This window comes from Ylistrum balloti, unplaced genomic scaffold, assembly GCF_031769215.1.
Source record: "Ylistrum balloti isolate Yb309-2 unplaced genomic scaffold, AGI_CSIRO_Ybal_v1 Utg370016, whole genome shotgun sequence".
Taxonomy (NCBI): domain Eukaryota; kingdom Metazoa; phylum Mollusca; class Bivalvia; order Pectinida; family Pectinidae; genus Ylistrum; species Ylistrum balloti.
Window position 1 is genome coordinate 71,726 of NW_026782086.1, and position 72,089 is coordinate 143,814.

At 34.3% G+C, this 72,089-nt stretch overlaps 3 protein-coding genes across 3 annotated transcripts in view; 2 read left to right on the top strand and 1 right to left on the bottom strand.

Annotated features, from left to right (window-relative positions):
* The first annotated feature begins 3,483 nt into the window (after positions 1-3,483).
* Positions 3,484-28,953, top strand: LOC132548496 (cryptochrome-1-like). The gene is made up of 12 exons (XM_060212359.1): positions 3,484-3,550; positions 7,520-7,677; positions 8,015-8,154; positions 9,275-9,417; positions 11,560-11,735; positions 12,554-12,660; positions 13,039-13,179; positions 15,059-15,229; positions 17,279-17,419; positions 18,819-18,976; positions 20,924-21,117; positions 22,975-28,953. Exons 2-12 carry the CDS (start codon positions 7,530-7,532, stop codon positions 23,112-23,114), a joined length of 1,659 nt encoding a protein of 552 aa, XP_060068342.1. The 5' UTR covers positions 3,484-3,550; positions 7,520-7,529; the 3' UTR covers positions 23,115-28,953.
* Positions 28,954-35,631: 6,678 nt separating this feature from the next.
* Positions 35,632-48,914, bottom strand: LOC132548517 (dentin sialophosphoprotein-like). Its single transcript, XM_060212385.1, has 5 exons — positions 48,867-48,914; positions 45,615-45,767; positions 40,641-40,715; positions 36,990-40,155; positions 35,632-36,878 (listed from the first exon to the last, which is right to left on the bottom strand). Exons 1-5 carry the CDS (start codon positions 48,912-48,914, stop codon positions 35,632-35,634), a joined length of 4,689 nt encoding a protein of 1,562 aa, XP_060068368.1.
* A 16,946-nt stretch (positions 48,915-65,860) lies between these two features.
* Positions 65,861-72,089, top strand: part of LOC132548516 (prostaglandin reductase 1-like) — a 6,605-nt gene continuing 376 nt past the window's right edge. Inside the window, exons 1-9 of the mRNA XM_060212384.1 lie at positions 65,861-65,969; positions 66,826-66,871; positions 68,139-68,195; positions 68,608-68,772; positions 68,943-69,060; positions 69,359-69,511; positions 70,046-70,151; positions 70,972-71,090; positions 72,041-72,089. The exon at positions 72,041-72,089 is cut by the window's right edge and continues 376 nt beyond it. Coding sequence (XP_060068367.1) covers positions 65,861-65,969; positions 66,826-66,871; positions 68,139-68,195; positions 68,608-68,772; positions 68,943-69,060; positions 69,359-69,511; positions 70,046-70,151; positions 70,972-71,090; positions 72,041-72,089 — 922 coding nt within the window. The remainder of the gene's footprint in view (positions 65,970-66,825; positions 66,872-68,138; positions 68,196-68,607; positions 68,773-68,942; positions 69,061-69,358; positions 69,512-70,045; positions 70,152-70,971; positions 71,091-72,040) is intronic.

The window sequence follows — 72,089 nt, forward strand, 5'->3', positions numbered from 1 at the left end:
CTTCTTAACAAACATTGGAAAAATGTCTCATTTTAAGTTTATTTCAAGTTTTAACCTGCAGTCGACAGTTGTGATTAGTGACAATAATCCAAATGCGCCACTATTAGCTAACAAAGACTAGGCAATGGTTTTATACACAGAGGTAACAGGTGATTTAATCAATAGAGATTGTCGCTCGTTTATCAGCAGAAGAGAAATTAATTCATCTTAATGTTCGATGAAAAACAGCTAAAACAAGATCGGACAGTTGTGTTTGATGGTAGACAACCTGGGTTTGATTGGCTGAAAGTGAAAGAAATCTATTTTCCCATTGGTCCCAACTCTCTGTCCATGGGGAGTCGGTCAAACCATTCATGCTTCAGGCCAAATTGAGACAAAGTTTTGCCATTCCTACAGGAGACGAGGGATTCCCACCCTTTGTACAAAGCTGATTCCCATTCGTCAAAGAATGTTTCAAACCAAATTTGGGCAAAATCAGAACGTTCCTTTTAAAGAACTTGCAAAATTTTCCCATTTGGGCCTCGCCTCTCAAACTCGTTAGCCGTTAACCACCATTGATACAAAGTTTGTTATGCTTCCCTAACGATGTTTATGACCAAATTTGGAGTTGCTAAAAAAACAAAAACGGACTGGCACGTGTGGACGACGGATGTCCTTCGGACCAGGTGAGCTTAAAAAGGTAGCTAAAACAAGATCGATTACTTGTATTTGATGTCAGATAAATATCAGCTAAAATGATCGAAACGTTGTGTTTGATGTGAAAAAAATCAGCTACACTAAGATCGATTAGTTGTGTTTGTGTGAATGCCTTCAAGTATGCTGCGTACAGTTGTGTTAATATATTGTACATGGAGAAAAAGACGTATCTATTTTCTGTTGAAAACACGTGCTTTAGTTGCGACAATGTCGTGTCCAAAGGTCTATAGAAATCTGTATACTGTGTATCTGTGTCCATTGTGCATTACTCTCGCGATGGTGTAGGGAGTTCTGCCACGAAGCAATTACCAACGACTTCTATGACAGACATGAAAATCTCTTGGACACTAGTTCCAAGGGCACTTATACTCGTGTTATAATTCAGTCCAAAATGATGGATTGACATATCAGATATTTCTTTTCTCTGGGCGAATGATCAATCTGTCAAGAACGTAAATAGTCACCACGTGTTTAACGTGCACGTGTGCTCTAGCTTTATAGTGTTGCAACGTAACGTGATGGTTCGTTTTTTTTGGGGGGTCTACGGAAATGTTTACTGTGGATCAATTTACTTACCTCTTTTCGTCATTTCGTTTTTAAAAACATGTACTGCTTCCGTTAGTTTGCATTTCAATTTAAACAAATAGTTAATTGGTTTGATTACCTCCCCATTTTTAAATGGTGGAGAGGCATTCATTGATTATTGGTTTTATTTTCTTAAAACAATGCCGAGTCAATGCCGAATCTTACTCGATACTTCAGGGGTTACGATCACTTTCCTTCTCTGCACCATTGGAACATCTCGTGGCAAGATTAAAGGTCCAAACGAATGAATTAGATTGGTTCCAAGAAAAAAACCTGAAAAAAATCGATTGTTGAACTTTATATAGTCTTTATTTTTCGTAAATAGTTCAGTGATTTTGCGTGGTTTGGAGAGTAGCTAAGATAATTGCCTTAGTTTTATGTACGAGTAATCCCTAAGATGTTAAAACTGCATCTGATATCGTCCAGTGTATGTGCGACAAGGACGTTCACATTATGGGGTAGTTATGGAGAACATTTTTTTTTATTACTTGTGAGTTCCATGCATGATATTTCGAAGATTTTTAACAACGTTCATTCCGTTGTTGAAAAACACGTGCGCACTGCAGTCTACAAATGGATTATGAATAAAAGATCAATTTTGGTCGCCTACTAGGTACGAAGCCTTTTGACAGAATGAACTACCCCAGATGGAGTTCGTAATTAGCACGAGCTAAAAGCAGACGAGAACGCGAAAACAGGAGATGTGTTCGGCATTCTAGCAAACCATGTACTCGGTATGTTTCATTTTCTTCAAGCTGGTAATGTCAATAGAATAGAAGTTCTCATAACACATCCAGTAGAAGATTTAAGTGTGACGTTTCGATGACTTCACTGTCACCTTCATTGGACAAATGACCACTATGAAGCATACTAACACGGACATATGTAGTGGACAAGATCGTAAGGAATCGAACATTTTTTTTCAACTTCTGATGTCATATTGGAAATAATAAAAAAAAGATCACATGAGGATTGACTGCGCATTCAACACCGTAGACACAACGAATAGCACAAAATTCAATTGTGAGGAAGACATCAATAGCACTTTGCCATTCCTCGACAACCTTCCGGTAAAAAAAAATGACGGTACTAAACTGTCTTTAGGAAAAAACGCCACGGACCAATACCTGTACATCCGATCGCACAGATCACCCCCATCAGAAGTTGGGCGTCGTCCGAACTTTGCTCTACAGATGGGAGCCTGTTGTAACAGAAGAACATGACAAGAGACAATAAATCGCATCCGGATCACCATGAAAGCATGTCATCTGGATGACCTGATTGGACGACCCGGATAGTAAACGAATACGAGAAAAGCAAAGAAAATACCAAGAGACGACAACACCAAAAGAAAAGAAATGAAGGGACAGGTAGTCATCCCTTTCATCAAAGGCCAGTCTGTAAATATTCAGAGGATTTACCGTGGTCTTGGTATTGCAACAGCCATGATGCCACACAAGACATTCCGAATTATCGACCCGGTCAATCCAAAGGATAAACACCCAAAGAGAACGCCTCAGAATCTATAAGAAATCGTCCGACTTAATAAACATCAGATTTTCAACAAAAAAAAAAGAAAAAGAAAACAGAAGCCCAAGAAGGCAAAATCTCACTCCCAGATCAACAAATAATTCAAAAAGAATAATTCATACAGCAAACAGAGAGAACATTCTTTTCAGTCAGCTGGTCAAAGAGCCCAGTACTTAACAGGGACGAGGGTGAGTGTGGGGGTAAGACACAAACTACTGCTCATCTAGAATGCCATAACCAAGCTGAAGTATTAAACAAAGCAAAGCTAAATCACCTGCAAACTGCAGTATACTGCACACCTAGTGTTATTACGCTTCACACTGGTTATATCTGATAAAAATGACATTGTGGTTATCGAAGCGTTACGATTTTGTCATAAGGACTTCTATGCTCTCAGCAGTCCTTTTTCAGATTAGAATTCGCGCAGAGGGCGTATAAGCATACCGGTTCAGATTTGGTGTCTTGCATAGTGCAGACAATTTATATCCGCCATTTCATTGTTATCTTGGTTGCAGTCGATCAATAAAATCGCATTGTGCGAACAATGACTTGTATATCAGTCAATAACATGTATTAAATCAGTTCGTAACCGGAGCTACCAGTCGTTATGAACAGGATCCGTCACAGGCAGCGTAAATCTTTCCTGTTAATGTTGTGATTATGTAGGTGGTGAATGTTTTTCTGACGGCTGTCAGCTAGCTGTTTCCATTGCAGGCGCTTAATACACAAGATACAGCAGGTGAGTTGTTCACTGCATGAAGTTGAATCACATACACTGCATTAAAATACACCTTAATATAAATTTACTTTCGAATTAACGAGGGGATTTATACTACCTGTTTTTGGCTATAGGTTTATCTTGCAACAGGCACTGCCATTGCCAGAATATACCTCCCACATATATTTTTGTTGTATTCGGCAGTGACGGAAAACTGCTGTATTTCAAAATTGCCGTAATTCGACAGAAATATTTTCTGAATATTTTTGTCTTTCTTCACCTTCGCCACAATACAGCTTATAATTAAAGACTCTGACCATGTATTCTCTGTATAACTGTTACGCATATTGCGCATATGTAATATCCTTGGCGCATTAGTTTCGGACCCCCTAAGAATCATTTCACACTAGCTACGCTACATTGACAAAATTGCCACTGCTCACCTGAAACGATCTAACTGTGTATCAACTTCAGTTTCTGATGACATCACTAAATCATCGAGAGGCTTATGTTAGCTTACAGTGACATAGGAGTACGAATGCATTACATAAAGCCGTCATTTGAATGAGAATGACGTTTTGATAAGAATAACAATCAAAATAATTTCATGATACGAAAGTTGTGGATTTCCATGTTGATGTGTTTACTTTTACTAAGTGGTTAGATTTAAGGTTTTATTGCTTGGTCCCTTATTTTCAAATTAGCCGCTTTTCTTGGTAAAGTTCTTTTTTACAACAAAAGCTATGAAATACAGTTAATTTTTCCTCTCTCAGCCTACAACTCACTGGTAAATAAAAATTAGAAACGAGTCATCCGAGTGATATTTCAGAAATCAACATTTTTTCAAATATAGGATGAGCATGTTAGGACTTCCAAGGCTAAAAAATTGCAGGAAGGCTAGCCTGTTATTCATGGTCAAATTTTAGTCATGTGGCGGACAGCAACATAACATTGACATCTGAGGATATACTGTGGGTTATTTTATCATATCTGTGAGGCTGTTTAACATGTAAAAATGTGTATTAAGGAAAATAACACAATTTAGCCAAAAAAATAGATATACTCAAAAATCATATGGTGAATGGTTTTAATCACAAATTTTCTTTCTTCTGGAAGTGTGACATGTTACAGCAACCAAAATGATACAGATGCGAGGTTAAGCAGGTCAATAGTTCAAGTAATGGCCGTTCCGAAATACATAATGGTCTGGAACCTATGTCTGGATCATAAAATTGAGCGATATGTATACTTTGATGAAGATGAGTAGTGAGATGGTTGAATATGGTCGTTGCAAATTTTATCCAAATGTTCCAGTGGAGAGTCATGGAATTTCCTTAATTAGTATTAAACAACTTATATTACACTTGCTTCCACCACACAATTCACAATCAGTGCGGGTTATATATATATATAAAAAAAACCTTTGACACGGAAAGGTCATACCTTTGGCTTGAATCAATATCAAAGGTATGTTTATCTGCAAATGCTACAGTGAGTGAATAACACTATAGGTAGCCATTCGGATCTCCCATATTTACTGCCATTTGTTTCACTCTGTCAGTACCTTTGATGTATCCTGCCACATTTTCTGGATAGAGGCTCAGTCATGTAGTCTCTATCAGCCAATCGGTGCTTTACGTTACAAAGTGTCATGAAAAATTCTCACTAGGTTGAAATTGGGAGCAGATAGGTTTCAACCAATCAGAGCTCATCTTACATACACCGTTTGGTTCCAGATAAGGGTTATGAACTTTCATTATCATGTGTCTCTGCATTAATATTCTCCAATAAGATACGACAAAATATTTATTTTATAATCAATATTTTATACATAACAATATACAGAGTTGGATTGGAACAATTGTAACTCTTCAATATAATTCAAACATCGACTGCTAAATAATGTTCAGATATTCGTAATTATCAATAATATCACAGACTTCGAGTAAATCTGTTCATTATTATATCATTTAAAGGATGCTTTAGAATTGTCCACTTGCCTAAAAAGAAGTGTGCTAGTCATGGATGTTGAAACATGTTTTTTAACACGAACATATACTTAGACCAAGGATATAACATGTAGACACATATTCTATAGATACATAGATGAACATACATCGAAGTAAGTTATGGAAATGATATAAAAACCTAGTGAGGTGGTGATACTTTTCCCGGAAACCTACGATATTGGTTTTCATTGAGTATTGATATTGGAAAATATGGGATTAATTGTTGGAAATCATTTATATATCGATAGATGGTTAATACTATGACCCGTGATCATGTAAATAACTAGTTGATTTTATAGTGAAGTGGTTTGTTAAGAAACAGTCTCTTTCTTAACTTGTTTAAGAGTGTTTTAGACATTTTTATGCACTTGCACAGACTTTGATATAGATATTAATCTGTATTTAAGTCTGCTATGCTGACAAAACGGGTGAGCCTCTGTTAAAGCTCACAATGCAAGTTAAAAAAATTACTTGTTTCTGATAAAAAAAAAGGTTGTTTTTAGATTGCTTCTGAGACCTCCCCTCGATGCTTATGATATCTTCCGGCCATTGTATCTGAGGTAGTGGCATTCAAGGGTATAAAAGGCCTGCAGCCTGTCAAACCGGTTATCATTATTTCAATGTTGTTGCAATGCAAACATGAGAACATTTTACTTGCTTCCATTTTTTACTCCTGAGTGACTGAATAACCTGGAAATGGATGTTTAACACATAGTTATGACAAACAGATACAATATTAGCCATATAACAGAAATGAACATTTATTTACATTACAATTTACACATCTTAAGCCATGCATTCTGGAAGAAAAAACACACCACATATCAACAAATGAATAACTATGGCAAACCCTATCTTGTTTATCCAGAGTGCTGGCATAAGCTCCTGCATAATAAACTGTACTATGTCCTGCTATTTACCTTAGAAAAAAAGTCCATGAGTCAAATTTTAAACAATCTATGTGAGGTCACCACTTTGCACAGGTTTTACTTTTACATGACCAAGACTGAGAAAACATAAACAAATAATATCATATATTATACAGAGCTTCATTGACATAGTAAAATTGATCTTGTCAAGAGTTTGGTGCACATGCACGTGTTTCGGGAAATATGTGTTGGACTATTGTGAGTGAGTTATTGTGATCGCCTCTTATCCGGCGTTGTATGTTGTACGTCGTTAATAAATAATATTTTCGACAAAAAGACCGACGTGCTGATATTGGGTCTGTAGCATGCTGGGATGAAGGGCTTCCAAGTTTGTTAAAATGAATGACCTTGACCCACTTTCAAAGTCACAGGGTCAAATATGTCCAAATATTTAAACAGATTCTTCGCAATAACCAATAGATCCAGAGTGCTGATGTTGAGCTAGGAGAATGCTTGTATGAAGGGCAAGGTCTTGAGCAATAACTCCTCTGTGTAAGAAATAAACTTTCATGATCACTTGAAGACATTGTGGCAAATGATGATAGCAGCATGTAATCATTAATATTCAATAATTTTGTGTCTCCATTCCTAACCTTACCTATACAGTACCTGTGTATTGTTTAGTGCACTAGCTGTATAGTTACACAGGTAAAAATGGGCAACATTTGGGATGTTTATTAAACACTTGATCCTGAGCATCCTTATAATTTTCCATTCCTGAACTATTTTTACTCAGAAATTCTCAGAAATAAGATAAAGAACAGAGGAAAGAAGAGAAAAGAAATGAAAATATCCAACTGTTAAAGAACAAATACAGATAAAATAATGGTGGGTACCAAGAGCCCTCTTGGATCTCTTGTTTATTTTAAGAAGGCTCTGATCTGTGTACCATAGGTTTAAGGGATCCATTTTAACCTAGATTTTGAGAATTTTCTCTCATTGGAGATTGTTTTGAAATGGTTAAAATCGTTAACATCTATGAAGAAAATATAACAAGTTGTCAACAACCAATAACTTATATACAAATCTGAAATGAAGGGTTTATTTTCCAGATTAAATAGAATGGATAAACCCTCACAAAAACCAAGCACTGTTACTATCCATTGGTTCCGAAATGGACTACGAATACATGACAACCCAGCTTTGTGTGATGCATTAGAAAACTGTGATGAGTTTTATCCAATATTTATTTTTGATGGAGAAGTTGCAGGTATGTATGATTCACTACTAAATACTATTCAAAACCCTGTTCTTGTACATATATGTACTACATGCATATGTTATCTGAGGAGTTCTAAGCACTGAAATTCAGAAAAAAAGATACAATTTCTGTATGAATGCTAATTTTTTTGCATTAAGTCCTTGACAGTATGATTTAGGTAGTTGTTGCCTCTCAAACATAGAAACATTTAAGTGCATATCTTTGGTAAAAATATAATGTTCTTCTCCTTTTCTACTTGGTAGTTTGCTTTCAATTGCTACTTTTAACCTACATCTGTTCATGTGTAGCTTTGTTGCTTCTCACTCTTTAACTTTCTCCTTTTCAGGAACAAAATTTGCTGGATTCAATCGAATGCGATTTTTGCATGAAAGCCTTGAAGATCTGGACAATACTTTTAAAAAGAATGGTGGCCGTTTGTATACATTTCAAGGGAAAGCAAGAGATGTGTTGGAAGGCTTGTTTTCTGTAAGAAAAAAATTAATTTGTTTTATGTATTATTCTAACCATATTTTGAATTTTTAATGGAAGAAACTAGACTTTCAAAATTTTAAGGCCCAAAAAAGTGCATTTATGGTAAAAATTTAAAGAATTTCATTTGAGATGGGAAGGATGGACAGGTATAATTGGCAGTTTATTTTCACATTTCAGTTAAAGATGTTTAAGGGCTTAATACTTTTTTTTTGTATTTACACTGAGTAGAAAATATGATAAAATTTCTGTTGCAATTTGTTGAAGAAATACTACCTTGAGTCAAATTTGAATACAAAAATGTTAGGATACGTTCCTGTACAACAAAGCTATGGATGGGAGATAGGATGTCACTTTGACTCTGTCTCATGGCTCCTTGTTATGAAATCTGAGAAATTGCATTTTTTGTTCATTAAAAAGGATAAGATTAATGTTATTGTATGGGGATAACTGAGCTTTTGTTCAACAGCAATTTATCTGAAAATATTAATTGATATGAATTCTGGGTCATTTATGGCAAATTAACATTACTTAGTGTCCAGTGGGCAAATCTAAGGGTCATCCACCATGAATACAGAGGTCTGGGGTTAAATAGGTAAAATGTTGGTAAATAATTGAAATGTTTCCCTTTGCATACCTTTCTAAATGTCTTGGTCAAATGTAGGGTGTGGAGCGTTGCCATTTTCATTCCGCTTAAGGTGCATGGTCAGGCATGTAAAAATTCTTAATCAAAGTTAAAAGAGCTGGCTTATTGTGGAACAAAGAAATGGCATTGTTTGTAATTCTTTTAGATATTTATAGATATGGGTGGGCTTATTACCGTACCTGGCATGAGGAATGAAAGTAAAGCATTGTTGTGCAATATCTTATACATTTTAACACATTCTGACCCCCTTTCCCCTTTTCCATACTTGGTATTGAGGAACCTAGGGAGAGATGTTGGTTCAATTTTGGTTGTTCAGTGTTTTTCAACCATATTCACTGAAATTTACTGGAAATTAAGTGGGAAAATAGATTCATTTTTAATATCTATATTTTGCATTGAAAACTTGAGTGTTCAGATGAAATAATTTCAAAGCTATAATGCACTAATATCAGTTTGTCTTGCCTGTGGCAGGAGTGGAATGTGACACGTTTGACATATGAGGCAGAGGTAGAGCCAATCTGGGAGGCACGTGATGAGGAAGTGGAGAAACTGTGTCAGGAAAAGGGTATAGAACTGATCTCTAGGGTATCTCATACCTTATGGAACCCCTCTGAGTAAGCATCAATTTGTAGCTGATCTGCCCTTTTGCCATTGTGCAGCATCCTTCTTATAGCATCAACTTTTCTCTTCAAAGGACTTTTTTCTCAATAACCAAAAGGTCCACTTTACTGATGTTGGGCCTGTAGCATGCTGGGGTGAATTACATCCAAGTCTGTTCTAATGATTTGCCTTGACCCACTTTCAAGGTCACAGCTGTTCATGAGTTTAAAATCAGGCAGAAGCATGCTGGAAGAATAGGCATTCAAGTTGTCAGAAATTGACTGTAAGCCGTTGAAAGTAAAGCACTCTATCTGTTCATTCCTTGAGGAATTTTTATCTAATTTCACATTCATTTAAAGGACTTAAGTTTCAGTGTTCTAGTATTAAGGTCAAGGTCATATGACACTACACATAATGTATTTGGAAAATCTTTGTCAACACATGGTGGCTTCATTTTATACATACTTGTCCATTTTCTTTCTTGCACATTGTTTAAGACAAAGAAAAACTGCAAGGGGGTTGGTATTGCTTGCATTGCCTTGCATTGGTGAAATATTGGGTGACAGGTTGAAACATTATGCACATATCGACACTGGCTGACCACAAGGTGCTTATAGATAGGTTTAAACGGGGCAAATTGACAAAAAAACTTTCAAAAACATTTTATGATTCAGGTAGGGTAGCGTCAAATACTCACCATGAATGGAAGGGTCTTAAGAATGTTTTAAATTTTTTAAATTGTGAATTTCATGACCCCTGTGTCTTATATTACACCCTGGGGATGGGATAAAGTTTATCATTGATTATAGGAAAATTTAAGTTTCGAGCATAACTTGTTTAATTTCTGTTTGAAGGAATCAAACTTAGTTAGAATTATTAGTATTGGATGGCAGTTAGATGGTACTTTTTAAAGTTGCATTACTTGTACTTCGTACACGAAGCTCAAAAAATTATTTTTGTTTCCTATGCAATATGTAACAACAGTGAAAAATGACATTTTCTATGAATCTCAGGTAACCATATGTCTAAGGCCTTAGGCCTCTTTCCTTGCAGTTCATAATAATTTACCCACCAGGGACCTCAGCTGGATATGGTTTCTTCACTGAGTAATGCTATTTTTTTGGTGGGCTATTTGTTCTATGTCCATGGTCCATGGTCAGTGGTTCGTGGTTGATCCATCCTTCTCTCCGTCTGTCCTTAAACAATATTTGTTATCGCTATTTCTTGAGAAGCACTGGATGGATCTTTCTCAAATTGCATATCTAGATTCCCCCTGGTCTCTAGTTGTGCCCATTTGATTTCTGGATTAGTAAAAATGACAAAATGGCCGACAGCCATCTTGATTTTTTTTTAACAAAGATTTTTATCGCTATTTCTTGAAAACTAGGGAATGGATCTCTCTAAAGTTTCATATGTAGGTTCCATTGGTCTCTAGTTGTGCCCATGTAATTTTGGAACTGATAAAAGAAAATAATATGGCAGAAAGACAGCCATCTTTGACCTTTGAAAGATTGTTAAAGCTATTTCTTGAGAAGTACTGGATGGATCTTTCTAAAAGGTTCCTCTTGGTCCTTAGTTGTTCTCATTTGATTTTAGTTGCATTAAAAAAATGGCTGACAGATTGGTCATCTTGGATTTTGTCTTTGAAAGGTTTGTTTTCACTATTTCTTAAGAACCACTCTATAGGTCTTTCTCAAATTTCATCTTTAGGTTTCTTTAGGTCCTTAGTTGTGTTGGTTTTAGTTTGGGACAAATTTCTTATGTATGTTCCCTTTGATCTCTTCTTCTGCTCATTTGATTTTGAAACTGATTAGCAGAAACAAAGTGGCTTCCAGGCGACCATTTTGGATTTGGCAGGTTAAGTTTATCATCGCTATTTCTGCAAAGTAATGTTCTAACGTCTTTTCAATAAGAGCAAGATCCCTTTTGGATGTCTTGTTGTAAGTTATGTGCCATGTTTATCCTGCTACAAGTTCAGGCCAACAAATAACTTGGGTCTCCTAGGTAGTTTTTTGTATAAGTACAGAGATGAATGAATGGCTCTGTGAAATTTTGCATGAAAAGGTTCTATACAGTTTGTAAGAGGTAGGGAAACACTTACCTATAGTGTGAAAAAATTGTGAAATATGGTAAAGTAATAATACTTTGTGTTTCAGTGTAATAGAGAAGAATGGCGGTACCCCTCCTGTTACTTTCACTCATTTTCAACTGACCACCTCCTTGCTTGGGCCCCCTGAACGCCATGTACCTGCCCCTGAACTAAGTAATGTCAATATGCCGGTGAATGACAACTTTGACGAGAAGTTTGCCCTACCCAGTGTCAAGGAATTAGGTTTGTAGACAGATGGTCATGATTAATTACCAGGGTACAGGGTAGTATATATGATGTTATTGTCTGATGTTTAAACAAATTCTTGGAAAGAGTAGACTATGTGTGTAATCACTTTTATATGTATTTTTTTTTATCAGAAGTGTAGTTGTTAGTTTTAAATTACTAAACACCTGATTGACCAATTTGTATCCCAACTTTTCATTTTTTGTTGTTCAGATATGTTTGATGTTATAAATAAAGCAGGTTTTCAGTGCTTATAGCAATCCATAAGGTCATTAACGAAATACTGTTTTGGGTAGGTGATTAATTGCCAATGTACCCATATGTAATTGCTTGCATTATTTGTCTGATAACTAGATCCAAGTTACCAACAACATGACTGTTGGGATTTAAATCCACACTACTCAGTAGTCATCGTCTACAACTAATTCAAGTTACAGAATGTTATTTCACATTTGTTTCTGTAATGGTATTACATAATTTTACAAATTAAAATTTCATTGTATTGGACAATTTTGATCAGATTTGTTAACACTGAAATAAGTTAATGAGATTCAGGAGACATCACAGGCCTTTTTGTTTATTACAAACTTTACATATTTTCAAACATGAGAGAAATTTTAACAAATCAAATATCTATTGTGCTGGTTGGTTGCAATCCCATAATCACCATACTTCAGGGGGCTTAATGTGGGGAAAAAAACAAAAATGTCAGAGAAAAATGTATGTGTGGTGAAGGAACCCCATGTATATAAAAATCTAAATTTCAATTGTCTTATTTTTCCACACTCCACCAGTGTTTTATTTTGGTTGACCAGGTTATGAACCAGAATGCAAGGAGCAGACTGAACGCATTAATGAGTGGTTAGGGGGAGAGACAAAAGCCCTACAGCTCCTGGAGAAGCGACTCACAAACGAGAGAAAGGTTATTTCTCAAATCTAGCTCTTTCTGGAAGTGAAAGTTTTGGTTTAAAGTGCTGTATGATGGACATCTGTGGATATTGACCTTTAGATAAAACCATTCTGTGTATTTTTAAAAATGCCAGACACACTTGTACTGCTAATATTTATATAATCAAAGATGGAGGTTTGAGTGTCTGTTTTTGAAGTTACATGTATGTAGCACACAGAAATTTCATTGGTTAATTTGTTGAGAGATTCAGTTTGTAAGAAGAGAATTAGCTTAGCGTGATGGTCAGCCTTAAAGCTTGACCAGTTTGAAATAAAAAGCTTTTGTGCATAAGATACAAAAAGTACACTTAATATACTTTTTATAGGTTAATATCAAAATCTTCATTTTCAGCACATTGCTGACAAAGTCATGCTGCCCAATCAGTTTTTACCGGACCTAGTTGGTCCTCCAGCTAGTTTGAGTCCCCATCTGCGGTTTGGCTGTGTGTCTGTAAGGAGATTCTACTGGGGCATTCATGACCTGTACAAAGAGGTAAGTATGTAACCTATAAGGATATAGGTTGATAGGTCATAGTATTTGTTGAAGTATACCAGGTAAGTGACTATTTTTAACACAGAATTAATTATACCATCTGGGTTATATAAACTTTGGAATCGAGGGAGAAAATAATGTGCAGTCTCTTGTAAGTGAGATATATATCAGGTGTTTCAATCTTAACCCTCTTGGAAAGGTCCATTAGTTGCTAAACACTCTGCAATCTACATATTTACATATTTCTCTGTTAGGGTTGGGAATCTTGTGTCTCATTGTCAAGGAGATGAAAGGCTGATATTAATCTCACTCAAATAAAAATGTAAATAAACTTGCAAAGGGTATGGCTCTTTTGGACAACACTTCATTTCCTTGTATTTGCCTGTATTTCTGATGTACATTTTGAATTTTCATGATTTTCGGACTATATGATCAGTGAGTGATTCTTTAAAAGAATATAAGACTACAAAACATTTGCTGTAATTGTGATGTTTGACACATTAATGTACTGCAGTTGTAATATTTTATCCACAAATTGCACTGTAGTTTTGTTGTTTAATCCACAAATTGCACTGTGGTTTTGTTGTTTAATCCACAAAATGTGCTGTAATTGTGATGTTTAATCCACAAAATGTGCTGTAATTGTGATGTTTAATCCACAAAATGTGCTGTAATTGTGATGTGTAATCCACAAAATGTGCTGTAATTGTGATGTTTAATCCACAAAATGTGCTGTAATTGTGATGTTTAATCCACAAAATGTGCTGTAATTGTGATGTTTAATCCACAAAATGTGCTGTAATTGTGATGTTTAATCCAAAAAAATGTGCTGTAATTGTGATGTTTAATTCACAAAATGTGCTGTAATTGTGATATTTAATCCAAAAAAATGTGCTGTAATTGTGATGTTTAATCCACAATATGTGCTGTAATTGTGATGTTAAATCAACAAAAAAATGTGTTTAATCCACAAAATGTTTTTAAATTGTGATGTTTAATCCACAAAAAATGTGTTTAATCCACAAAATGTTTTTAAATTGTGATGTTTAATCCAAAAAAATGTGCTGTAATTGTGATGTTTAATCCACAATATGTGCTGTAATTGTGATGTTTAATCCACAAAATGTGCTGTAATTGTGATATTTAATCCAAAAAAATGTGCTGTAATTGTGATATTTAATAAAAAAAAATGTGCTGTAATTGTGATGTTTAATCCACAAAATGTGCTGTAATTGTGATGTTTAATCCACAAAATGTTTTTAAATTGTGATGTTTAATCCACAAAATGTGCTGTAATTGTGATGTTTAATCCACAAAATGTGCTGTAATTGTGATATTTAATCCAAAAAAATGTGCTGTAATTGTGATGTTTAATCCACAATATGTGCTGTAATTGTGATGTTAAATCAACAAAATGTGCTGTAATTGTGATGTTTAATCCACAAAATGTTTTTAAATTGTGATGTTTAATCCACAAAATGTGCTGTAATTGTGATGTTTAATCCACAAAATGTTTTTAAATTGTGATGTTTAATCCACAAAATGTGCTGTAATTGTGATGTTTAATCCACAAAATGTTTTTAAATTGTGATGTTTAATCCACAAAATGTTTTTAAATTGTGATGTTTAATCCACAAAATGTGCTGTAATTGTGATGTTTAATCCACAAAATGTGCTGTAATTGTGATGTTTAATTCACAAAATGTGCTGTAATTGTGATGTTTAATTCACAAAATGTGCTGTTATTGTGATGCTTTAACTGTGATGTTTTACTGCCAGATTTGTGGAGACAAGGAAGTGTCTGCTGCATATGATATTACTGTTACAAAGAGCTTATCTGTGTCATTGTAAAAAGTATGATGGTGATATTTCATTACAGATTCATGGTGACAAAGAAGTACCAATATCACTGACAGGTCAGTTAGTTTGGCGAGAGTATTTCTACACCATGTCTGTAAAAAATATGTTCTTTGACAAGATGAAGGAGAACCCAATCTGTCTGGACATTGCCTGGGATGAAGACTCAGAAAAGCTGGAAAAATGGGTCATGGTAATGTTACTTCATTTGATTTTAATGCTCATTTGTCATATTTCATATGAAGGTTCCCCTTTGTCCTTAGTTGTGTCATTTTGATTGTGTGACTGATCAGAGAAAAGAAATGGCTGACAGACAGTCATCTTGTTTTTTAAAATGTTTGTTATCACTCTTTCTTGAGATAGCCTGGATGAATCTTTTTAACTTTTCATAAGCAGAATCCCTTTTGTCCTTGTCTGTGCTTTTTTGATTTTGGGAATGATAAGAAAAAGCAAAAATATTTGATAGGCAACAATCTTTGAATTTTCGCAGTAATGATTGTTATCTCTACCTTTGGGAAATACTTTCTCAAATTTAATACCTTGGTAACCCTTATTCACTCCTTAGTTGTGTCCTTTTGAAGCTGGGACTAATAAGAAAAACATAAGGGCCTGACAGCCAACCATATTTGTATTTGGCAATTGTTATCAATTTTAATGAGGAATTTTCAAATTTCATATAATTAAGGCCAACAGCAGTTGAAATTAGAGAAAAGAAACATGTCAAGCTTTTAAGAGCATTGATGATCAAACAGTGATTTGTGCTAAGATTTTTTTCGTTTACCTCACCGAAGGCTAAGTAAAATAAAAAATTTGAAAACAGGCGACAATTCTCATGTGAATGGAAACTGCTGTAAGATCTGTTCAAAGATGTTCATTAGCCTATTTTAATTGGATGAATATACTTTTCAAGTCACACTGTATCAGTGGTCTGCTGTCTGTCTGTTCTTTGTTGTACGTCGAGGAAAGAAGTTAATACAACAATGGGTACTAAAAATCCCTTCGGAATCTCTTGTTTTAACTTTTGAATGTCAGACCTAAATGTACCACCTTGCTTTGTATTCAGTGATATTTGTAATATTTGATTTTTGGATTACCCACGTACAGTCGAACTTCGTTAACTCGAACTCGGAAAACTCGAAGACCCCGTTTAACTCGAAGCACTTTGTCGGTCCCGGCAAAATCTTCTCTTTATTCTAGTAATCAAAACTCGGAAAACTCGAATTCGGAAAACTCGAAAAACTCTGTTAATTTGAAGTAAAAATTTGGTCCCAACAACAAAACATATACTGAATATGATCGGAAAACTCGAAGTATAAATTTTGTGCCGGTCAATTACATTGCTGATGCGCTACGCCGTTTTGCAATTTTACCGACAATAGGCTTTACAAGTGAATATTAATGAACAATACTGTAATTAACAATATTCATGTTTTAGAAAAGTGTTTATTGTTATTTACTTGAATGATAAAAGGTAACCGTTAGATCTTATAATTGATAGATATCGGCGATAAAAAGTGAAGTTCTACTCACATTGCGTAATTTCCGTGTCTGTCAGCCATAACAAACACCCACCTGTGTATACACTCAGTGAAGCGGAACTAAGCTATAGAAAACAATCACAACACTGGCCCGGTTTTTCACATTGTATGTGTTTCTTAAAATGTTAGATTTGGTTCTATTTTGTTTGTATTATGTGTTTAATTAATGTCAAATTATTAAATTGTGAATGTTGATTTCCGTATCATCGTTATTTATGTAGCCTAGACTCGTGTTGACATGTAGGCTAATCTAGTTCTCGTTAATTAAAAAGGACTGACAGAACGAAATTGATGGTTTCTAAATAATAAGCAAACTGCACCTAATTTAATTATCAATTCTGGTTTTTCAACGATCAAGAACAAAATATGTTTGCTTATTACCGGAATCTACATCAAGCTCGTATATAGCCAAAAAGTGACAAAAAGTACAAGGAACGTCAGGAACATTAAAAATCTTTGCACCAAAACTCATGAACTCGGCTATCTCGAAGACTCGGATAACTCAAAGTATTTTCGTGGTCCCATCGACTTCGAGTTAACGAGGTTTGACTGTAGTTTAAAATTCCTAAGAAATCTTGGTTCATGACATTACTTTCATTGTTATATGGTTTCGAAAAACACCACTTCCCTGATACATCTCTTCAATTCTCCAAACACAATAAGGTAAACTTGCTATGTATCATAAAGTGAAATTGCTGTTGTAGGGACAGACAGGATATCCCTGGATAGATGCAGGTATGAATCAGTTGCGAGCCGAGGGATGGTGTCACCATGTGGTCCGTCATGCTGTTTCCTGCTTTCTGACTCGTGGTGATCTCTGGATCAACTGGGAACTGGGCTGCCAGGTATGAATCTGTTTAAAGGGCCAACTCAGCCCTGAAGAGCTTTAAAAGATTACATACCTTTTTTACTGACCCCTTTTACAGTTGATGATGATCAATTAAAAAACAATGCATTTCCTTACCCGTTTTGCTAACTCACTCTAAAAAGCCAAATGAGCTTACGTGGAGTCCGTCTGTCTGACATCAAATTTTCTCTTTAAACAACTTCTTATAAATAACCAAAATGCTTAGAATAATGATGTTTCTTTGGTAGGTTCCTGGGATGGAGCCTTACAAATTTTGTGAAAACAAATGACCTTGACCCATATTTAAGGTCAGAATGGTCAAATTTGTTAAAACTTTCAATACTTTTTTTGATTAACTAAAAGGCCCTGAATCATATTTTTGTGGAAAGTTCTTGTATTGAAGTTCAACAAATTTTGTGTAAAGAATGTCTTTGGCCTATATACAAAGTTAACGGAATCAGGTTTGGTATTATTTCAAATAATTTCTTCTCATTTACACCAAATATTCAAATGTCAACAATGTAAAAGTTACCAGGTACCAGGTGAGCTATGCTGGCCCATTCAGCTTCTTGTTATACTCCTGCATGACAGGGTTGTGGCATATAAAACATAGTATTTGTGCTGTCTATCCATCCTTCCATCAGTCTTTGGTTAGATGTTTCTTCAGATCTGTTAATAACTATTTTAAGATTGATTTTCATTTTAGAATGGTTGTAATTATTTTCAGGTTTTCATGAAATAATTTCTGATACCTCTGGAACTTTGCTTATTGGCTTTAAAGTTGTTACATGCACATACATACTTCAATAAAATTTTGTTGTTTGGTAAAAAATAGGAAACCATGAAATAAACATCATGAAATGTTCAAAAATGTATCATATGTTAAAGTAAAATCGTAAAGGAAAAGCAAACAAAGAGAGATACAAATCATAGGAAGACTTTATACTGAAATTTTAAAGAAGGCCGTCGTTCATATATTGAGGTTATAGCGTATTTAGAATTCAAATGTTATGTACTTAGAATCTCAGAACAGCAATTACTGTTACACCACCAAATTTTCATAACGTTAAGTGATGTACAGATAATGTTATTACAATGTTTAATTTTATCAATGTTATTCTGTTGATGAATTAATGTTAAGTAAGATAATGTTGAAATGACAATAAACTGGTTTTATTTTCTACACAGACAAATAACGTTACAAAATATTGGCTGTGTTTTCTATTCAAAGAACCTTTGTGAGCCTATTGTTGATGCCGTTAAATTCCAATGTTTTCCATCAGAAACCCTTTATCCTTTTCAGCATAGTTTAAGAGTAAATAGGGCTAGTCGTTATATCGTACTGCTAACTGATAGATATTGTACTTACAAGTAGTACATATATTTTATATATCCAGGTGTTTTTTAAGTACCAGCTTGATGCTGATTGGTCAGTTTGTGCCGGTAATTGGATGTGGATGTCAAGCTCAGCATTTGAGAAAGTGTTTCAATGTGCAACATGTTTCTGCCCTGTAGGATATGGACGACGTATGGATCCTAAGGGACAATTTGTGAGGTAAATATCTGAGGTGATTAGGTTACAATGTTTGATATGATCCTAAAATTTTACACTGCAGAACGATGTGCAAAAAAACATGCTACCAAAATTCAAATGAATCACGTTGACTATGCAGGGGCTAAAAGGTTAGATGTCTTAAAGCATTTAAAAAAGACTATATCCTGGTTATCTGAAAATATCTGATTATGAGTTTTAACAAACATCCTGCTTAATTGAATGAGCGACCTTTATAGGCTTGACTCATTTTCAAGGTCACAGGAGTCATATGCATTAAAATTTTTAAATAACTGCTGTTTGTAATATTGAGACTGAGGACTATGCTATAAGTTGGTAACATGGAAATAAAGGACTTTGATTGAAATTTCAAACTAATTTGACATTGACCAACTTGATAGTTGAACAAAGTGGGGTGAGGAAAAGATGAACATTACCAAAGGCTCCCAACCCCCAGGCCTGAGAGGCAGAACAAAAGATTAAAAATCTTCCTTGTTCCATAGGGATTTCATAATTCTGTCTAAATTTTGGCTGAAGTATTCTTGGGTGAGTGGGAACCATTTCTTTTGTGGAGAGTGGAAATGGTTCTTTTTCTGAAGAATGTCAGGATTTCGTCCCAATTTGGTCTCCATCATTCTGGGGTGAATAGAAATTATTTTTGTGTAAATGATTGACCTGGTCCCTGAGCAGGAGGATCAGGGTCCATTTGGGTTAACATTTTGCAAATTCTTCAAAATTTTTCTTCTGTTGCAGGAATGCCAAGATTTTGCCCCAATTACGTCTTAATCATCCATGCATTATTTTCTTAATTAACAGTTACCTGTTGAGGGCAGAGGGAATTGGCCCAATGAGGAAATAGATACATTTATATTAACATATGTACCATCATCAGATGGTGGGCTATTCAAATAGCACTATGTCCATGGTCCCTTGTCCAGGGTCATCCATCTGTCTGCAATCAATTTTTTTGTTATGGCTAGTTTTTGATAAATGCTGAATGGATCTTTCTCAATTTTCATATATAGGTGTCCCTTGGTCTCTTGTTGTGCCCATCTAATTTTGGGACTGATCAAACAAATGAAATGGTTGAAAGGTGGCCATCTTGTATTTTAACTTTAAGAAGTATTGGATGGATCGCTCTCAATTTTTGTATGTAGGTTTCCCTTTGTTCCTAGTTGCCCATATTTCATTTTGGGACAGATCAGAAAAACGAAATGCCTGACAGGCAATCATCTTTGATTTTGCTGGTTTGTTATCACTATTTTTTGAGAATTACTGGATTTATCTGTTATAAATTTCATATATAGGTTCCCCTTGGTCCCTAGTTGTGCCCATTTGACTTTTGGTTTAATCAGAAAAACAAAATGATTGACAGGTGACCGTTATGGATTTTGACCTTGACGGTTTGTTAACGCTGTTTCTTGAGAGCTACAGCATTCATTTTTCTCAAATTTCATTTGGTACTAATCAGAAAAAGAACATCCCCTGCAGGCAGCTTTCTTTTTTTTATGACATCAAAACTTCATCACTGTTTCCAGGAGAGATACTGCATAAATCTTTCTCACATTTCATATGCAGGTGCCCCTTGGTCCTTAATTGTCTGTTATTGCTATTTCATAAGAAGTACTGGATGGATCTCTCTCAAATTTCATATGTATGTTTCCTTTGGTCTCTACTTGTGCCCATTTGATTTTGGGATTGATAAGAAGAAACAAAATGGCTTTCAGGTAACCATTTGGATTTGGCAGGTAAAGATTATCATCGCTTTATGTGCAAGGGAATGTTCAAATTTCTTATCATTAAGAGCAAAAACAGAGAAGAGAAAAGAAGGGGAAAGATCCAACTTTCAAAGAGAAAAGAAGATCCCTCTTGTATCTCTTGTTTTGTTGAAGCAATTACAGTCAAAGTTAGATGAGTGATACAGGCCTTGTTGACCTCTTGTCTTTCTAGGCGGTATGTGCCGGTTTTGAAGGATATGCCAATGCAGTATTTGTTTGAACCCTGGAAAGCCCCATACCACATACAAGAAAAGGCAAACTGTATAATTGGTAAAGACTATCCCCGACCCATGGTAGACCACAAAGAGGCCTCTGAGTACTGTCGTAACAAGATGATGGATGTTCACAGACGACTCGCTCAATCGAGTAAGTATTGTGTGTGCAGTGTATCGACTCTCTCACCACAATGTTCTTATGCTCTGAGCAAGCAATAGTCAACCTATCAATATATAGTAGTCAAGTTTCCTTTATGAAAATCAACAGTACTGTTTCAGTATTTAACAAGCAGTATCAAAACTTAAAATATTTGAATGTCCTTCATAGTCAAGTGACCTTTATAGAGGTTCAGTAACTGCTATTTAAAGCTAACAATGACAGTTTAAAAACTTACATGTTTGGGATTAAAAAACCCAAACTTCAAGAATGTTTTTGAGACCTTCACCAAAGTTAACAATATCTTCTGGTCATCAATATATTATATGTATGTATATATATATATATATATATACACATTTTCTCGCTTTCATTTTCCTGGAGTAAATGAAGAACTTGGAAATGGATATTGGAACATGTATTTATGACAGAAAGATCAATATTAGCCAAATGAAAGAAATACACATGTATTACATTATAATTTATGCAACTTGAACTATGCATCAAATGGTTTGACTGACCTCCAAGGGACAGAGGGTTGAGACCCAAAAGGGAAAAATTATATGTGGTGTGTTGTGTGCTTGGATATTTAGAACTGCTTTTCCTTTAGTTGTTATAAGCACTTTCAATCAAGCAGATGAGTTATACAGGCTTATGGGCCTCTTGTTTTTTGTTTTTATCTCAATATGAACTCTTATTAACTTGCATTGAAAATCCTATATTGTATTAATATTGACTATCAAAGGTTGTGAAAAAGAAATTTCCTTGACTCATATATAAGGTTACAGGTTTTAAATCTATTTAATACTTTAAATGACTAGTTCTGTCTAACCAAGAGGCACAGAAGCATAATAATTAGCTGACAAGGTTCCTGGGTGATGCAAAACAAAATTTTCTAAAAGAAATTACCTTGGGCTGTTTTCATGGTCACAGGGGTCAAATTTGTTAAAAACTTTAAATGACTTCTTCTGCCTAACTAAAAGGCACAAAAGTATGGTATATGGCTGATATGTCCTAAGGATAAAACCCTAGAAAATGTTTGAAATGAAATGACCTTGACGTATATTCAAGGTCACAGGGGTCAAATTTGTTAAAAACTTTAAATGACTTCTACTGACTGAGCTTATGGGTCAGAAAATCATGATACTTGCTGATATTGGCTGATATGTTTCTAGGATGAAGCTTCACAATGTGTGCAAAGAAAATAAAAACCAAAAAAGGCCTTGACCTATATTCAAGGTCACAGGGTTGAATTTGTTAAAACCTTAAAATGACTACTTTTGACAAACCAAAAGATGCTGAAGTATTTTGTTTAGTTCATACGTTCCTAGGATAAAGCCTAACAAGTTTGAAAAAATATATAACCTTGACCCATATTCAAGGTCATAGGGGTCATATTTACTTAACCGGTAAAGGACTTCTTCTGGTAAACCAAAAATCTGTGAAGCAGGATGTTTGATGGAAAGGTGTTTCTACGTCAAAGCTTAAGAAATTTTGAGAAAAAGAAGAGATATTTACATATAACCCAGTTTATAACTGTCACTGTTTAGTTTTAGAAGCTGTTTGTTGTGAAAATTGGTTAAAATTGATTGATGTGCCAATTTGAAAGCAAATGGTGGTGTGTTAATATCTTTGTGATAAATACTTATTCAATTTTTTAAGAAACATTGAATTCCATGCAGGCCTATTAGCCATTTTGTTAATTCCATTTATTACAAAGGAATCAGCAAATTTCCTCAATGACACAACATTGAAACAGTTAATATAAATACATGTAGTTGCATTTCCAGCTTGGTACAAAAATTAATAAACACATGTATCTTCAGTGTCATATGTTTATATATTTATCAGGTCCTGTTCCCCACTGTGCTCCATCAAATTCCAAGGAAGCCAATCTATTTAGCTGGTTACCAGAAACAGAGGTGACATTATTGTGCAACCATACACAACAGATGTGGCCGGAGAAGAAATCCATTGCCTTGATGTCTTAGATATTCAAGAGCAAACCATCAATGTTGTGTTTTGTCTCTTGATTTTTATTGTGTTTTATGTGATTACTACATGCATTAAACAATCCAATTTTGTGCTTTGGCTGAAGAACAGACTTTCCAGTGCAATGCGGTAGCATATATATTTTTATTGAATGAGCGGAAACTACATCAAGCTGATGAAAAAGACTTCGCATAATTATCATTCTATTACCGTGATTTATTATTGTTTTATAAATATCTGTACTTTGGTACATCTTTATTTGTATGTAGTGTTTAAAACACAGGAGTTAAAATGTAGGGTTTTGTAACATCTTAATTGGTAACAGACCTTACAGATTATCTGCAGTATATTAAGATAAATATTTGATGAAGGCATAAGTACACAATATTATGTATAACATCAAATGCTTTCATTCAACTGAAGATTTCCTCGGCAACTTTTGCCCTCACTGTGATATAATTTCAGTATGTTTCTGATTAACTTAGAGTTTAGAACACAGTTTATGTCGACAATGCACTCAAAATATTAACAGTCTTTTTCTTTTATTTTTGGGTAAGGATGACCATGATGTGTTGTTATTTTTTGGGTCAATCAGAATCCAATATGGCCACCATTTCTGCCATTTTGAAAAAAACATGAATTTAAAGAAAAAAAATTTTAGGGCCATTGAGCTGAAAATTGATGGGAGTTTTAAGGACAGGATGCCAACAATATGTTGTTATTCTTTTGTCTGTTCAAATGTTTGACATGGCAGCTAGCCACAACGACCTTTTTAGCAAACATTATCAGATGGTGGCTATATAAATTGCTCTACATCCGTCTACCATCCATCCATAAACATTATTTGTTGTCACTTTTTCTTGAGAAATGCTGTATGGGTCTTTCTTGAATTTCATATATAGGTTTCCAAAGGTCAGTAGTTGTGCCTGTTTGATTTTGGGGTTGTTCAGAGAAACAAAATGGCCAACAGGCAGCCATATTTGATTATTTCAATGAAGATTATTATCGCTTTTTGTTGAGAAGTCCTGGATGGATCATTTTCAAATTTCATATATAGGTTGCCTTTGGTCCCTAGTTGTATTGGTTTTGGTCTGATCAGATCTATAAAGTGGCCTTCAGGCTGCCATCTTAGATTTTGACTATTAAAGTTTGTTATGAATATTTCTTGAGAAGTACTTTATGGATATCTCACAAATTTTCTTTGTAGGTTCCTCTTGGTCCCTCTTTGTTCTGGTTTGATTTTTTGGTCTGATAACAAAAACTAAATGGCCGACAGACGGCCATCTTGGATTATTTCAATGAAGTTTGTTATCGCTATGTGTTTAGAAGTGCTCAGTGGATATCTCACAAATTTTCTTTGTAGGTTCCCTTTGGTTCCTAGTTGTTCCTGTTTGATTTTTGGTCTGATTTGAAAAACAATATGGCCAACAGGTGGCCATCTTAAATTTCGTCTGTTAGAGTTTGTTATCACTATTTCTTGAGAAGTACTCAATGGATTTCTCTCAAATTTCCTGTGTAGGTTTCCCTTTGTCCCTAGTGGCTGACAGGTGGCCATCTTGGATTTTCACAGTGAAAGTTTGTTGTTGCTGTTTTTTGAGAACTACAGCATAGATCCCTCAAATTTCATATGTATGTTCCCCTTGATCCATATTTGTGCCTGTTTGATTTGGAAAAACAAAATGACCAACATGCAGCCATCTTGTACTTCGTCTCATAAAGTTAGTTATCGCTACTTCTGTTGCATAGATTTTTCTCAAATTTGATCCCTAGTTGTGCCTGTTTGATTTTGGGACTAATCAGAGGAGACAAGATGGCTTTCAGCTGACCATCTTGAATGTTAATAAAGTTTGTTAACGCTATTTTCGCAAAAGATAAATGTTCAAATTTTTCATCATTAAAAGCAAAAACAGAAGAGAAGAGAAAAGTAGGAGAAAGATTCTATCCTATAGAACAAATAAAGATAAAAGCATGGTGGGTGCCAAGATTTCTCTGGGATCTGTTGGGTTTTTTTACATGATAGTGCTGTTACTTCTCATATGGATCTGAAATCAAAGACCGCCAGAATTACTATCTTCAATTCTCTAGTTCTACTGCTGGTGCCATTGAGATAAAATTCCCAAGGGATTTTCAAAAGCTCAAATAAGAAGGATTGATCTGAATGTTTCAATAATTTGATTGAAATTTGCTAAGAGCGAATTCGACATGCACTGTTTAAATAGGGTTTTTCATAATTGTTTCGATGACTGCATTTATTAGGTGTATATATTCAAATGACCATTAAGGCCCATGGCCCTTTTTGGATTTATTTTTCTGAGTTATAATCTGTCATTGTTTAGATATTAAAGACAGGAAGGATGAGATAAAACGTTATGCAAAATGTTTGTTATGACTAGATGTTTCTGTGTGATAGTAGATAATGATGGAATACAATGTTGTTTATATAACATGAAATGAACAGATATAAAGAAGTTAGGTACATGTATTTGAAAGTTGGAATAAGGTCGTATTTTTACATCTTAATGTATACATAATATATGAAAACTTTAAATTAATATGAAAAAGTGGGTATTTATTCTTTTCCATGGAGAGAAGGGATGAGGAGGGTTATTCTTTGGGATCTTTTGAATTCATTGTTTTAAAACCACAACTAATGTTTTCATTTTTTAGGTTCTGTGTCGATATTTTTCAACTGTAAGGCATCCAGAATGAGGACATTTTAAGTTTGATCTACATTTCTGAATATATATTCAAAATTAAAGGTCATTAAATGATGTGGATGTATGACTTGTGATTACTTTAAAAGTAATGTCTTTTATTACTTAATTGGACGGTTTAATGCAGTGAATTTGTCCATATGTTATTTATGTGTATATGTAACTTGAGTATTATACCATGGAGCCTTTTTCATTTGTTGCACCACAGAAAAATAGATTGTGATGTCATAATATGGACAATGATGATGGTAAGTAGTGAATATGAATGGTGCAACAAATGACTGCCTTCATTCGATATTGTCCTTAACATTTTTTCTTAAACACTTGTGGAAATGTAAATTTTCTGGGTTATGTGATGACAAGTCTCTTAAATTTGTTTTCATTTCATGAGATTTTATAAAACTTGCCTCAAAGGTTTCCTTTTTTTTGTTAGCAAAGCCTCGCAAAAATTCAAACACCTAAGACCTATTTCATTAAATCTCATATGAAGTGAAAACTTACTTACAATTCTGTGTGTCTCTGTGTCACTTCAATCTTTTGGTGAGTTTTCATTGCATGTTGATTTGCTCCCTTATTCTGTGTAGTGCTTAGTATGTGCCTTGGTTGTTGTTAATAGAGCAAAAGATGAAGGAAATTCTACAGTTAAGAAGCTATTGGTGAACTCTATGACAAAATGAAAGTGAAAGTCAGAAAAACGAGACAGCATTATTGAAAACACAGGGTGAAATTTAAGACTTGATGAACAGAATCAGAAGTATCAGTACAAACTAAGCTGTAACTTGATATGAATGAATGTATGTAGTTTAAAAGGGACTGAGGAACGCAAAGAAGATTTATAGAATAGAGAGTTAGGGGCATGAAATACAACATTGTGCTTACTATATAAGCATGAAAATATAACGGATGAAATACATAACTTTTTCCAAAGTCAACTAGGAGTAACATTTCAGTTAGAAATTGTGAACATACCGAGTTTCTAGGTGAAAATTCTTGGCAAATGCTGACCAGTTGTGGTCCATTCCCTGAACTACAATGACAAGCAGGAGGTTGAAGATCAAGGATACATGCCCAAAAGCTTTAGAGTTTAGTTGCAGGCTTTGAAATCAGTGGAATGGACAGATGAAATATGCTTGAGCTAAGCCTTGACTTATCATAATATAAAGGCCATGTGGAGGGACTAACTGTAATGTGATAGGATATATATATATTGGGAAATTAGGTAGTGAAGACTTGCTAAATATTATAAATAAACGTGACATTTTGATTTTGGGTTGAAATAGATGAGGAAGCAGAATAAGAAGATTGCGAGGTAGAGGCAGAGGAATTGTAATTTTTAGTAGACAAGCGATTTGTGATTTGATAATATTAATGAGAAATATGTTTTGTTTAAGATATATAGTGACTTAAAAATGAAGATTGCTGTGGGATGTATTTATTTGCTTGTTACTCTGTATTTCCCACTTCTTAATAGTACTGTTTATTGAATATATGAAGAAGACATTTTGCCAGTGATATGATTACAAAGTGTTAGGAAAGGAGATTTTATTGTGAGATTTTAATGAGAATTGCGAGTGACTATATTACTATTCATGATGTAAATCAAGAGATTGTGAATATCATATCTGATATCGTAAACTATGTAAATGACTCTCTCCCATCAACACGTTCAAATATGGACTCCTATGGTAATCAGATTTGAATACAACTCCTTTCTCCTTTACAATTATTCAATTATAAATGAGTGCTATAAAGATGACTTGAGTGGTAGTATATCAGTAGAGTGAGGATCTAGTTGAATTGATTATCTATTGACATATAATAACCTATTTCAGAATATGGTATATTTTTCAGAATGGAATCCTTTTACATTTTTTTTTCTCACCATTCTCCAATATGTATTACTATATCTGTTCAAGGTAATGATTTTATATTGAAGAAATAAACTAGTGTAAAGAGGAATGAAGGTCATGCTGAGAGGGTTCAAAGGTCAATAGTGTAAATTCATTTTTTGGTTATTCTAGGATAGACTTCAATAAAAACGGTGTAGATGAGAGTGAGGCGAAGTTTATGATATAATGAATGAATTACTAAAGTCTTTTGGTATCATGCTTATCAATTCGAGGACTGATCAAATGTTTGTATGGAGGATAAGCTATGGTTTATTGAAAATTGCAAAAACAGATAGGTTGGACATTTTAATGCATTATTTTATTTCAATACAGTAAATATAAGTCTCATTTCTTTTCTTTGTTCGTAAAAGGTGATATAAAAACTGTAATTAAAGCATGATTATCAATCACAACATGATGATATAAACAGGGTTTACACAGTTTTCAAAATCATCTTACAAAGTGAAAGTAGGAAATATAATATTGAAAGGAATAATAGAATTTGTACATTGTGTAACAGTGATGCCATTGAATTTCATTTAATACCTAAATGTGAATGATATCTAGATTCAAGGAAAAGTTTCATTTAGAAATATTATTATAATAGACCTAGCATGTTAAGATTTATCCAACGTATGAAATCTTTTAACAAGAGAGAATTTATCAATGCCACATGTGTGAGTTATAAGAAAAGAGGAGAAAGTTGAAAGTATGCATTTCATTGTTTGTTTAAACAATTACTCAGCGTAACTTTTTTAAGTACAATGTAAATTGTTGTAATGTATCTTATACTGATGAGCCACAAGGCTTATGGTAATAAAATGATTTAAAAGTGTGTAATTACCATTAGATTCCTGTCAAATCGGACATATCAACAAGATTTTCTAATGCAATAACTTGTAAGATGTACAATATCCACAGAACCTTGATTTTATGTATTACTGGTATAAAGAGCAACACGTAAATTGAGAAGAAAGATGTTGAGAAATGTTCAAAGTAAAGTTATGTATTTGTGGTTAGTTTAACAGGTTAATGATGTGATGGATGTTTGGTATTGTACCTGTACTTTGATAATTCAAAGTATCAAGATTATTTTGTACTTCCAGGAAAATGTTTATTTTTCTGTACTTGTTGTAAATATCTAAGATCATGTATTGTTATTGTTGTCCAGTTTGATGGAATATTAAATTGATTTTAAAAAAAGGTCTTGTTGTCAATATCAGCAATGTTTAAATGATCATACATAATAAAAAGGAAAGTTATCGGAATGTTGTTCATCAATAGTCATGTGATAATGGCAGCAAGTTGAAGTGTTACGAGAGGTTCACACAGTATATTGAAATTCTTAATAATGACAGTGTAAAGAAAACATTTATTGGAATCTGCTTAAAACTCTGGAAGGCATTATGATTTCACAAATTTTGTAAGCTGAATCAGCATAAGGGGGCAAAACTCTATTAAAAGGACAGATAACTTCATGAAAAAGAGGGTGCACATCTTTTAAAGTCAAACTGATAAGACAAAGTGAATCTTAGGGCCATTATAAATGTGAAAGAAGTGTATTTCATAAGGTTTTGTTACATGAAGTACAAGAGACATAAATAACTCCAATAAAAGGGCTATGAGGGTTCATATCTTGAGTCATACTGATAAATACATTGTATGGAAGTAAAAGCGGATTAAAACTGGAAAGAATGTTCTTTTGCTCATATTTTCAGCTCACTTGGGATGAAGGTTCAAGTCCAGGTGAGCTTATGGCATACCGCTGCAGTCTGTCATCTTCCCAACTGTCAATTTTTTTCTACAAATTGCTTCTACTCATGAACGACTAAGCAGATTTTAACCGAATTTGGTCTAAAGTATCCAAAGTGGAATAAATTTTTTTATAATTAGTCACCATGAGGCCTACAAGTTCTTTATTTAAAATTCTACTCCTCCAGTAGGAATCATTGGGTATTGTCAAATTTTGGTAATGTGGAAGTGGAACAAACTCTGTAAAATGCTACTCCTCCTATAGGAATGATTAGGTGTTGTCCAAAGGAGGAGTGCCAGTTTGAGCCTTCTGGTGGCCATGACGAATACTTTTTATTTTTTTTTTGTCTATTAAAAACTTGAGGTCAAGTGGTAATGACATGACATTAATCTAAGGTCAGCTCAAGGCTGTTCAGTTGTTATAGGGGGGACGAGTCGGGGATCAAATTCATAGTTATTGCATTAATTATCAAACTAAAATATTTTTTTTAGTTTTTTTTCTCTTAAATTTTATTTGATGATATATTTCAAAACCTTCATTAGAAAAAATGACCAAAAATATGTCATTGTTGAAAAGTAGGTCACGGTAATTAAGTGCCCTAATTACTAATTAAGTCACACTTGAGCACCGGTTTTTGTCTTAATGCATCTATAAACAATACGTTTATCACGTGAGGTGTATTTATTTGAAAAATTTTTGCATGAATTAGAGCAATGAAGAAGTTACATTCAGGGTAAGAGAGGCATGCCATTTAAATAGACAATTTAAAGTGCAAGAGCACCGGTCACTATCTTATTCCGGTTAATGAAAATGAATATTGAATTATACTGTATGAAAATTAATTTCAAATAAATTTCACAGTATAATAATTTTTCCGTGCATTAGTTGTATTCTTGAGCTTTAACATAAGATGGTTTGACACTAGAGCTTTAACATAAAATAGTATGACATCATGACATCTCCTTGATGTATATCTTGTTAATGGTCTTGTTTCAAACACTAGCAAACTTCAGTAATCTACAATGCAGTGTATGTAATACATGGTATATCCAGATATATAAGTATACTTTGTTCTGTGCATTTCGTACATGCATTGACTTATGCACATATCTTGTGTATCACTAAACCGTTAAATATAATTTCATTCATACAAGTGTGACATATATATATAATAATATTATAGTATTTTGTTTAGTTTTTATTAACTTTTTGTTATTTTTGTAAAATGCCTATACACAAGCAGTGTGCTTGCTGCAAAGCAGATTATAAAGTCATAATATATTGTCTGAATCAGGCAGATGTTCTGCCTTTCTTGAAAGATGATATCAATAAAGATTTATGTTTAGGTGACCCTGTATGTAAGAAATGCAGAGGGAGATTCTACAAACAACATGAACCAGTAGAGCATTCTAACAGTGGTTTAGACCATCAGAATGAGACACCTGACTCTAAAAAATCAAACTTGATATTCCATGAGCTACGCTTACTGGGTCGCGATGTTTCGTTTGTGGGAAGTCAGGAGATGAAAAAAGTAAAATTGTGAAACCATGTACGGAAATAAGAGTTAAGATTTTCATTAAGACATGTGTCTTGATTCCAAACACATCTAGGTGCTGTGCTTCTCATATAGTGGATGGTGATATTTATTCCAATGTTCTTCAGTCACTCACTCCTACCAGTGAAGACTCGGAACTGGATTCATCTGAAATATCAGAAATCCTGCTTTCACTGAGATCACTGGCTTCTAGAAAAAGTTGTTTGGACTTTGATTCACCTGATGGATTAACTGATCAAGATTATTATCGACTCACAGGACTTTATAAATCTCAGTTTTCCGAGCTTTTACAGTCAGTTAACACATCTCTGTACTCTACACTATACAGAAGTGCAAGGACTGCATTAGCTGTTTTATATATATAATATAAACTTTATTTATTTTACAACAATTGCGAAACAAGTTATTCCAACTTATACTAATCACTCTTGTTGGCCCGGATGTAAGCGCGCGAGGGATCTTATTGTGGGAGGAAACCGGAGTACCCGGGGAAAACCCACGTGGTCGGGCAGATGACCATTAGCTGTTCTTCTTGTTAAGTTGAAAACGGGCATGTCCTTAGCAATTTAGCTACGTTTTTCAGTATGACAAAGCGAACGTGTGGAAAATGTATACACTCTGCTCGAAAAGCATTACTGAATCACTTTGTTCCTTCCCACATTGGCCTGCATCACGTCACAAGAGAACAAGTTATCCAAAACCATACTACAATGTTTGCGTCAGGTGAGCATGTCGCTGTGGTTGTTGCTGATGGCACTTATATTTATGTTGAAAAATCCAGTAATTACACATTCCAACGTCGCTCGTTCTCAATGCACAAGGGACGTCCTTTCTTGAAGCCAATGCTTCTTGTAGCTTCTGATGGTTATATCTGTTCTTGGTCCGTATTTAGCAGATGGTCGAAACAATTAATGATGCCAATATCACAAAGCACACGCTCAAAACTAACACTGAGAACATCAATGATTTGTTTCAAGATGATGATGTCCTTGTTGTTGACAGAGGCTTCAGAGATGTGACAGATTTTTTTAGGGATTCTGGTATCAAAACAGAAATACCATTTTTTCAACCGAAGGATCAGAAGCAGCATACCATCGAAGAATCAAATGAATCCCGTTTTGTTACAAAGGTAAGGTGGGTTGTTGAGTCAGCCAATGGACGGATTAAGCAGTGGAAGACGTTGGGACAAGTACTGCCAAACACACCAATTCCCGTTGTAGGAGATTTTGTACGAATTGTTTGTGCAATTTGCAATGCCTTTCGCCCTCCACTTGCTTCGAATTCTCCCAATGACATTATAATTGCTGAGAGAATGATGGCATTGTCCAAAACACCTAACAAACTTCAAATTCTTATTGAGGCAGAAGAGTTAACAAGGAAGCGGTCTATTTGGGTAAAGCTTGATGAGGCCAGTTTGCCTGATTTCTCAAAGTTATCAGAACCTGAGTTGAGAGATCTTACCATGGGGTTATATCAGCTGAAACAGTCAAAATTCTACACCAAAGAGCACGTAGCTGAAGATGGTCAGTATGAACTTATGCTATGCAGGGAGAAACCTGACTTGATCGAAGTTCAGATTCGTTCACGACATGTTGCTTCGAAGGTGTAGTCTTTGGATTGAATATTCTAATGGACTGACCCCAATATCAGGCTGGTATTGTCAATGTAAGGTTGGTGCCAATGTAGTCGGCTGCTGTGCCCACATTGCATTTGTCCTATGATATCTTTCTTATGACCGACACCAGTCTGATACTGCACAAACAACTGCCTCCTCCAGTTTCCTTAGTTGTGTTGATGACGCAATGACAGTGGAGAACTGGTCAGAATGTGACAGCGACAGTGACTCCTAAATGAATATCCCAACACCACCATTCCCCTTACTAAAGCGGTAAACAAAAATACACATCCCGTAAGTAATAGACAAAGGTAATTTATGATCCTGTGAAACCCGGTGCTAAATTGACTTTTTCCATTTTAATATCATCCATATTTGCAAAAATATTTCAAATAAATACACTGCACGTGATAAACGTATTGTTTATAGATGCATTGAGACAAAAAAACGGTGCTCAAGAGTGACTTAATTAGTAATTAGGGCTCTTAATTCCCGTTACCTACTTTTCAACAATGACATATTTTTTGGTCATTTTTTTCTAATGAAGGTTTTGAAATATATCATCAAGTGACATTTAAGAGATAAAAACTAAAAAAATATTTTAGTTTGATAATATTGTAATAATTATGAATTTGCATTTCCCCTCATCACGTCATGATTTTGAGTTTAAATTAAGATTCTACTAACATTTCAATATTTCAATGTTTTTATGCAAGACTTGGACAGACAACAGCGAGACAGGAGTTTGACTTCTGATGTGTGTATATGTGTCATTTTCTAGATAAATGTACATATCATTCAAAGTGAGGCTTTTGTCAATTAGCCAATGTGAAAATTTGACGTTCTCCTAATTGTTAAAGCTGTTGTGATTCAGACAATGTAAGGGGGATTCCTAGTGGGTGTCTATGTTTGTCATTTATTTTCAGGGAAAATGTTGTCAAAATAAAAGTGGCGACATTCATACTCTATAAACAAAGATGTCATTCAGTGTGAGTAGTTGTCATCTAGGTAGTAGTTGTCATCTAGGTAGTAGTTGTCATCTTGGTAGTAGTTGTCATCTTGGTAGTAATTGTCATCTTGGTAGTAGTTGTCATCTTGGTAGTAGTTGTCATCTAGGTAGTAGTTGTCATCTAGGTAGTAGTTGTCATCTAGGTAGTAGTTGTCATCTAGGTAGTAGTTGTCATCTAGGTAGTAGTTGTCATCTAGGTAGTAGTTGTCATCCTGGTAGTAGTTGTCATCTAGGTAGTAGTTGTCATCTTGGTAGTAGTTGTAATCTAGGTAGTAGTTGTCATCTAGGTAGTAGTTGTCATCTAGGTAGTAGTTGTCATCTTGGTAGTAGTTGTCATCTAGGTAGTAGTTGTCATCTTGGTAGTAGTTGTCATCTAGGTAGTAGTTGTCATCTAGGTAGTAGTTGTCATCTTGGTAGTAGTTGTCTCATTAAACATTTATGTAGTTCTTTACATATTTACAATATTGATAGAGTTGTCATTGTGGATGTAGTTGCTATTCATATTAAATAAATGTTAAATATAGTTAATAATCAATTGTCAACATGGATATAACTGTCATTTTTGGTGCACTCATATTGAATGTAAATGTAGTTGTTAGCGTGGATATATTTATCGTTGTGGATGTAGTTGTAACTCATTGAATGTTAATACTGCTGTAAACCAATTATCAATGTGCATATAGTTATCATTGTGGATATAGTTGTCAATGTTAATGTAGTTAACACATTTTAAAATTTTGATATATTTATCATTGTGGGAGTAGTTGTCACTCGTATCAAACGTTAATGTAAATAACACATCTTCAATTTTGATATAGTTATCATTGTGGGTGTGGTTGTCACTCATATCAAACATTAATGTAAGTTATACATTTTCAGTTTTGATATAGTTATCATTGTGGGTGTGGTTGTCACTCATATCAAACATTAATGTAAACAACACATCTTCAATTTTGATATAGTTATCATTGTGGGTGTGGTTGTCACTCATATCAAACATTAATGTAAGTTATACATTTTCAATTTTGATATAGTTATCATTGTGGGTGTGGTTGTCACTCATATTAAACGTTAATGTAGGTAACACTTTCTCATTTTCGATATAGTTGTCATTGTGGGTGTGGTTCCAATTCATATTAAACGTTCATGTAAGTAACACAATTTCGGTTTTGATAAAGTTGTCATCATAATGTAGTTGTCACTCATTAAACGTCAATGTAAATAACACATCTTCAATTTTGATAATGTTGTCATTTTGGTCGTGGTTGTCTCTCATATTAAATGTTAATGTAGTTGTGAATGTGGATGTAGTTGTCATTATGTCGATGAATGAAATACAATTCCTCGTAAATGTGATGTAATTTGAATCTCAAAATTCACCACCTTCCTCTCTCCTAACACTATTTCATTGTTAAATGTATTGTTAAACCTACAACATGCAAGGGTTCCTTATGCATATTATTCTGGTTTAACATTTGAAGAAGTCCTAAGAAATTGCATTGCATGTGGACAAAATGGCTTATTAACATAATTTTATTGTTCAGTAACTGACATATTGGTGAAAAATAAAAGCAGTTTATGTAAAACAACATTATTTATTCCGTAAAAGTAAAATAAACACTAAATATACGTAACAGACGAAACTAATACAAAACAATTAGACTTCTTGTTAGAATGACGAATGGTACACATGAAAGAGAGACCAGCTCTTTTCCAGGTGACATCAAATAAATATAACAGAACATAACTATTGTGGCCTGCACAACAGAACAATAATTTACTTCTCATTAATCATGTAATATACACAATTTGACCTGAATTATCATATACTTTTATCCTAATAGACATTACATGTTATGTCATTGCATCATTGCATCGAAATACGAAATGAAAATGATGGAGGTAATCATTCTCTTAATTCGATGATTTGTGTACGATGTGAAGAATGGAATTCTTATAAGAAAATTGATGACGCTTATTTCTACTCCTCGTCATCATTTTCTGTTAAACTTGCGGCTTGTACTATTGGGGAGTTGTTGTAAGGCTCGTCGTCATCTTCATTGTTATTATCGTTGATACTGACGAAATTATTATCATCATTGGTATCGTAACCATTACCGTAGTTATCATCGTTGTTATCGTTATCATCATCGTTTTCATCAGTGTTATGGTTATGCTCATTATTGTCATCGTTGTTACCGTAGTTATAATAATTTTCATCATTGTTAACGTTATGATCATCATTACTGTCATCGTTATTATCGTAGTTATCATTTTCATCATTGGTAACATAATGATCATCATTATTGTCATCGTTGTTGTCGTAGTTATCATCATTTTCATTGTTTTCATAATGATTCTCGTTATTGTCATCGTTGTTATCGTAATGATGATCATCATTTTCATCGTTTTCATATTGATCATCGTTATTTTCGTCATTGCTATAATTATTTTCCTCGTTGTTATAATTATCATCATTATTATCCATGTCCTCGTCATCATTATTGTCATTGTTGGAGCCAATATTCTGATCATAAATGCCATCATCGTTTATATCATCACCATTATCGTCAACATTATTGTTGTTCCAGATATCATCATCGTTAACGAACCCATCGTTTAACAGATCAGATATCATTCCTACAGAGGAGCTTGGGTCCATCACATTAAAATCTGGACTAACTGCTGAGGCGGCTACTGAGAGACCATCGTTAAATGCATCTCCTAATAAATCACTGTCCTCATTTGTAGACATTGCGAGTACGGGACTGGATAACGAGGCATCGCCGATGTTAGCGTTATTATCTAACTGATTATTGCCAAGTCCTGTGGTGTCTGTGTCATCTATCATACCGACATTGAAACTTACTCCCGAAAATCCATTCTCGTCATTCAATACATTGACCTTTGACCCATCTACAAATACGTCACTCAGCATATCAGAAAAAACATCATCAATATCAACATCATTATCTTTTGTGTCCCCATCATCATAACCGTCTCCATTCTTGCCATCGTATTCATCATCGTTGTTTTCATTGTCCTCTTGACTTTCGTCATTTTTTGAATCATCGTCATTTTGATTACTTATATCATCGTCATTGTTAGATGAATCATCGTTGTCTTTCACACTTTTGGTTTCATTGCTGTTTTCATCATCATCATCATCATCATCATCATCATCATCATCATCATCATCATCATCATCATCATCCAAATCGTCAGACACTAAGTCGCTGTCGTCATCTTTACTGTTTTCACTGCTCTCCTTGTTATCACTTTCATCCTCGCTTTTGTCGCCACTATTTTCACCACTGTCCTTGCTGTCGTCATCTTCACTGTCGTTATCGCTTTCATCATCGTTGTCATCATCACTCTCTTTGCTATCAATGTCATTGCTACTTTCCTTACTGTCATGCTTGTCATCATCATCATCATCATCATCATCATCATCATCATCATCATCATCATCATCATCATCGTTGTTGTTGTCGTCATTCTCTCTGCCAGACGATTTCTGGTCATTGTCGTCCAAATCATCACCTACTAAATCGTTCAGTAGAGATTCGATATTGATATCTCCTTTCGTTTCGCCATCATTTTCCTTGCTGTTATTGTCACTGTCATCGTCATTTTCTTTACTGTCATCGTTACTGTCGTCATCACTTTCTTTGGTGTCATCGTCACTATCGTCATCGCTTATATTGTTCTCATCGTCATCGTCTTTATCGCTATCATTGCTCTTATCGTCACTCTTATCACTTTCTTTGCTTTCATCATCACTATCACCATCAGTTTCATTGCTATCATTATCACTGTCTTTGCTGTCATCATCAGTGTTTTCATCATTCTCTTTGCTATCATCGTCACTATTGCTATCATTTTCTTTGCTGTCATCATCGCTATCAGCATCACTATCGTCATCAGTTTTATTGCTCTCATCGTCGCTATTGTCATCAGTTTCTTTACTGTCGTCTTCACTGTTGACATTCTCTTTGCTATCATCGTCACTATCGCCATCACTGTCCTTGCTCTCATCGTCGCTATTGTCATCACTTTCTTTACTGTCGTCTTCACTGTTGACATTTTCTTTGCTATCATCGTCACTATCGCCATCACTGTCCTTGCTGTCATCATCACTATTGTCATCACTTTCATTGCTTTCATCGTCATTATCGTCGTCGCTGTCATTGCTTTCATCGCCACTCTTATCACTTTCTTTGCTGTCATCGTCACTATCATCATCACTTTCATTGCTCTCATCGTCACTGCCGCTATTACTGTCTTTGCGGTCATCATTACTGTCGTCATCGCTGTCATTGCTGTCAGCGTCACTGTCGCTATCACTGTCTTCGCTGTCATCATCACTATCGTCATCATTTTCGTTACTATCTTCGTCGCTATCGCCCTCACTGTCTTTGCTGTCATCATCACTATCGTCACCGCTGTCATTGCTCTCATCGCCACTCTTATCACTTTCTTTGCTGTCATCGTCACTATCGTCATCACTTTCATTGCTCTCATCGTCACTGTCGCTATCACTGTCTTTGCTGTTATCATCACTATCATCTTCATTTTCGTTGCTATCATCGTCGCTATCGCCCTCACTGTCTTTGCTGTCATCATCACTATCGTCACCGCTGTCATTGCTCTCATCGCCACTCTTATCACTGTCTTTGCTGTCATCGTCACTATCGTCATCACTTTCAATGCTCTCATTGTCACTGCCGCTATCACTGTCTTTGCTGTCATCATCACTATCGTCATCATTTTCGTTACTATCATCGTCGCTATCGCCCTCACTCTCTTTGCTGTCATCATCACTATCGTCATCATTTTTGTTGCTATCATCGTCGCTATCGCCCTCACTGTCTTTGCTGTCATCATCACTGTCGTCACCACTGTCATTGCTCTCATCGCCACTCTTATCACTTTCTTTGCTGTCATCGTCACTATCGTCATCACTTTCATTGCTCTCATCGTCACTGCCGCTATCACTGTCTTTGCTGTCATCATCACTATCGTCATCATTTTCGTTACTATCATCGTCGCTATCGCCCTCACTGTCTTTGCTGTCATCATCACTATCGTCATCATTTTCATTGCTCTCATCATCACTCTTATCATTTTCTTTGCTGTCATCGTCACTGCCGCTATCACTTTCTTTGCTGTCATCATCACTATCGTCATCACTTTCTTTGCTGTCATCGTCACTGTCGCTAACACTTTCTTTGCTGTCATCATCACTGCCGCTATCATTGTCTTTGCTGTCATCATCACTGTCGTCATCGCTGTCATTGCTCTCATCATCGCTCTTATCATTTTCTTTGCTGTCATCGTCACTGTCGCTATCACTTTCTTTGCTGTCATCATCACTATCGTCATCACTTTCTTTGCTGTCATCATCACTGCCGCTATCATTGTCTTTACTGTCATCATCACTCTCGTCATCGCTGTCATTGCTCTCACCATCACTCTTATCATTTTCTTTGCTGTCATCGTCACTGCCGCTATCACTTTCTTTGCTGTCATCATCACTATCGTCATCACTTTCTTTGCTGTCATCATCACTTTCGTCATCGCTGTCATTGCTCTCATCATCACTGTCGTCATCACTTTCTTTGCTGTCATCATCACTTTCGTCATCACTTTCTTTGCTGTCATCATCACTGTCGTCATCACTTTCTTTGCTGTCATTGTCACTGTCGCTAACACTTTCTTTGCTGTCATCATCACTATCGTTATCACTTTCTTTGCTGTCATCATCACTGTCGTCATCACTTTCTTTGCTGTCATCATTACTGTCGTCATCACTTTCTTTGCTGTCATCATCACTATCGTCATCACTTTCATTGCTTTCATCGTCGTTACCGCTATCACTGTCTTTGCTGTCATCATCACTGTCGTCATCATTTTCGTTACTATCATCGTCGCTATCGCCCTCACTGTCTTTGCTGTCGACATTATTATTGTCATCACTTTCATTGCTCTCATCGTCACTCTGATCACTTTCTTTACTGTCACCGGCACTGTCATCACTTTCTTTGCTATCACCGTCACTATCGCCATCACTTTCTTTGCTGTCACCGGCACTGTCATCACTTTCTTTGCTATCACCGTCACTATCGCCATCACTTTCTTTGCTGTCAGCATCACTGTCTTCATCACTTTTATCATTATCATCGTTACTGTTTTCGTTGCTTTCACTGTCTCTGCTATCCTCACCATAGTCGTTGCTATCAACTTCGCTGCTTTCATTGTCACCAGTGTGTGTATCTTCATTACTGCTGTTGAATTCATCGTCATCTTCACTACTCTTGCTGTGATCATTAACGTGACTGTCGCCCTCGCTCTCGTCTTCACTGCTGCCGCTAGTCACGTGACTGTCACGTTCATGCTCTTCGTACTCCTCCTCCTCCGATTCCGGGAAAAATTCAGGCTCGGAGCCGGCATGGGATAGTGATGAAACCAATACGTCATCCTCCTCAAGTAATGTATCCGCGTCCTACAATGAGGGCGAGGAGAAAGAATTATTCTTTGTAACGTACAACTGATTGAGCTCTACTTCATGTAATGGTACAAGATACTTGAATAATAATGACGGTATAGTCCAATATATGATAAAAACTACGTATGAGATATTATGCTTCATCTGATTAAATAGAGTTGCGACAATGCTCTTTGGGTAATGTCTAGCCTGTTTAACCTCATGATATAGGTATTTCCATGGAAATTTTCCGTATAATTACTTTTAAGATTAAGTTTCTTCATTATGCTATTGACATACTTGGATCATTGTCATTTTTAAATGCTTATTATAAAACGAGAACGGTAAGAGGCAACCATTTTACAATCAGACTGTTATAGGATTAGTATTTGTTGTAACAATGCTGAAACATTGATACCACTATCAATATTGATATGAAGGTCACAGACACTTTTGTATTGACGTTTCCTCAAACGGTATTTCAGAAATGACCATAAACTCACCGTTATCGAAATATCATCACCGGTGATAGGGGCTTTGATGTCGGCACCCACCTGGGCTCCGGAGTTTATCACTACCTATTGGATAAAGACGTGTTTGTAAGTTCAATACGGCAATATGCAATAGTACTCATTCATTCACTTCATTTCATTCATTCAGAAGATTGTATAAAGGAACACAGGTAAATAGCACCTTTTAAATACAAAATCAGAGTTCGATATAGTAAAGTCAAACAATGAAATAAACTACATCATACAGCTGTTTCATCCTTCTAGGACGCGACAGTGATGTCAAGTACCTAAATGTTAAGGCTTGGAGGTGACAGAGGAAAAATCAGAGCAATCAAAAGAAAAATTAAAACCCAGATGGGCAAGTGCACTAACCCCATACAGCCCGTTTTAGAGCAACATCGAGTTCATGTGTATATTAAGAAAATATATATCAAAACAAGCACACAAATTGTTTTTACACTACACAGAACTGTACCAACTGATACCTAGCCTTAGGCTATCTGCACCTCCTATAGTATACAGTTGGACATTTCTTTCAACAGATAATCATTTTTCTCTGAGGACAGACGAAGAAACAGTCGTACGATGCTGTTTAGTGACTTTACAGTATATAATTCTGCTTGTGTGAATTTTGTGTAATACTTTAACCACTTCAGATGTACTGATTAATTAGTAAAAATCCCAGACATTTCTTTTGGTGTTGCGAAAGAAACTGAAAAAAATCACGGAGTGTTCGGGTCAACATTTTGTTTTTAAAGTTCGCTATCATTCGGATCAGGATGTACGATATTTCTAGACTACGTATAAAGATCTGCCGATTTAAAACACTAGTAACCTAGTGGACAGGTTTAAAATCTAACATTGGTCTATTTATGTAGCTGTGTTTACATACACTTTACACAGTAACCTATATATTGGTAATGTTCATACCCTTTCTCTATAATCATAGCATAGCTTGATTAATCACTTATATTCTTGTAGTCAACCTTTTAACTAATGTCTAGTTGTAGGTTTAATAACATCCGAAGTCATGGTAGCATTACTTATTTGACGTGCTGTCTATCAACACAGGAAAACAATTAAAACGACGATAATTAGAATAGAACTCATAATTTCAAAATTGGATTGCAGTGGTAGATAAAACGCCATTGACGAATACGAAACAATGCATACGTACGCATAGTTTAAGTATATGTTCAACATCATAAAACGCCGAATATTCTGAATTCAATTTCAATATTAACGTGACAAGACAGTGTATGTTATAGGTAAACCACAATGTGTTATGTTTATATGATTTACGTGTTACTGTTAAAAAGTACTAGTAAGTCGTTAGTGTCCAACAACACAGGAGCAACCATCGTTACCTATCTGTGTATCAGTGCTAATAATAGCACCGTATGTGTTCGCACAAAGTGGACATCGACGGTCAATCATCGATATGTCTGACCATGTATGTCGCTTGCCCCCGACAATAACCGTAAGTGACCATTGCGACCAGGTTCATTTTAAAAAAACCCATAGCTGATAATTTATCTGAAAGCAGATGGTTACGAAAATGGAATTTCTGCAAAAGCATTTCACATACCATTTTGAGAGAGAGAGAGAGAGAGAGAGAGAGAGAGAGAGAGAGAGAGAGAGAGAGAGAGAGAGAGAGAGAGTAACTTAAAGTTAGCAGAAGATTCTGACTTTAGAATGCTGATTAACACGTTATATACATTACCATTATATACTGTATATTATAAATCTAAGAATGTTTCCTAGAATTAATTAAATATCTTTTAAAAGTTTTACAGATCATTATGTCGTTAGTTTAGCCCGTTAGTTTGGCCCTTAGTATCACTGAAGAACAACATAACTGTACAATGTAGTTTAATTCCGTATCTAGTGTATCGCATTCTAAATTTTTACCGACAGGTGCGATTGACTTGAATTTCTTTTGTGCAATCTTTCCTCTTATTTCCACTTAATCACCTATCCATTGCATACACACAGATTATTGAATTGGAAATGACCATTATGATAATTGTGAGTGAAATTATTGCTCTGCACTGGGTTAAGAAAATGACTCATTCAGTAAAACACTAGAAACAGCGAACTGTTGTATTAACTACCAGTGAAATTTTCATCTTCATTTTTATTTTTTTTTTAACTCATTTTCTGGATGCAAATATGATTGATCTTGTTGAAGATATATAAGATGGGTTCATTACTCTGAGATTGACCATTTACAGTAGTTGAAAAGAAAGATGTATCATCATTATTGTTACGTGCGTGAAAAGTTTCAGAAATCAGTTCTCATAGAGTTAATGATAAACCAGCTTTCATAAATATTTAATCAACAATTTTGATTGATGAGTTTTCAGTTTAAATGACTTTTTATTACTGTTTATTTGAAAGATTTATTCTTAATAAATTAACAGACATGTGTATACTTTCTAATTAATTGAAACCTTTCAATGATTACGTTTTTATGGAAACTGATCTACAAGACAAAAATATAATTGATGTACTTTTTTTATATGTCTTTCTTTTCTGCTTTGTATGTTAATATGTTGTATCATCTTGTCGAAATGTTAGTCGGTCAGTGTCACGCACGACTGCTTCTATTCTCAATGTTAATTGCAGATTCGTGTTTCTAATGTAAGTTCCGATCATACAAGCTTAGCTTATAGTATGTAACACAGGGCCTTAACATCAGTCTCACCAATCCCACCGTGTCTGTCAGTAGGGGTTAATTATGAGGTCATTTATTAATTAATGCATACAAGTAACCCCCGTCACGTACGTGCCATAAGCAGCACTATATAAATCAATTAAGGCTACCATTGACATTCATGGTTACCCCCTGTCAAATATATTGAATTTTTATGAAATGAAAAAAATGTCAGATTGACCTGGCGATCTATCGTTCAAGTTACTGACGATAAAGTTCTGTCATAGACTAATTAATAGTCAAATTCTAACACTAGTTTAACGATTTATGAAAACACATTACAGCTATCCTGTTTAATTTGTCTGGCCTTTTAACAAACTTCTGTACAAAAGACAAGGTTCAGCGAGACAATTCACGTATACATCATCTAACATTTAACCTAACTGCTTCAGGAGACACTAACTGAATTTACATTAATTAGTTTGTTAACAAATTATTTATAATGAATACAAATTACTAATTGATCAGAGTATATACCTAGCTCTAACTTTAAGTGGCTCGTCCGCCGTAACATCCATAACAGTATTATAATATGCATTATATATGTTGTACATATAGACAGATTAACATATTCAGAGTTAGGTGAGGCGTTTTAACTCTCCTTACCTATATATGTATATCATTATTAACATACTGAATGACATGGTCTTCTGAAAAGCTATGATATTAATCAATGTCAACACAAAAGAAAGAATAGAGGACACCGATAGACCAGGACATCGTGAACGCCTACTCAGAAGATAGTTAATCTACTTTACACAAAAAGGTCAGTAATGAAACCTGTTGGTAGTGGCTTACTGGTAGAGAAAAGAGAATTATTATGAAAATCGTGATAATTTGTATGAAAGTGATTAGAGCACGTTCTGTAGAGGATTACATTACTACAATCATTTGACTTGTACAATTCAATACAAATATTAAAATTATAGATCCTGCCACACTTGGTCATTCAGCATGATGTCCTCTAGTTATTTGTATACAGTATTATGTCATAAACATACACACCACAGACTATTACGTGCGATTACATTCATATTTCATTTTGTCATACTTTATTTTATCACAAAATGAAGAGAAATGATTAAACAAGAGGCATAGCAAATGACAGTTCTCCCTAGATAATAACAGTAATTATACATCATAAATGACAGTGAGATATTAAAGTTAGGATAACATTATATGTGAGTGAATTATAAGATTTTCATTCATTATTGTTATTCATATGGTATTATTTTCAGAAAATATAAATCCTGCACTTTCCACTGGTGGGATACAGACTAGAAAAGTCTATACAGCTGACTAGCAGTTCATCATCAACCCAAACTGGTGGAATACAGACTAGAAAAGTTTATACAGCTGATTAGCAGCTGGTCACCTACTCAAACTGGTGGAATACAGCCTAAAAAGTCCATACAGCTGATAAGCAGCTGGTCACCCACTCAAACTGGTGGGATACAGACTAAAAACTCAATTCAGCTGATAAACAGCTGATCATCCACACAAACTGGTGGGATACAGACTAAAAAAGTTTATACAGCTGATTAGCTGCCGGTCATCCACCCAAACTGGTGGGATACAGACTAAAAAAGTCCATACAGCTGATTAGCTGCCGGTCATCCACCCAAACTGGTGGAATACAGACTAAAAACATTGTAGTTGAAAAGTGGATTGACACGGAAAACCCAAATATTGTTCGAATTCTAGATAAAGTTCAATATATGTTTCCATCGAGTATTTGTAGATATATAATATATCCAAATACCGTGTATGCTGAAATCCGATTTTTTTCCCTGACATTCAAATTCGCTTTGCAACCGCTTCATAATTACAATAAATTTATATTAAAAGTCAGGAAATCTCCTTTATGACTTTTATGACAATATTTGACATAAGCTGTTGGAAAGGCCACTTAACAACGATTTCTGTCACAGTAAAATGTTTCAAGATTGGAGTTTGTGTTGAGATATTTCCATAGCAGAAGGCTTCTATGAGGAAATAGATAATTGGACCCAAAATTTTAATTAAATAATTAAATTAGCTACACGATACAGTTTAATTGGTTATTTGGCACTACTTGTTTAAAATTTGTATCTAAATGTTTATTTAGACTGTTCCTGGATATCAGGCACTGTATTAAATGTGCATGGGGAGCTGCAGCTCTCTTTTAGAATACTTACAATTTTATCACTGACATACTAATATTCTAAATGTACGATACGTTTTGAAATATAGTCTGGAATGCCATTTACCATTTCTTCTGCGTCATCATCCAATTTGTCTAGGTTTCCACTGAAATGGAGTCCGAGGAGGATTCCACTAACCGCCAGCACTCCCATACTGCCAACCAATACCGAGTACCCGACCATGCGTTTGGCACTGGACGTCGCCTTGAGAATCGCATCCTGTCAACACAGACATTATCGCATGGTTAGTTAAAGTAACACCAACTCCTTCACACTCTCTGCTGTTAGACACGGAATGGTAAGTAATATATGCATCTACATTTAACTTCATGATAATGAAGCTTCATTTGTATTTTATATCATCAAGAGTGCAAGTTTTCTTTGTGTTGACATGAGGACAAAAGTGTTACTAGTTAAAACGCGATTTACTTTTTACTTAATGACATATATAGTATGATGAAATTCTATAAATGATTTTTGCTCAGAAAAATAACACTGATTAACACAAACATGTGCAAAATGATTATTCATCACGATAGCAGAACTTGAAGATTTAAAACGCTTTAAATAAAAACAAGATGTTTGTGGTGTATTAATGAAACAACTTTAAATTCAATTCTTTATTTTAAAAAGTTCAGATTCATATTAAATGCTTACAATAAAGGCGCGCCTTATATTTCTTTAAAGAAAGAGACAATAGTTGAAAGTTTTAGTTGTGCAATTCGCCATCACCTACAAGCTTACATATGACTTAAGACTGCTTCGTATTCTCAACAACAAAGGTATTCAGGTATATACATAAATAAGACTATGTAGATATCAAACGTTTAGTATCTAATACTCGTGCATGATACTCGTCATTTATTTTGAAGCTACCAGGCAATCAAAAGGTATGTAAACCTTGACATTTTTAATGATATATGATGATAGCATCAAAATGTTGACGTAACGAGCAGAAAATCATTAGTATCATGGCAATGATGGTTAAATTATTTCCATTAGATATTTCTGTGGTCAGATCACATTGGTTACAGTATGTATCGCCGGATTCTACTGCTGTGCATTCTTATATAGTATGGAAGATTGATTTTTCCTTTTATGTTTTGGTAAGGTCTTTTAGTATAATATAGTTTTCTTCTACGGGATGTTAGTATCGAATTGTAAGAAATTTTTTGGACATTAGATTTGGTTGCATTTGTAACTCCAAACAGTGGCTTTGGTGGAAAATTGTGTATGGACAACGCGATGAAGTGTGGCCTATCATAGCTGTAGAAAATACACGCACGCATGCGTCCTTCATGACTATTGTATACTTATATAATGTATATAAAATAAAAATTACATAATATTCACACTATTGTCAATCCTGTCAATGATATTTATTACTATATATGATAACAACATGCATTTCCTGTAATTTAGTTCCCTTTGTAGTTAATATAACAGAACGATAAAAAATGCACGTGGTTGTCAGATAAATATGTTCTCGATAAATCATCTACTTTATAATACAAGGACAGATTTGTTCTGATCACAAATATAATAAATGAATACATGAATTAAGTACAAGTTAAAGAGAAAGATGACGCAACATCGGCATAAAGTAAATTAAAAAAAAAACAAAAAGGAAAAAATTATTTAATTAACGAGCGAAGAAATGATACATGACATGTAAAATGTATTCTATTCGAGTAATCTTATAACCAACACTGTTGAAATAGAACTAAGGCGTTTCTCGCTCGCTAGATATACGACATTCACAGCAAGGGATATAATTAGAGTCTGACATTTATTAATCCTGAAGTTCAAAGTTTATTTTTACCGCTCTTCTATTATGTGATGTTGTATAAATATATGAAAGAAAAGGTTGATAATATGTAATTCATAAAATTACTCATACAGTGACTTCATATAATATAATATATGATGTCACGACATGAGTAATTTCCACTGGTAACCCACGCAAGTCTTACTAAAAAGTAAAGTTTTTTTATCAATATTCCCTGCATATAAAATAAAACAATGTTAAAGTAAGTAACCACCTGAATATTGATATTCTCGACAGATGATAATCGTAATGGAAAGGATAACGATGCATTAATTTTTAAACAATTTGAAACATATCTCCATCATATATGTCTTATTTTTTCCTTCCGTTTTGCTAGCTGGAGTTAAAGAAAGATGGATCATTGTTTGAAAGAATTGATTATCTCTTGTCTTCTAGGAAACCTGAATTAAGAGTTAAGAGTATTTATAGAATTATGTATGGGCTAAGAACAATAAACATATAACTATTACCATTATTAATACTGTGAAGTAAACATGTTATTTAAATGTGTATTTTGAATCAATAATGGCATTTGACATATTTGATACATTTCGTAAATATAGATAGAAAGAAAGGAAATAAAACGTTTTCTATGTTTTATATTATAATATCACATAACTATAAATAGCTGTCATCCACTGTTACTATATAGACACGTATGAGTAGGAGTACTGCCATACATAATTATTATTACAGCTAAGTCAACCTACAAAAAAATGGCAACATTCTGCCCAGGTAAGTGTTAGATGATGTCTGTACACACACCGGACACCATGGTGGCGACCATTTGTCACCAGGCGGACAAGTGGAGCACGCCAATACAACATGAATTACAGAGGTTTTGTTTTAAATCCAGAAAAGGATAATTGACAAAAAATGAAGACAGGGTTGAGTGGGAATATGTCAGCACATTTTGATAAAAACAAAATTGTAATATATCTATTTTAAAAAGAATGAAAAAACACGCGATTAGTCACGATCTTGTCAGTAGGAACAGGCTTTCATGTTTTTTTTCGTTGAGAAATTACGCCTACTGAATTAGGTCTCTTGAACTTTGATCACGATTATCAAAATGTTCACTCAGCAAAATCTTTGAAATGCAGATATCTATCAAATTCCAAAAATATACATTTAACACATCTTTGATGACAATGTTGAACGCATTTAAAAAATCTCGATTTGTCATAAAACATTTATCATCTTCGTTCTTTTACTGTTGATTTTATACTTCAAAGATACAAGATATGTAATCCATGCTGTTTTACAATTCATTTCCTGTTAAATGAACCAATTTCCTAATTATGTAGAGTTTACAAGGATTTATTTTTGTTGGTATTTCTACGATATATACATGTATATATACATACATATATATATGTAAATATAAGTTAGTCTGTAGACTTACGTTAACGACAGGATATTTCTTGTATTATCCACCTTTCGAACAAAACATTAATCCAAATAAGGTTAGTCCAATAGAATGTACCTACCTTACTGTTGGCGATCTCTGGATCCACATACTTGTTACTAGTGCCCATGTTTGGTGTTATTATCACAAGTGATCGGGCACGGTAATGTGTTTTCAGCTCTCATTATCACTCACTGTTATATACTCCTCAAGACATTCGGTCTTCTAAGGGCGGGGCTCCTGGAATCATCCAACCAATAGACGATCTGAATAGCGACTGCAGACGTCGCCATCCCATGCCATTCACTGCTGTAATGTCTTGTTCTAGAGAGAATGTAATGATATATTTCACTGAAATAGGAAACTTGGGTGATGAATACTAATCGCATTTTTAAAGATCAGGTAGATGTCATTTAGCTCGTTATGGCAACTTATGATCGAAAAAATACATATTCAAATTAATACTGTTTTAACTTGTCTCTTCATGAATATTGATATGGATTTTCGTCATTTATTTCTTCCTAGAAATATTTACGATATATTTCAAAGCTGGTACCATCGCATATATGTCTCACCTCCATAACCTTGGCCTTCAGTACTTAATCTATTGGCGTATTTATATACATTCATGCGTTACTAAATTGTCATATTCAACAACTTGTCATAATGAACAGAAATGACTTTAATTAGGACTTTGAAATTTTCAGACATGGTGGTGCTAAAATTCTTCTCTATGTTATTCCTTATATTCTGAGATAAATAATTGGGTTAATAATAACAAGAAGACTTCAAATAATTTACCAATATTACGATGTAGTATGTACAAAGCCATTCATACACTGGTATTCTTATCATTATGTGAAATGTCAATTAAATGTCATTACTATTCATGTACTTGCTTTGACAATAATAGATTTTCAGAGTAGAGATGTAAGAATTTTCTCGTTACTACTTAACATCACAAGTGATTGAAACACCTTTCGATACAAAATTAAAATCAGATACAGTATAGAATTTGTAAAACAAATAACATATTGATAAAATATAAAAACAATTTTTAATCCCTTAAAGATGAAAACATCAACGTCATAGCCAACTTTATGAATTTACAAATGTTCTGCATAAAAGCATGTTATATTTTCCATTTATTTTTGAAAAATATACCAAATATATTTCGGACGATGAAACAAAACCTTTAAACATAAAAAGTCACTCCTATTGATCTATCTCTGTGAGTTATTCATTTCGATTGTTACATCTGTACGTCACGAAAAAGAATTCATATTGATATGACGATGCATTGATTTCATGATTTAGTCCAGTTGAAGCTGAGGTCGCATTTACCTGAAACTGAGATCGCGTTTACCTGTTACTGAGGTCGCGTTAAACTAAAACTGAGGTCGCGTTTTCCTCAAACTAAAGTTGCGTTTACCTGTAACTGAGGTCGCGTTTATCTGAAACTGAGGTCGCGTTTACCTGACACTGAGGTCGAGTTTACTTGAATCTGAGGTCGCGTTTAACTGACACTGAGGTCGCGTTTACCTAAATCTGAGGTCGCGCTTTCCTCAAACTGAAGTTGCGTTTACCTGTAACTGAGGTCGCTTTTATGTGAAACTGAGGTCGCGTTTACCTCAAACCGAGGTTGCGTTTACCTTAATATATACTTGCGATTGAGCTACGCCCAAATAATGCAAAAACAAAGAATGGTGTTGGGGAAAAAAGGAATGACTCCTAGCATTTAGTTAAATTAAAAGGAAGATATTTTCTCTGGTATAACACTTTAAAACTTTTATGTTGATGTACATGTAGGACTACATACAACTCTCCTGCAGTTTTTCTGTAACTTTGTTAACCTTTATATATCTATTGTTGGACAACCTCAGATTCTTTTGCATTGAGAGATAAATAGATATCTTTTAGCACAGACATTTAATGGATTTGCTTATAATCTCAAATGTCTGTTACTGATAATAATACATAAATTAAACAAGATCACATATGATATGTAATATATCTAGTGACACATTGTGAGTTGGAACCTTGTCTAAAATCTATATCATACAGGGTTGCTCCCTCACTTCAAGTAAAGTTAGTACTTCAAAATTCTTGTAATGTCACCTTATGGTTACAATGATATCGCAATGTAGTTTTAATCTGACATTAATGACAAGTAAACTTGAATAATGAATGACACTTTTAAATAATTAAGGATGGATCGATGACAAGAGGAAATTCATGTTAATTTGTGTCAAAGAATTACCAATGAATCAACTGGCAGGATTACATCAAACGACACTGTTGATCAATCTTTAAAAAGATTTCGGCGGAAAAAGGACCAGTTGGTAATGGCAGGCAGATGTTGCCTCATCAATTGTGAACCTGAATATAACAGAGACGTCTCTAATATACGAGAACATTTCTGTAAGACAATAATTATTCTGTCTAGTGTTACGTCAACGCATCAAAACATACAACTCAAGACACTTGCATACTGAATTAAGTATTTAATTTATTTGATGATGACGTCACTCACATATATATTTTGTAATCTTAAGGTAATAATTTCCAGTGCATGTTAAGAAACATCAATTAAAATTTCCTTCACCGAAGACAGTTTTCATTAAAAATACACTGGCGTGCGAATATCTGGACTAGTCCTTAAATTTCTAGTTTCACTATACTACACTCTCTAATCAATAGAAGAGATTAAAAAATGACAGAAACCCTCCGTTGTGTTACATTATCATACAATTACAAGTATAGTATATATCGCACGGCAAAGATGGTAGGTACAGGATTTCATGTAGCTGTATCAGGAAATGTTTCTATTCGTTGACTCAAATACCGACTTAGCACTACAGAGCATCCAATGGAAGGGAGATAATTATTGGTCTGTCAGCGGGATAAGTGTATATAAGTGGCCGAATCTTCGTTGTAAATTGGTGTAGATATTTACTGATAGTTCTTAACTGTCTGGATTTAAAAATACCGATCAAGAATAGTTATTCTGTCCCATTAACTCATCAGTAGAAATAGGAGGGGTCTCGACAAGTCATATGATACGTCACTAATCGAACAAAGCCGGTATATGTTCAAGTAAGAACGACAAAAAGGCGGACATATTTAATTAAATAAAACTTTCGCATATTATGTAGATTTATTTCAAATGATTCATAAATTTGGTGGGTGTACTGACTTAACTCAGACTGAATACACATCACTAAATATGAATTGCATTTCATTTCACCTCTCTGCTACATCCTTATCAAAGTCAATGGTGACCTCAACCTAGTAAAATTACTGTTTATTGCCATCTATCTTTCATAGAAACCCCGCCTTGTTACTACTTATTGTTAATACATTAATCTACAGTATGCGCGAAAAATAAACAGATATTCATTCTCTTCTAGCAGTCCTATGCTTCGAACGATACATTTCAGACCAGGATACCATCATTTAATTTCACATGGAAAATATTTTGCTCATATGAAGCCGTATTTTGATTTTTTGCAACCAAAATTAGAATTTAAGCGTATCTTTGTTTATTATTAAGAACTGAATCAAATATTCTGAAAGAGTGTCGTTCTGTAACAACATTATATGTCAGGTACTAAAACTGAAATTAATTTAGACAGGGCTAAGCTGTAACAATAAACTAGAAAAGTTATTACTTGGCGTTATATACTTGTTTACTAATTAATACTATGTAATTAACAGCGTTCTAATTATAATATGGAATTACTACAGATTGGTATAACTGCCTGGAACATGTCTGATGATGTATGTTTGGAAATATCGAGTGGTTTGTGTTTGACATTCATCACTTATCAAAACCTAGGGATATTTTCGCCACAGTTCAAAGTCCAACTCGCCCTTCTGCCAATGAGGCGGAACAAAACTGCCACTGAAGTCTTAAGATAAAACTGGAATATATTTTATTGTAATTTTATGGGCCAATATAACACTTATCGAAGACAAATAATTTTTGTCTGTGTACAAAGATAACTCTGGGCGAAAGTTTCCTCTACACTGAACACACAAACCCCTCCTAACAAAAGGGCAGGTAAACCAATCTGTAGTACTGCGTCTGGCACCAAACGAAACAACCTGCACCTGACAAAGTACGACATTTGTTGTTTTGAACGTATATATTTGAATATATTTTTTGTAACTAAAAGTATGCAAACATTCTTCTTTTTCCTTGACTTGTATCTATAGGATGATTTTATTCTCAGCTTCACAAACAGAAACACAAACAGCCCGAGTAGGATTCGAATGCAAAGTCCAGTGTTATTCCGACAGACCCCTGCATTTCTTTACACAAGTAAATTTCCTAGAATTCTGATATTGTAGAACACATTCAGTGCTCTGTTTAATACGGTTTGTTTGTTTCTGATAGCAATGTGTTCTCAAGAATACATTTTATCCGTTATTTAAAAATCTTTTTTGGCACTTTTCCTGAATATATTTCCTTGTAAACAGTGGAGCGTTTTTCAAAGGTAGATGAACTGTTAAGTTGACGCCATTTATCATTTAATTAACATCGCTAACCAGATGGTTTAACACATTACATAAATCAAGTCTATTAAACTTGTCACTGGTAAGATTAAATAGGCGGTTGGTAGATTGACGCTATATGAGAAACAAGACATAGGATACTTATAATAGGTGCCGAGATATTGATCAACTTCAATCAAAAGGGAAAATCGTAGCCACTTCGTGAGGTTCCTCATACTTTGAGGTCAGTTAGGATGTCTGATGTCACCTGTGTGACACTTGTCAAGTAACAGTAGTGTCGTTGTGGTACACCGCCTTTACAATGGCGCTACCACCACTTATACACTGCAAGCTGGCGAGGATATATTTCCGCAAGAAAAAACACGATGCTCTATCAATCATGAATCGTACGCAAAATATTTGAGAAAGAAACCAAAATACGAAAGTGAAAGTCTTACTGAAGACGATAAGTCAATGCTATATCTTAAACACTCAAGTTCCGTATTATTTTTTCACAGTGTAATGTAAGTCAGCATTTCGCGCAGTTTTTAAAAGATTAAAAAATAGTCGGTTCCAATGTATTATTTCAATTATAATAGATACAGCGTTTGTATTGTCATTTTTTGTTAAAGCCAATTGAATGAAATACTCTTGAAATCTAAGCACGAAGAGATATCATTAATAAAACTATTTTAATGAAGTAGACGTGAATATTAATTGGAAATTAAGTGAATTGGTAATCGCAGATAAAAGTTGATTTATCATGATTAGATGATTGTGCAAAATTCACAAGTCAATAAATAGCACCTTTTAATACAAATTATAATGCATGATACATTTGTTTCATCCTAGGACTCCTTAATGAGCTAAGGACCTAAAATCTGAAACCTATTAGGAGGCTAAAGAAAACAAAAATTGATCCAAAGTATCGTGAAATCTTTCTGCGGAGGTGCACTAGCATGAAACAAACATGTGTACATATCATTCTTGTAAATAGGAATTAAACAATGTAAATGTTTGGACAAAATATTTTAATGTTAAAATATAGATACTGGATTATCTACTTATGTGGAAATGCGGTGATCATAGTGATCTCATTAAGAAATATACAATTGCTTTGTGCGATTTGAAAGTGGACACGTTTGATGTTCGTAAGTTTACATGGCGGGTGTACTGGATGAAGCACTTCTGGAACATATGGTCTCGTTGCTCTTTGTCAGGATTCTCCGTGTAAATCTGTCTTTTGTTCATATTTTGTCCTAGCTTGATTGAATTTGAGTTTGGATTATGATTACGAGATGTTCACGAGTTTGTATCAATTCAAATGTAGTTACACGAGACATGATCTAAGGACTAAACGGATCACCAACATAGTTATCCAGCAACCACCAGTAATTGTACAATAAGGCCATGTCGTCATTTCAGGACTTTTCAGATGGTTTTTCAGGCTAAAGGTGTGAAAGTTCAAATGAGGAAAAAACATAACCTAGTGTTCATGTCAAGATACCGATATGAGTGTTTGGAGTATCAACATGTAAGTGAACTATACAGTTGAATTTGATTCAAATTAGTATATGAAATACCTATTGATCAAATACTGATAAGTAATCGATCTTGTATATGTTTATAGCACCCGATATGAACTGTTTAGCAATTATTACTTACATATGGTTAATGTATCAGTCAGACGAGTGTAATGATATGTATCAATCTGGCTGTTTTCTCATTCTTTGAATTAGCAACGTCATAGTTTGTGTACATAGCTTGTGTTATAAAGGAACTTTCCACTGTCCTCTAAAGATAACTGGGCGTGCTGAATTCAATCAAGATAGTAGGATTTCATAATGTAAATGAAACATATGTATGAATGAAGTTTAATTTTATTTTGCAGAACTAGATAAAGCCTATTTACTGTAGTACTAGATAAAGACTATTTACTGTAGCACTAGATAGAGACTATTTACTGTAGTACTAGATAGAAACCATTTACTGTTGTACTAGATAGAGACCATTTACTGTTGTACTAGATAGAGACCATTCACTGTAGTACTAGATAGAAACTATTTACTGTTGTACTAAATAGAGACCATTTACTGTAGTACTAGATAGAAACCATTTACTGTAGTACTAGATAGAGACCATTTGCTGTAGTACTAGATAGAGACCATTTACTGTAGTACTAGATAGAGACCATTTACTGTTGTACTAGATAGAGACCATTCACTGTAGTACTAGACAGAGACCATTTGCTGTAGTACTAGATAGAGACCATTTGCTGTAGTACTAGATAGAAACCATTACTGTAGTGATAGATAGAGATCACATACTGTACTAGATAGAGATCATTACCTTTTCACATATATTGAACAACTAGATGAAATTTAATTACATGTTGAAAACACATGATTGATAATTTTTGATAACTGACTCTACGCACGACTATGAAGCCGACGGCGCTTTTTATATAGAAGTAAAAATCAATAAAACATATGAAATAACGCGGACAAATACATAAGTGATAATATATTTGCTTCTATCAATTTTCAATTTTAATTCATCCTTCATTTACAAGTCATGTCTCTGCCGTTATACAAAGAGATGATGTGTCTCCTAATTTGACATTGTAATGATCAACGAATACACTGGTTTCACATGTCACAAATTACACATCGATTGATATATCACTGAGCACATGCGTTGAATTTGAAAAAAAAAACCCAGGGATTACATAACATTGAATAGCATTTTCCATGTTCACAAAATAACGAATACTGTATCAATACAAATGATTTAAGGTGTTATTAGTGTTTAATGACACAAATGAAGTTGTAGTATCAATCATAATTGGCCTATGACTGTGACCTCACGTAACTAATTATACTGCAAACAAGTAAGGATAATCGTGCGCTGTGCTATATCAATATTAAGATATTGTACTCTACCTAGAATTATACTCAACTTAAAACTCTATATTCAATTTAGATCTACAGTTAAATGTTTGACGTATTACTGTCCATTTGGCTTTAGTCTTAATTCTGTTTTTAAGAAGGAATTTTATTCATTTAAGATACCGCTATACCCTAATAAAGTGTTGACTTCATTTGGGTTGGACGCGTTTGTTGCTCGTTGGTTTGTCTGGTGGTTCCGTTGTTGCATACCTAGTTCTTATTTGAGAGCGTGACATTGCTTGCTTGGACTGGCCAGGATTTGCATGAAGGGTGTCATCGGTTAAGCATGGAACACTTACTCTTCCGGAACACCTGGTATTGTTCTTGTTATGCTCCTTCAGAGGTCGCCGTATGAATTTTTCTTTTGTTCATGTTTTGCCCTAGATTAATGGAATCTGGGTTCGAATTGTGAAAATGTTGCCATGTTGGTATTTTCTTGATGTTTTTTTCTATACCACTCTTGTATGTGTGAATGTAAGATGTGTTCTTTTCTGTAATTGATTCACTCCACCTGTGATGATTTTCCTGGTTGCACTTTTCTGTTCCTTGATGGCAACAATCTTGCTTCCGACAATTCATAATATTTTACTTGAAACAGCTGTTTTGACTTATTATTTTCAGCAATATCTGCGTCATCTAATGTACCCGTACCGTTCTTTATTCATCTATCGGTAAGCAAAACGGGTTACAATTCAAGCTTATATATATACGTCTAATGATTTTCTCCTTTACGAGGGAAATCTTTCTCAACTTCAAGATTGGAAACCTTTATTCCTGACTGTAGTGAATTAAGATTAAGATAAAGATTATCCAGATTCATGCAGAACTTTGTGCTGCACAATAAACTTATGATGTGATGATGCGTTTGACAGGTCAAGAAGGGAACGATTTTTTCATGTATATTGTATATATTCAATCAGCAGTTAACTCACTTCATAATGAGACGTGATAACAGAGAGCAGCTTAGTGTTTACAGCTTATAACTATCAACCTTATTAAACGCAAAGTAAATCAACTGGGTCTAGATAATTTATTACAATTAATACAGTTTATAGTAATTTTGATTAACCTAACGGACCTTTTACTCTTAAAATGAAACAGTGATAATTAGATAACATTATTTTACTACTTTCCCTCTAGAAAACCATGCTTAACATTATTCATGAACGTGTTGTGTCAATAAAGTTATAAGATATACAAACTGCGTCCTGCTGAAACACGTTTCAATTGAGTAAGAACACAAAACTTATGTAAAGTGTTAAAATGTTAAAGCGCATCAGGTAACATCCTTTACCGTTTTAAAAACTTATCATTAATTTATTGCTGGTTATTTGTCCAATTATATATAAATCAGCTGATTAGTGCATTCATTGACGTTAATAGGTGACATTTAAACATTAAACATATGTATTGCACTTTCTTGACACGCATCAGAGCAGTGTCAGTTTTGAAGTGTAATAGTGTGCTACTCATATCAGTAATTTTATATGTATATAAACCCTTCCAATGTCGCCCAATAATGACTGATATGTAATATATTATATGATTATGTATTCAGATCTCAGGTTAATATAATTTAAAGCAAAATATACATAGATTGATTAAGTCAGTTGTGAATTATCATAAAATATTCATGTTAATCAGGGAACACATTCCCGTCGTGTTTTCGCTTGTGACGAAATAAAATAATAATGAAATATTGTACAGATTTTTACAATATTAACAATTTACATATTTTCTTCAGTTTTTGTACTTGCATAAAAAGCGTTTAAGTTAGTCGAAAAATGGCACGGATTTCACATATATATGGCACATTTACTCGTCTTTCTTCTTTAAAATTAGAAAATACATTGAATTATGGAGATTTTTCCAAACTTTCCCACTAACGTTAGATGGCCTTGGTCTCACTTAAATGATTATAAACATCTATCTGTAGAATCGGCTAAAACTTCCACGCGAAAATTTGACCCGTATCATGTATTTCTATATGTTCACATTTCCTTGTTACACTGGCCAATTCAATCAGCTGAAGAATTAATCATTTAACCTCCAAACACTGATATGTCTTATTAAATCATATTTATGGCTAAGTTTGACACTCCTGTTGGCTCGGAATGTGATTGGTAACCGCATTAACATATATTGTCAGGTTTAAATGGATATTACAGATGGTGACTTGTTTGGATTGCTTTTGATTTTTGTTCTTTCTCTTTATCGGCTTGTTAGTAGATAAAATTCATCGTATATTTAGGGAGGCTAAACAAGAGGCAAGGAAGTGATATTGTACTTAGCTAATTTGCATTCTGAAGAAAAATATTCAAACTATTCTCACAATTTAATAAGTATTCATGCAAGGCAACGAGAACACAAGACACGAGAGAAGACAGTACTTTTTAAATACAAATCAAGATAGATCTAAATACATCAGACCAATAATAGAGTAAACTGTATCACAAAGCTGTTTCGTCTTATACATTTAGTGCTTTGATATAAAAATTCAAATGATAGAATTATCGAAATAAAAGTTTAGACTGGTAAACTTTTTTCTTCTATATTATCGATGTCAGTAACAGTTTTTAATTACATTTTTTTCCTCTCTGCTTTCTGTTTCACAATTGGCATGGTACAAAGAATTTCAATGTTTACTAAAATAACAGAAATATGATGTCGACTTGTGACAAGTTTAATGCCACATTTCTAGTGAAATAGAACCAAGCATAGCACAGTATTATGGGTAATGAATACAAACATCAACAATAAAACATGTTTCTAGAAAATCAAACGCTACCTATAGATAGGTCTTGAAGAATCATCTTTGCTTTAGATAGATAGTTTTTAGCCATTTCGCATGCAGTTTGCGATAAATCAAAACGCCGAAAAGTATACATGACAATACAAAGTCAGAGAAGATTTACAGGTTTAAACCTAAATATTTTCAATATCCTGTTTCATGTCCTCAAAGAATTAAACAACAGGATACTACCATGGCCCTGTCAGTCACCACGTCTCTCTGGGTAATATACTCTCCCCAGAGATACTTGTCAAACTATCACGTGCTTGAAGTTTCCTAGGTGTGACATAATGCATATATAATTACGTTTCCCCAAATAATCCCGATCTTATGCGTCATGTGACAATAGGGCTACCACACCTAGTGAGATACTTTAGAAATATCACCCTTTGGGGAACCACAAAAACCATTTATCTTATTTTTAAACTAAGCGGAAATGAATAAGTATGGTAAATAATGACACAAAAGTGTGTACAACGAAGTCATTAAAATAAATGAACTTTGTCTTAACTTGTGATTTATTCTTATATAAATATCATTATCATATATTAATGGTATACTGTTTTGCGATCGATGATTAAATAAGGTTTGATATTGTAGTCAGTAGCTCTTATATCACACCACAATTAGTTGATATGAAATATTATCTTATCAGCGTATCAGTGGGAGTATTCGAGAGGTCAGATAACTGTGAAAAATACTTTATTTACATCATGAACAATGTATACTATAAGTGAAGCAATTAAAAGAAGTTGTGTTTTTGTTATCATCGACAATATAAAACAAAGTATAGTCGTAATATTTAGATACTTAATTAATTCAGGGTAAAATGAATTGGTATACATTCTATTTATATACCAGGTATGGTACGATATCATATCAGTCAATTAGAGCTAGTTAATATTCCAGGAATCGGGCGGCGTGACGACTCGTCCTTGTAAACACGGGACTAATTGAAACAACAGTACATAGTGGTTAACCACATACACAGCTATAAATCAAGGAAAGTAATAATTCATTCCAAATTGAAAACTGTTTAAGAGATGGTGACAACCATCCAACTTTCCAACAACCCAGATACAGTAGCAGTTGACTGATGTGTCACAAGGAACAAAGTTTTGTACCATCAACTGTTTGTCGACCGGTACCACTGTTTCACCCTGGGGATTATTTCACTTAAATTTGTGGTTTAATGTGAAGTTATTCGTTTCCATGATGACCAATACGAAATTCTGCCTCTTTAAATCAAAGTGTTTGACCACAGTCATTAATATATTGTAACCTAGAAGGCGAACGAGGAAAAAATGAACTATAGTCTAAAGAAATGTAGGGGGAAATGAGAGACTGCACCACTCAGAAAATTCAACGAATGCTATTTTTATCAATATTATATAATTTCAAAAGAACGTCGAGTAACCTGAACCGTGGCATTTTTTCAAATCAATTGAAACAAAAACCACATGACAGGTTTTCAGAGAATGTGGATTTGAATGTCTTCTTAAAAGCAACTTTTTCATTTGGAATTATTTTTAACCATTTTTCGTGTATGGCGAGATGACTTTTCCATCCTATACAGCGGTAAATAGATATGATTATGTATTTCGTCAAACATACGTCAAAATCAAAGAAGAAAAATGGAGGACCAAATCATAAAATGATCGACTTTATGACTGACAACATCTTCGTCGAGTTTTATGTTAAGATCTTCCAACAGACCATTAGCATATCGATGGGAACTAATTAAGCCTCTCTGTTGCCTGATTTGTTTTTGTTTTCACACGATCTCAAATAATTGTAGAGCTTATCAAAACAGATCATAAAGACCTTGCAAAGTCGTTTAATTTCACTTTCAGATATATTGATGAGGTCTTGTCTTACATATCAAGAAATGTATTAACCACGTCCATCGTATATACCCAACAAAATTGGAAATAAAAAACACAACAGATACTTCAACATCAATCGCTTATTTCGATCTTTTCCTAGAACGAAGCCAATATATGCAAATGTAATAATTTCAATTTCCCTTCTGTGAATTTATAATTTCTGGATAGAAACATCCTTACATCACCGATTATGGTGCTTACATGTGGCTGTTTATTCGACATCCAAGGGCCTGTTCCCATAACCACGATTTTCGTGCAAGAAATCGTCAACTTACGTACAAACTTGTAACTAAAAAGATGAAGGATAATGAAAATTGATTACGTTTTACGGTCGTCATAGTGATCTCATTGAGAAACATTCTATTTAATTGTGCGGCATGAAGCTGAACGTTTTTGATGCTCTTGGTTTCATTGTTTTATACCTTGTTTTCATTTGAGAACGTGACATTATTTACTTGGATTGACCAAGGTTTACACGGCAGGTGTCGTCGATCGATAAAGCAGAAGTTGCTTACTCTCTCGGAACACCTTGTTTTATTCTCCTTGTACATTTTCAGAAGTCTACGTGTTATTCTTTCTTTTGTTCTTATTTTACCCTAGTTTTATCAATTTGAGTTTGGAATTATGATGATGTTGATATTTCTTGTTTGTTATATCATTCATACGCGCACACAACACGATAAAACTGCTTAAAAACAAATGATTTTGCAGTATGATCAATTTACATCCACAATTAAAGAACGTGATATCAAGAAGGTGTCTTAGTTTTCTTTGGTCCCCAAAATAAATCATCGGAAGACATTAGCTGATCAGGAATGATTATAAAGCAAACGTGTATCATATACTAGTAGTCTTTTATGCTTACCTTGGACAAAGGTAAACAATTTTCAAGAGTGTTGTAAGTATCCACTGTACGTATGTAGGCATGCCCAGTCCTAATGTACACACGTGAAAAACTTTTTATGAATTAGCGCCTTTGTGTTTTTTGAGTAAATTTCCGGTGAAAATCACGCGAAACAATACTGCAACTTACAAACAAGAGTGTTGTGACGATGGAAATATAAAAAAAAAAAAAATTTCAACTTGTCCTTTCTGAGTTATTATCGGCTTAAGATAGCTCTCATGTACATATGTATATTGTGTATGAGATAGCCCTCCTATACAGATGTGCATTAGCTTGTCCCTCTACATTGCCAACAGGTGGTTTTGTTAGTAATACGAAGTAGTATGATTTAAGTACACTAACTCGCCAGAAAATAAGACATACTAAACATCAACACGTGAAGCGTATCCTCACACGTAATACATTAACTCTCACCACATTATGACATCAACACACGGTCATAACTTTTACCGATAAACGCCACTATCCGTTTACCGAGCGAGGCTCACTGTCATTTGTCTCTATCTTATGATATATATATATACATAAAATTGTTAAAATATTTTGTTTCCTTTAGCATTGAAATATTACTCCGAAACACCAAGCGTTACCCCTTTATAAGCCATTCTATTTGTGCGTCTAGCTTCTAGCTGTGTAAACAAAGCCGTAATTTCAATTCCATGTCCCTGATATGAGCAAAACCATTTAGCATGTTAATATCACGATAATGTCATATCTTCCGTAAAGGTCTGTGCTTAATAGACAACTCCTTTTTTCAGAAAAGTCAGACGTGTTTTAAGAAAGTAAAAAGAAACTCTTGTACAATATAACAGATTAAAGACAGATCTTGGCGTCCACCATCTGAGGAAAAATGACTGCTGAAAGTGTATAGCGCGTGCTTTTTTGGACATTCTTATGTGTTAAATACGCATTACAATAAATGAAATTCAAGACGTTAGCTCATAGATACTGATGTTTAACTTGCAACGACATAGAATGCCAGAGTCAAATCCCACACTATCGCCATATTTCCATAAAAATATGAAATATGGTCGTTTTATGATCGACTTGTGACAAATGCACCTGAATCGTTATCAACATCCTACTTGATATCAATTAGAATATGCTGTGAAACAGTGTTAACATCAGATAAAAATCAAACGGACCAATGATCACGATCTTGCACAACAGGGATAACATTCCGTCACCTTACGACCGATTACTAATTTTGTTTTGTTTAGAACATTTTCATTAATAATAAGTTAGCCTCTCAACCGGAACTAGGTACCGGAAGTTTCAATGGCGCCAAAAATGGACAATTTGTCAAACCAGATTAGCCAAGCAATTTGCTACATATCCTGGGTATTTTGCAATCATCTTAATCAGCAAATTCCTTGTTATCTGGAAGAAACCAGACGGAATTGACAATTGTATATGATGAAAAGAAAAACAAGTTGTCCAAGAGAAGGGCACAGTTTCATCCCAAGAGTGAGCTAGCTGGAAAAGTCAGTTACACCATGTTTTTCATCAACGATTTAATCGGTCAGACAATATTCCCGTTCCTTCATCTTCCATATGCATATAGTTCTCTTTTTCATAACTATTCGCATTCTCGGCTGAGGGATGATATAGGAGTGGCAAAACTTATGTGTTCTATAAGCTTTTAAGAAAAACTGTAAAATAGATATATAAAGCTGACAAAATATCTCGAAAGTCCTCTTTTTGAAAAGTCCACATTAAAATAATCATATCGACAACAGAACAATATTCTGAGAGCTCAATTCGGACAAATTAGGACTGCATTAGGACTGATATTTTCAATTCGATCTGGCGCTCTATTAAATTTTTCTCTCGGTGGCAGACCGATATAAGCCGATCAAACCCAAATAATGCCGAAATCTAGTTGGCGATCCAAAACTAGGACTAGGCATGGCCGTTATATTACGCACTCTAACGGAAACATTCATTCAAAGTAGAGTGTCGGTAGAGAAAAAACACTCGTATGCGCGAAATATACCAGCCTTGATTAATTAACCTCAACAAAATATGTAAATGAGATGACACGAGATAACTGGGATCACTACGTCACATTATCACGATCATTCTCCTTCGTCGTGATTTGCACACAGGGTTAGGTAATAATTATTATACTAAAGTAAACAACGCGATGACTTTTAACCCGCTAAAAAATGCGAGATGACCCGCAAGGTAGAGTTATGTTAGAGGCTAATGTATTCGTGACAATCAGCGATGCTATTGCACGGTACATTATGTAAATCTCATCCGTGAAGTATTTTTCAATTTGATAACAAGTTAAATCGAATTCTATTAGATAGTCATAAATAAATTGATGTTGATGTTACCTTGTTATATACATTTCCTCGTTCATCTACTTGAAACATGCTAATATATGCATACATATCATTTTAAACGTCCTATTTTAAATGGAGCACTAATTATTCCTTTCCACATTTAGACCTATCGAAATAAATTAAACAAGCTGTCTAAAGGGCCTGTATCTCTCATGTGGTATACACAAGTTTGAACTTATCCACATAGCAAGGTAACATATTTCACAGCTAAGGGCAATACACTGTATGACAATCGAGAACACCATAATCATGTTTTAAACATTTGTTAAAACAACTTAAGGAACATATGAAATGCTGGAGATCTTTCAGTCGTCACTTATTCAACTAAATACTGGAGCTTAACGAAATACATTTTTTCCATGTCCATGATTCAACAATCATTTTCTGATATTCGATTGCTGTGTAAATAAAATAATCAATACCAAGAATGAATACTTGCGCTATCGTTTACTATGACCTATGTTTCTTTAATTGTAAATAAGACGTTGAATTATAATCAATTCTTTTCGATCATAAAGCTCGATGGAATCAGTTTTTGAATTACATAGATTTATAATATATATATATAAAACATATGTCAGAAAATAAAAACATTTAACATAAGCTTGACATCCATAAGTTCGTTTATATAGTAGTAATATTTATCATTGTTATGTTGAGATGAACATACACAATAATATACTAACATTTGCATACCTATTTTGATTTAATCATATACTGGCAATAATTCTCATCACTGATCATTGTCGTTATCGTCACAATACATGAATACAAGCTATGACCCAATAAGAAAATCACCCCCTCTCCCCTCAGACACACACACACACACACACACACACACACACACACACACCATCACACACACACACACACACACACACACACACACACACACACACACACACACACACACACACACACACACACACATATATATATCTTTAATAGGGAGGAAAAAGCAAGATGTGAGGAAAGGAAAAGACAGAGATAGATACGAAGACAGACAGGGGCAAGATAGGGAATGCATGTTTTTGACAGAGTACTTTACTTTAAGTCCCTTAAAACCGGATTACACCACAACGGTGACATGTGGTAAAACTAGATCGCGGTTACAATCTGGAATGCAAAACAAGGTCCGCCTGTGTATAGGATATGACGATAACATTTTATTACGTCAGTATGATTAAGCTTCCCTATCCCTCATTTGTTTTTAACGACAATTATATTCTCTTTATTTGACTTTTAACTAGACTTTAGTGCATAAATGGAATAAGAAAGTTCCACATAAACATATATTTTTCAAGCATTTTATATATAATAGATAAGCTGATATTGTTTTGTAGTTATAATGTCATTATCTATTGTTATTATAGAAGACTAAAACTGTAATAGTACGACGTATCAAATTTCTATAAATCGATATATTTTATTACTCCAACCCCTCCTTATACATCACAGGTATCGTTTAAATTTCGTCTATGCTGATCTGTGTCGTTTGTGTATATCAATAAATTTTGCAAATAGCAGGTGGCAAAATAGAACGGCTGTAATGTTAACTGCACCTCAAATTAGACCGGCTGTAATGTTATCTGCACCCTCAAAGGTTGCAAGATGACAAAGCACTTTGCTGACCATATATATAGGAAGGACTGGGGAGTACATGTAGATCTACTTGTGACAGCCCTGACAGAATCATAACATGGGTAAATGCAAGTTCTGGACCTTAAGGTCCAACTTTCAGGGACAAGCGAAGTTGTCGGATTTTCAGCTTGTAGAAGAAGACATCCCTACCAATCTTAAGGATGGAGGTAAAACTTGTTATATATATAGAAATAAGATGAAACTTTATTCTTAATTTGAAGGTAGAGGAAACAACAGGCGGTAGAATTTTGTAGATAACCTGAAGATGGCAGCTATTTGAAAAAATGGTTGTGAACGCTTAAAATAACGGGAAACTAGTCAGCATACACGTGTGGGTCTAACAAGAGAACTGGTGTTAGCTATACTACCTAACTCTAACACAACGTTAACCTAGTTAACATACCAAATTTGACATGAGAAGACAACTAGTGTTAGCTATACTACCTAACTCTAACACAACGTTAACCTAGTTAACATACAAAATTTGACATGAGAAGACAACTAGTGTTAGCTACACTACGTAACTCTAACATAACGGGAAAACTAGTGAACATACACACGTGGGCCTGACAAAACAACTAGTGTTAGCTATAATACTTAACTCTAACACAGCGGAAAAACATATGGTTGATATTTAAATGAAGGTGTATGATGTTTTGTAACATAATGTTGTCAGCAGAGTTATCTATTTATACATGTTTATTGTAAACACGTAGGATTGGCTTTAAATATGAATGTTGTATTTTCTCAAGAAGATATTTTGTTAAAATTTCTTAATGTCTCGTGATTTTCTGTTTATTATTATTTTTTTACTCATTCTCTTTTACAAACAAGTAACCTTTTGCAAACATACATTAATTATTTTGTTCGAAATAAATATATTTACACCACGTAAATGTTTTTTGTGGATAAAATATGCGTTCTTGGCTATAACCGGATCTGAAATATCTACTCGAAAATACAATATCCTCGCATCATTGGAGTGAAAACTTGCCACTAAGATATATGTTTGTTTGGTCACAGAATTGGTATGCGAGGCGTTGTACCTGTCCGTGGATCCTTACATGAGGTGAGAATATGAGCTCAAGGAGGCGAACACAGACATAAATTTTAATAGAATTTAGTTAGTGTTTGTGGACTTAAAATAACACATAAACGTATCAGGTATTGTGTATCCTGGTTTTTTTTATCAACGGAAACAAATACAGGTAATTATCATGAGTACATACTTACACAAATATATTATGCATGTCCAACCTATTAGTACAAAACACAGCATTATTATTTTTAAAATATTCGTGTCCCATCTCATATATTTTAAAAGCTGAATATGACTTTTGTTCCATTGTATTTTCATACGAGGGATGATTAATAAGTTGTGAGCCTTGTAATGAAGAAGGTAAGTAGAGATGTCCTGTTTCAGCTCTACTATTCCCCGAATATTCAAGGCTGTGTATCTGCAGACTGGTGCCATGTGGTAAGTTTATGTCGAAGAGGTACCACCCTTAATAAACAAGTGACTTTTGTTAAATGGAAAGAGCAGTGATTCAATATTTGAATAAATGTCTAGCATCTAAGGATATCCATATTGATATGATAGCAACACTGGGGAATGTTGCCCCTTCATATGCTGCAGTGGAAAGGTTATTGCCTCGGTTTTCCGGGATGCTGATGGTATTCTGATGGTGGATTATCTGCAAAAGGGATAAGCAATTAATGGCACATATGCATCACATCTTGGGCTGTTGAGAGAACCTCAAGCGCTGCGTCAAACACATTAAGGTGTGGTGTTTCACCAGGACAACGACCTTGTTCACAAGTCTGTCATTGCCATGGCTGTAATTAACGATTGTGGCTTTGAATTGATCGTGTTCCCACCTTATTCGCCTGATCTCGATCAATCAGACTTTCATCTATTTCCAAAATTGAAAATGCCATTTCCGGTCAGATGATGACGTTATACATGCAGTGGAGGACTTTTGAACAGTCAAGAAAAAGACTTTTTTAAAAGTGGCATTGAAGTCCTAAAACATCACTGACAAAAGTGTATAGATACAGAATGGGATTATGTTGAAAAATAATGTAATATGTCCGCTAAAAGACAACTTTAAATATGAGGCTCACAACTTATCAATCAGTCATCATATTAACGCGTTTCTTTCTTTGTGTTCTCTCATGAAGTAAGTAAAACTGTATATATGTGTTAATTTGAAAAAAAAATATTAATATTAAATTGTACCAACTACAAATAATATTCTAGCACGGACTATCATAGAGATGATATGCGCTTAGAAATGTCTACTATGGTAAATAATATATATCTTAATTTTCTTTAGATTATTCTCGGATTGGTCAGAAGTTGGCAAGCCCGTCGTAGGGGAGCAAGTAGCCAGGTAAGACACTTTCTCGGCCAGCTACATGTTAATCTGACAGAGTGGACCGAAGGGTAGTAACTGTGGGGGATCCGAATGGGTTCAAACAAACAGGTACTGAACATAGATTGTGATGTTTTATACCTTTCTATTTTTTTTTTTTTTTTTTTAATTTTACTTTTTTTTATGTTTTATACCTAATATACCATTCTATAGCATACATCCTCCATTTACTACACTATTTATTACAGTATTAAGCTCTTAACATGGAGAATACACGAGATAAAAGGTATTCCACATTGCCACATAGTCAATTTAAATTGAAATAAACATGATAATTAAGCTGATATCCATAGGTCGAAAACGTTGAAGTGAAATATCACATGAAACACTAGAAAGAAATAGTTTTATTTATATGATTTTCTGTTTCCAGGGTCACGGACAGTAAGAACGCAAAATATCCCGTCGGTTCGGTAATACGTCTGTCGTCCGGCTGGAGATCACATACACATGTCAAAGATGTGTCCACTATCGACGTTATGCCCGAATTGGGTGATCTCCCTTTGTCGCTCACACTTGGAGTAATGGGAATGCCTGGGTATGAAATTTAACCATCATCTGTTGTTCCTATTGATATATTTGAAATATTTCCTTTTAAACAAAAAAGAATATATGCATAGTATTACTAGACACTAAAGTAATATTTGATAGCTGTTTGTTGTAATATTTGGTATATTTTGATGACAACACATAAACCATATTATTCAGGATGACGGCATATTTCACTTTGCTTGACGTTCTGAAAATCAAGAAAGGCGAGACGTTACTTGTGAGCGGCGCAGCAGGTGCAGTAGGAAGTCTTGCTGGACAGATCGGTAAAATAATGGTAGGGTTATTTCCTTGTTGTTGGTTGTATTTCTTTTTGAAAACAAAGATACCATTCTTTTGAAACAAGCAAGTGCCAGAGAAATAAAATGCCATGCAAAGTGTTTTATTGCAAAAACGAAAGTCTATGGAAGCTTAAAATTGCAGGTTATAAAACATCTAGTTTTCAGCCGAGAGACTGCAGGATAGCAACAACTATTCGTGGGAACCAAATGAAACAAACGTGTTCCCATTTCATTGTTCACACTATGACAAGAAAAAAGGCATTAAGCACTTTCTATTTTTCTTTTTCGCACCAGGGATGTACAGTAATCGGCTTTGCTGGGACAAATGCAAAGGTCAAGTGGCTAAAAGAGCTAGGGTTTGACCATGCGTTTAATTACAAAACTGAAGACGTGGGCAAGTCTATTGACAGGGTAGCTCCAGATGGTGTGCACTGTTATTGTGATATGGTAAATCATACCTGTCTTATTATACAACTTCTTAACAACAAATGATTTATTTTGGTAGCATGATACGATGGTAGTCAAAAATAATTGTTTTTTGTATCTAAAGTTCGTTAGATATTTAGCTTTTCCTTAGCCATCAGTAATTCATTTTTTTAGTTTGGAAAACTTCAGTTTTGTCAAAAATAATATGTTTTCATCAGTAATGCTAATTTAAAGATAGTTAATTCTATCATCGAAAATACTAAAATGAAAAACTCTTTTAGTCAAAACTAATATGTTTTCATCATTAATGCTAATTTTAAGGTAGTTAATTCTATCATCGAATATACTAAAATGAAAACTCTTTTAGATATTTTCCAATATACCAAAACAGAAAGAAAAGAAAAGTCAATAAAAACCATATGACGTTATCATTTGTCAAGTTCTCAACCTTCCCTGACTCATTGACCAAAATAGAAACCACTTACATACAAACAAATTATCATATCTTGTCTGGAGTATTGCTCAATCAAATTCTAAAATGATGTGATGTTGCAGGTTGGAGGCGAAATCAGTTTCCAGGTCATCAAACGTATGAGGGATCATGGCCGAATGGTAGTGCTTGGTTCCATATCGACGTACAACAACTCTACTGAGACAACAGGTAGTTCGACATATCATCAAACAATACATGTTGATTTGAATATGATTTAAAAGATACTCATACACTGAACTAGAAACATCAAAATCAAATCATGTGTTATTTACATTCACACTAAACAAGTTCATCTGATATGAAATAACGTACATGCAATTTTCGACATAACCCCCCTCCCCCCCCCCAAAAAAAAAAAACAAAACAAAACACCACCACCAAAACAAAAAAGTCGAATATCTGAATCACATTTAGTATTTATATAATTCTTGTTACTCACATTTAGTATTTGTATAATTCTTGTTACTCACATTTAGTATTTATATAATTCTTGTCACATTTAGTATATAATTCTTGTTCACATTCAGTATTTGTATAATTCTTGTTACTCACACATTTCAGTATTTGTATAATTCTTGTTACTCACATTCAGTATTTGTATAATTCTTGTTACTCACATTCAGTATTTGTATAATTCTTGTTACTCACATTTAGTATTTGTATAATTCTTCTTACTCACATTTAGTATTTGTATAATTCTTGTTACTCACATTTAGTATTTATATAATTCTTGTTACTCACATTTAGTATTTGTATAATTCTTGTTACTCACATTCAGTATTTGTATAATTCTTGTTACTCACAATCAGTATTTGTATAATTCTTGTTACTCACATTTAGTATTTATAGAATTCTTGTTACTCACATTTAGTATTTGTATAATTCTTGTTACTCACATTTAGTATTGATATATTTCTTGTCAATCACATAGAGTATTTGTATAACATCTTGTCAATCGTGCTGTATTTGTTATATTTCATACTTGTAGGCCCTTACCTGTTTTCGGATATTCTGACGAAGTCACTCACTATAACTGGATTCATCATATTCAATATCCGAGAAAAATGGCACATTGGTGAGAAACAAATGGCGGAGTGGATTAAAGAGGTAGGATTTATATTTAATATTGATATTTAACAGTGCTTTAATATTTACGGTGATTCATGTACAATATTTAAGTGTTTGAATATTTAAGTTGATCAGTGAACAATATTTAACAGTGTTTGAACATGTACGGTGATAATTGTACGATATAAAAGTACTTGAATATTAAAGAGGATTTGGTTTCAATGGAATGAACTACAGGAGAAGTTGTCACAACCTTATAACTACTGGAAATGTCACGAGTAAAATCCAAATATGTCTGAAATGTTCTTTGTCGCACCGAACCGAATTTACACGTTAAAACTAATCTTACATCCATTTATTGTAAACAGTGTTTTATTTTCAGAATAACATGAATATATAATTATACATATTGAAACACATTGGGATTAGGAAACAAGCTTGAAGCTTATATTAATCCTTCTCCCAGAAAATTATTTGTATAACAATTACGTATGGTGGCCTAATATACACTTATATTAATTTAGTGTTTAGTTAATTTTGGTGTTAAGGGAAAAACAAATAACAAAAAGGAATAAGTTGGTGGAATACATGGTTAATGTACAAATTGTATTACGTAACAATATTTTAGGAGTCTTATGTGCAATTTGCAAAGAAAAAAGAATAAACGGGACAGTTACTGTCAGACAAATATAATTATATTACTCAAAACAATATGTTTAGTCAAATTTCTTACTGTAAAAAATGAAATTTTGGACAGCAAGAAAGATTTCCTCATTTTCTGTTACATTAAGGTCAGGGTCACCCCAAAGTAAATGTTCAACACTTAAATCATCCATTTAGGGATGTGTATGTGACAAAGGTAAACTGAAAACGATGCATTTCGGTGTCTACTGTACTGATGTGTACAAGTTAATGAGGTTGTATATGTTTAAATATCAATCATCAATTAAGAAACAACCAATTTACTTTTTTTTCTCAATATCTTCCAGGGTAAACTGAAATATAAGGAGACAATTACAAATGGATTTGAGCACATGC

Excerpts from the sequence above, each read along its gene's own strand:
- LOC132548517 (XM_060212385.1), bottom strand. The coding sequence starts at position 48,914 with ATGGGCACTAGTAACAAGTATGTGGATCCAGAGATCGCCAACAGTAAG. Across the intron at positions 45,768-48,866 it reads CAGAGATCGCCAACAGTAAG|GATGCGATTCTCAAGGCGAC; the intron begins GTAGGTACATTC and ends CTGTGTTGACAG. Across the intron at positions 36,879-36,989 it reads TGATGAAAGCGATAACGACA|TGTCTGACGATTTGGATGAT; the intron begins GTGAAGATGACG and ends ACAGCGACTTAG.
- LOC132548496 (XM_060212359.1), top strand. The coding sequence starts at position 7,530 with ATGGATAAACCCTCACAAAAACCAAGCACTGTTACTATCCATTGGTTC. Across the intron at positions 9,418-11,559 it reads ACCTTATGGAACCCCTCTGA|TGTAATAGAGAAGAATGGCG; the intron begins GTAAGCATCAAT and ends TTTGTGTTTCAG. Across the intron at positions 15,230-17,278 it reads AGCTGGAAAAATGGGTCATG|GGACAGACAGGATATCCCTG; the intron begins GTAATGTTACTT and ends TTGCTGTTGTAG.